Raw genomic sequence first — 72089 nt, forward strand, 5'->3', positions numbered from 1 at the left:
ATCTGCCACTCCGATACACCGCTGCCACCTACATTTATAGCTATGTACCCCTAATCTGCTGCGCCTAACACCGCCGACCCCTATATTATATTTATTAACCACTAATCTGCCCACCTCAACGTCGCCTCCACCTGCCTACACTTATTAACCCCTAATCTGCCGAGCGGACCGCACCCGCTACTAATAATAAGTTATTAACCCCTAATCCGCCCTCACTCCCGCCTCAATAACCCCTATAATAAATAGTATAACCCCTAATCTGCCCTCCCTAACATCGCCGACACCTAACTTCAATTATTAACCCCCTAATCTGCCGACCGAATCTCGCCGCTACTGTAATAAATGGATTAACCCCTAAAGCTAAGTCTAACCCTAACACTAACACCCCCCCTAAGTTAATATAATTTAAATCTAAACGAAATAAATTAACTCTTATTAAATAAATTATTCCTATTTAAAGTTAAATACTTACCTGTAAAATAAACCTCTAATATAGCTACAATATAATTATAATTATATTATAGCTATTTTAGGATTTATATTTATTTTACAGGTAAACTTTGTATTTATTTTAACCAGGTTAAATTAGCTATTAAATAGTTAAGAACTATTTATAGCTATAATAGTTAAAATAATTACAAAATTACCTGTAAAATAAATCCTAACCTAAGTTACAATTAAACTAACACTACACTATCAATAATTAATTAAATACAATACCTACAATTATCTACAATTAAACCTAACACTACCTATCAATAAATTAATTAAATAAAATACCTACAATTATCTACAATTAAACCTAAACACTACACTATCAATAAATTGATTAAATACAATCATCTACAAATAAATACAATGAAATAAACTAACTAAAGTACAACAAATAAAAAAGAACTAAGTTACAAAAAATAAAAAAATATTTACAAACATTAGAAAAACTATTACAACAATTTTAAACTAATTACACCTACTCTAAGCCCCCTAATAAAATAACAAAGCCCCCCAAAATAAAAAAAATGCCCTACCCCTATTCTAAATTTAAAAGTTCAAAGCTCTTTTACCTTACCAGCCCTGAACAGGGCCCTTTGTGGGGCATGCCCCAAAGAATTCAGCTCTTTTGCCTGTAAAAAAAAACATCATACAATACCCCCCTCAACATTACAACCCACCAAACACATACCCCTAATCTAACCCAAACCACCCCTTAAATAAACCTAACACTAAGCCCCTGAAGATCTTCTTACCTTATCTTCACCATGCCAGGTTCACCGATCTGTCCTCGGAAGTCTTGATCCAAGCCTCGGAAGTGTTGATCCAAGCCCCAAGCGGGGGCTGAAGAGTGACGTCCATCCTCGGGCTGAAGTCTGGATCCAAGTGGCGGCTGAAGAAATCCATCATCTGGCTGAAGTCGGAAGTCCATCATCGGGATGAAGTCTTCTATCAAGCAGCATCTTCCATTCTTCTTTCTTCCGGAGCGGAGCATCTTCTTCCCTAGTCGACGTGGATCCATCCTCTTCTAAGCACGCCTTGGTGGGGGGTATTGTATGTGTTTTTTTTTTTTACAGGCAAAATAGCTGAATTCTTTGGGGCTTGCCCCGCCAAAGGGCCCTGTTCAGGGCTGGTAAGGTAAAAGAGCATTGAACTTTTTTAATTTTGAATAGGGTAGGGCTTTTTTTATTTGGGGGTCTTTGTTATTTTATTAGGGTGCTTAGAGTCGGAGTAATTAGTTTAAAATTGTTGTAATTTTTTCTAATGTTTGAAAATATTTTTTTATTTTTTGTAACTTAGTTCTTTTTTATTTTTTGTACTTTAGTTAGTTTATTTAATTGTATTTATTTGTAGGAATTGTATTTAATTTATTTATTGATAGTGTAGTGTTAGGTTTAATTGTAGATAATTGTAGGTATTTTATTTAATTAATTTATTGATAATGTAGTGTTAGGTTTAATTGTAACTTAGGTTAGGATTTATTTACAGGTAATTTTGTAATTATTTTAACTAGGTAACTATTAAATAGTTATTAACTATTAATAGCTATTTGTACCTGGTTAAAATAATTACAAAGTTGCCTGTAAAATAAATATTAATCCTAAAATAGCTACAATATAATTATAATTTATATTGTAGCTATATTAGTGTTTCTTTTACAGGTAAGTATTTAGCTTTAAATAGGAATAATTTATTTAATAAGAGTTAATTTATTTCGTTAGATTTAAATTATATTTAATTTAGGGGGGTGTTAGGGTTAAAGTTAGACTTAGCTTTAGCGGTTAATAAATTTATTATAGTAGCGGTGAGCTCCTGTCGACAGATTAGGGGTTAATACTTGAAGTTAGGTGTCGGCAATGTTAGGGAGGGCAGATTAGGGGTTAATACTATTATTATAGGGTTATTGAGGTGGGAGTGAGGCGGTTTAGGGGTTAATACATTTATTATAGTAGCGCTCAGGTCCGGTCGGCAGATTAGGGGTTAATAAGTAGTAGTTAGGTGGAGGCGACGTTGGGGGCGCAGATTAGGTGTATTAAATATATATAGGGGTTCGGCGATGTTAGGGCAGCAGATTAGGGGTACATAGGGATAATGTAGGTGGCGGGGGTGTACGGAGCGGCAGATTAGGGGTTAAAAATAATATGCAGGGGTCAGCGATAGCGGGGGGCGGGGGGGCAGATTAGGGGTTAATAAGTGTAATGTTAGGGGGTGTTTAGGACTCGGGGTACATGTTAGAGTGTTAGGTGCAGACATAGGAAATGTTTCCCATAGGAAACAATGGGGCTGCGTTAGGAGCTGAACGCGGCTTTTTTGCAGGTGTTAGGTTTTTTTTCAGCCTCAAACAGCCCCATTGTTTTCTATGGGGGAATCATGCACGAGCACGTTTTTGAAGCTGGCCGCGTCCGTAAGCACCGCTGGTATCGAGAGTTGCAGTGGCGTTAAATTATGCTCTACGCTCCCTTTTTGGAGCCTAACGCACTGAAAACCCAGCCATTCTGTGAACTCTAAATACCAGCGGTATTTAAAAGGTGCGGGGGAAAAAAAGCACGCGTAGCTAACGCACCCCTTTGGCCGCCAAACTCTAAATCTAGCCGATAGTTTGTCTATAGACAAAATCGAATATATTAATCAATATAAAATAAAAGTGACACTATATTGAAACTAGGGATAACTCTAAAGGCAGTTCTAATTTGTATAGAAAAAGGAAACAGGTCCACATGTATAGGGACAGAAAGAATGTAAATACTTGAGAGAACCCGAAATTATTTTTAACTCGCCGTTGGGAAGTATCGTCATTTCACTTTAGGAAATACAATCAGTGTATATACAGTATATATATATATATATATATATATATATGTATGTATGTATGTACATCATCATGGTTCGAAGATGATCGTAATAGTTTTCAATTATAGTATAAATATATAATTACAGAATATCAATTGTGAAAAATCATATTACAACCTAGTGATGCCAAATGTTAATTATGTATCCATCTATGTTAAAGCCTTTGGGTCTTCTTGTTTGTAAAAGAAAGATCCAAAAAAGCCTCCCTATGAAGGAGTCTATTGATTCTATCGCCACCTCTTGCGCTACTGCGTACATGGTCAATCACTTGCCAGCTAAATGTTGAGACATCTTGTGCATGACAGTGTATGAAATGTCTGGCCAAGTCAGAGCATTCTCTCCCATTGTTAATGTCGTTAAGGTGTTTCCTGATTCTCACCCTGACCACTTGTGTGGAACAGCCTGTGTATTGTGTCAGACAGTTTGTACATTCGATTAAGTAAACCACAAAGGGGGTTCGACAGGTGGAACAACAGTCAAGATTATACACCTTTTGAGTATACCTGGATTGAAATTGTGAACCAATTTTCGCATAGGAACAGGCTATACATTTGGCAAAATGACATTTTAAGTGTCCCTTAACTGTTAACCAGCTGCTCGAAGTCACCTTGGATTTTTTTTAGGACACTGGGAGACACCAGGTTACCTATGGTGCAACCTCTCAGAGAAATGAAATTGCATCCATTCCCTGCATAGTCTTTAAAGCTGTCTTCTGCAGTTACTATAGGCAGATGCTTAGCAATAATCCTACAAATGTCATTAAATTGGGGACTAAATGTAGTGGCAGAAAAGGATTTTTGAGTTATAAAATCTATTGTTTGAATGAATTTTGAAGTTATCCAAAAGGGAATTCCTATCCAATCGTGAGACCTCTAAAAGTGCTGGTTTAGAGTTTTAGTCTTATAGCCCCCTTGGATGAGAGCCTGTTTCATTTTTTCACTCTCCACTAGGAAGTCAGACTCATCCGAACAATTACATTTTATTCGTATGAAATGGCCTTAGCCACTCCAAATCCTGTATGTTTAGGGTGGCAATTAGTAGCGTGTAAATAGTATTGGAGGTGATTGGCTTCCTGTAGAGAGTGCTAGTAATTTTGGTTGTATCGGTATTGCCTATTAGAGTGACAGCTAGATAGGGCATATGAGTTTTTTTAAATTGATGGGTAAACTCCAAACCATACCTATTATGATTAAGGAATTCGACAAAATTGTTGGCCTCCTCCTCAGTATCGGACCAAATGAGAATGAGGTAATTTATGTAACGTTTATACATTTGAATAAATTCTCAAATGGGTTTTCCTCTCCAAAGACGTGGGACCTTTCCCAAATGCCCATATAAATATTGGCATATGCTGGCGCAAATTTAGCGCCCATGGTGGTCCCTCGTCTTTGTAGGAAGAAATTTCTCTCAAATTGAAAGAAATTATTTTTAAGCAGAAATTCCAATACCCTGCAGATATAATTTCTCAGGGTAGGATGATAATTACTATGCTTAATGAGAAAATTATCTACAGCCTCTACTCCTAAGTTGTGAGGAATAGCTGAGTAGAGGCCCACAACATCTATTGTGAGCCAGGAGAAATCATTCTTCCATTATAAACTATCTAAATTAGAGAGTAGGTGTTTAGTATCTTGGAGGTAGGAGGGTAATTGGTAAATGAGGGGTAATAGAAGGGACTCCAAGAGGATAGATTCTCAAAAAGTGAGCCTATCCCAGAGACTATGGGTCTCCCTTTTACCTCCTCCAAGGACTTATTGTCAGCGTTGTCTGAGTTATGCGTCTATATATTTAGTTAAATGCAATGTTGGACACTCAACTGCAAATTTAGTCTATTATATAATACAAAGTCTTTGCTTCGAGGAAGAATTCACTCCTATATTCTGAATTGTTGGTTACAGGAGAGGTTGAGTAACATAGATTAGATGGTTTGCTGCAAGTGGTTGTGACTGTCTCACTTGGCATAATTCCTAGTGCTTGAAATGAGATAACAGAGAGAAGTGTTCATTTGATTTATATCCCAATTCTGCCTATTGAGAGAGCAGAGGGAACTGAGAGCAGAGCTGTTGCTGCTGATGTGTGAGCAGGCTGACATAGGAAGGGGGCATGGCCAACCGGATCACTCGTAGACTATGTTTAAGCTTCTGGTTGAATGTAACAGTAGATTAACGGAGACAAGTATTACTTCAACAGCAGAAATGCACCTACTTGTTCTGTCAGCAGTCTAGGCATAGGATGAGGCAGTGTTTTTATCGTCAGCAGTGAGAACTGGTTAGAGTGTTTGCAGCAGCAACCAGACACACAGGTATAGAAGAGTTCAGCTGTTTGAGGGAATCCGTTACAGTTCTTACTTTGTTGATTCAATCCTTTAGCAGTATGCTAGATGACAGAAGAGGTAGCTTCCCAGAAACTTAGTAGATACAGGGTATTCCACTGGCAGTAGTATTAAAGTCGAGATAAATCTGAGAGAACAGCAAATATGCATGCTGTGTGTAGCAATTCTACACGCTTAACTAAATTAATTAGCACCTGTGGCTGTGTGAAGCAGGAACTTATAGAGCGTTCTTAAAGGTACATACACATACAGGTAAACACCTGACAGGTACCCCCTTCAACGGGGCTTTACTGCAGCAACAGGTCCAGGACGATCGGGATTAGCTTGATGGAAGCAAGCGACAAGACGAACAGCATGTAGATTGGAGCTGGGTTCCCAGGAGTCGTCCTCTGGGGTATATCCCTTCCATCAGACGAGATACTGTAAACGGCCCCTGAAAAGTCTTGAATCCATAATGCGACTGATTTCATATATTTCATCGTCAGTGTCAAGAGGATCGAGTGGAGCATTGTGTCCCGTTGACCGGATAGGGTGATACGGCTTTAGGAGGGACACGTGGAATGTGGGATGAATATGGAATTCAGGGGGTAAAGCCAAAGTAACCGCGTTGGCGTTTACAACCTTGGTGATGAGGTAAGGACCTAAAAACAACTTGGAGAATTTTCTACACGGAGTTCGTAACTTCTGGTACTTTGTTGACAGCCATACCTTGTCCTCTACATGGTAGGTGGGAGGAACTCTTCTTTTGGCATCATAGAATGTCTTTTGTTTCTCTTGAGAGAGTTTGATATTGCTTTTTACGTAGGTCTGTATTTCCAGGAGTGAGGTGATCAGATCATTGACCTGTGGAGACGTTGTATTTAGTTCTGGATACATCTGGAAAGTCGGATGATAGGCATAATTTGCATAGAAGGGTGATGTTTTCGTGGATGTGTTCAAGGAGTTATTGTAAGCGTATTCTGCCATAGGAATGTTATCAACCCAATTATCCTGTTCATAGGAACAATAGCACTGGAGGTATTGTTCCAGGCACTGGTTAACCCTCTCCGTTTGGCCATTAGTTTGTGGGTGGAATGCAGTGCTGTAGCGGTGGTCGATCTTTAATACTTCACTGAGTTGTTTCCAAAAACGGGATGTGAACTGTGAACTGCGGTCTGTTATGATCACCGAGGGGAGACCATGAAGTTTTACGATATTTGTGATGAAGAGCTCAGCAGTTTCAGCAGAGGTTGGTAATTTCTTGTAAGGGACAAAGTGTGCCATTTTAGTAAGCAGGTCTACAACCACTAATATGGTGTTACAGCCTTTGGATTTTGGAAGCTCTACAATGAAGTCCATACCTAGGGTATGCCACGGTCTCTTTGGTACTGGTAGTTGGTTTAATAACCCGTATGGCCACGCTTTTTCTGATTTTGAAGTTACACAAGTTGAACAACTGGTTACATATTCTTTTATTTTTTGGTTTATTTTAGGCCACCAGTAATTTCTGCGTATTAATTTGGTAGTTTTATGAATACCTGGATGTCCTACCAAGGGAGCATTGTGGTGTTCCTGTAGTATAGCTTGTCTGAGAGAAGGGGGTATGTATAGTTTGTCACCGGCGTAGTATAACCCATTTGGGTTTAGTTCTAGCTTGTCCTTGGGGTATGTTGAATCTTCCTGTTGAGATCTCTGTAGAGTTTTTTATGATGTGTGGATAATTCTGAGGAAATGGTCAGGTGTTAGTATATTTTGTGGGAGGTTGGGTTCAGAGGGTTTAGTCAAATTCCTAGAAAGTGCATCAGCCTTCCCGTTTTTTGATTCTGGTCTGTACGTAATGTGGAAGGAGAATCTGGTAAAGAACAGGCTCCATCGTAGTTGACGGGCTGACAAGGTCTTGCTGGTCTGCAGGTATTCTAACTTCCTGTGATCTGTGTACACCAGGATTGGTATCTTAGTGCCCTCCAACAGGTGTCGCCAATGTTCGAACGAAGACTTGATAACTAGCAACTCTTTCTCACTGATGGAGTAATTCATCTCTGGCGCTGTCATTAGGCGAAAAAAGTAAGCAATGGGATGTATTGGCATGTTTGGCGACCTCCGTTGTGACAGTATGGCCCCAAGAGCGTATTCGGAAGCATCGACTTCCAGGATGTACTGGAGCTCCAGATCAGGGAAGCTGAGTATAGGTGCTCTGTTGAAAGCTTCTTTCAAGTAAGTAAAGGCTTCTTATTCAGGTGGACACCAGTGAAACGTGGTATGCGAACCTGTGAGACTGCTTAAGGGTTTGGCAATATTTGAAAATCCCTTTATGAATTTCCAATAAAAGTTTGCAAATCCAAGGAAGCGTTGTACTTCCTTAAGATTCTTTGGCCTGGGCCAGTTTTTAATGGCATCAACTTTATTAGTTTCCATTCGAATACCTGAAGATGAGATGCGGTAACCAAGGAACGAAATTTCTTTATCGTGGAACAACCATTTTTCTGTCTTTGCATATAGATGGTGAGTTCTGAGTCATCCAAGTACCAATCTTACATGTTTCTTGTGGTCCTCGATGTTCTCTGAGTAGATTAGGATGTAATCCAGGTAAACCACGACACAAACATCCAGGAGATCTCTAAAAAATTGTTGATCAGGTATTGAAAGGTGGCTGGGGCATTACAAAGCCCAAATGGCATTACTCTGTATTCATACAGACCATATTGGGTCCTAAAGGCTGTGAGCCATTCGTCCCCCTCTCTAATCCGTACCAGATTGTAGGCTCCTCTGAGATCGAGCTTCGTGAAAATTAAACTTTACTATGTCGTTCCACAAGTTCTGGTATGAGCGGTAACGGGTATCTGTTTTTAACAGTTCTCTTGTTCAGCTCCCGGTAGTCTATGATAGGCCTCAGTGAATCATCCTTATTCTTCACAAAGAAGATGCCAGCACCAGCTGGGGAAGTGGACGGCCTGATGAATTCTTTTTTCAAGTTCTCTTCTAAGTAAGTTTTTAGGTAATCCAGTTCTAGCTGTGATAATGGGTAAAGATGTCCTACTGGTAGAAGAACTAGGCAGAAGTTCAATGGGATAATCGTAGGATCGATGTGGTGGTAAAGCTTCCGCTTCCCTTTTAGAAAATACATCCTCAAAATCCTGGTATTTGTCTGGTAGAGGGAACTGGGACACCTGTAACAGTAATTGATGTTGAAAACATGTTGTTCGGCAATAGTTTGATTTGTATTCCAATTGGAGCATCTCCCAGTGAATGGTGGGTTGATGCAATTGTAGCCAAGACAGTTCTAAAACAACAGCGAATAAAGGTGATGGTAACACATCAAAGGATACATATTCAACATGTCCATCTTGAGAGGTAACTTTAATGGGTATAGTTTTGTGTGTAATCGGACCGGCATTCACTAGAGAACCATCAATCACTCTGACAGACACTGGTTTGAGTTTTAACACTAAAGGAATTTTATTTTTCTTTATTAATGCAGCATCAAGAATACTGGCATATGCCCCGGAATCAATTATTGCTTCAGTTTGTAGTGTCCGCTGGTCCCACTGTAGGGAGAGAGCGAGAGTACAGTAAGCAGGATTTATAACTTTGCTAGTGAAACAATTACTGTAGAGTAGAGACTTACTTCTCTTTTGGCGTATCAACAGGAGACAGTCCCGTACGGTGTGATTAGGTGATGCACAATACATACAGAGATTTCTCTGTTTCCTTCGGAGCCTTTCCTCAGGTTTTAGGGGTCCTTTCATCATGCCAAGTTCCATAGGTACGGAAGTGTCCTTGAGGGTGGTTGTTGAGGACTGGCCTGTATGAGGCTTGTATGGGATTTCAGTGTGTTGAAGTTCTGTTTGCCTTTCTCTCAGGCGACGGTCAATCTGGATAGACAAACTCATCAGTGCCTCTAAAGATCTTGGAATCTCTATTCTTGCCAGCTCATCTTTCAATGGATCAGAAAGTCCTATCCTGTACTGGTTGCGTAAGGCAACCTCACTCCATTCTGAATCAGTAGCGTACAATTTAAACTCTGTGGCGTATTCTTCTGCAGGCCTTCTGCCTTGTCTAAGCGATCTCATTTTGGTTTCTGCAGATAACTGCTTTTGTGTATCCTCATAGAGATGGTTCATTTGAGCAAAAAATCCAGAGAGTGATCCCAGAATATGATCATCGTTCTCAAAAAGCAGGTCTGGCCAAATCCTAGCTTCCCCACATAGGAAAGAGATGACTGTCATCACTTTTATATGTTCAGTGTGGTATGTTTTTGGTCTCATCATAAATAAAAGGTTGCAAGCGTTTTTGAACTGCTTGAACGCCGTCCTATCACCATAACATTTTTCGGGTAGTGATACCTGTGGCTCTGAGGTGTTATTTTTTATGATGGTCTTAAGGTTCTCATTTTGGATTTGCAGCTCTCTTAAACCTTGGGATAACTGGTCCACACGCTGTGATAAATTATATACCACTGTTGGAAGGTCTGCTGGGTCCATGTTATGGCTAATTAATATGTCAGCGTTGTCTGAGTTATGCGTCTATATATTTAGTTAAATGCAATGTTGGACACTCAACTGCAGATTTAGTATATTATATAATACAAAGTATTATAGGCAAAAGCAAACTAAAAATGTCAGCTATAATTACCAATAATAGAAGAATTTTATTCCCACTTATGTAAAATGGTCCAAAATAACAGAGGTTCCACTTCTGGCTGCTGTTGATAGTCTTTCCTTCATGTACCAAAGTCGACTCTTCTTGCAATTATAAAGTTCATCCACTGTAACCTGAAAGAAAACTATATCAAGGTGTTATATAGATGGTACTTACATCCAAGTAGAATTAAATATCCTAGTGCAACCACAAATACTAATAATACGACTCAATGCTATTGAGGCTGTCAGGTTGAAGGCACCTACGTCCACATGTGGTGGGAGTGTCCAAAGAGTGCGATAGTATGGGCATCTAATTCTAAGTTACTAAGTGAAATATTTAACAAACAAATTATACTCACAGTTAGCATTTCATCCACCCAGGGTGCTTCCATGGTATTTATAGTAGTAAAGAATGGGGATGCACTCGCCAGGATTTCCAAAGTTACCTTTAATGGTAAAAGGTAACTTTGGAAATCCTGGCGAGTGCATCCCCATTCTTTACTATATATACACTGTCTTACTTTGTTAGAGGAAGGGGATACGGTCCCCAAAACGTTACATTAAAGGCACGTTTGTTAAAAGACCAGTGAGCGCAAGCCATTGTTTTTCCTATGCTGTTGTCCTGCATGCACCCTGGCAAACTGTTAACAAAGTGAGAGTGCTCTCCAACTGCTTAATTGAATTATATATATATATATATATATATATATATATACATATATATACAGTATATATATATATATATATATATATACACATATAAACATAATTATATATATATATATATATACATATATATATATATATATATATATATATATATATGAATATCTATTTAGAAATACTTAGAACATATTCTGCTATGTGAAGAACAATGTGAAATATTTACAGTATACGCACATTCAAATATTTTATTAAATATGAATATTGCATAAATATGCTTTTACATGCTTTTCCTATACTTAGCTGCAAAGGGCTACTATATGTATTTATGTGTTTATATGTGTATATATGGCTGTACATACATATATACACATATAAAAAAATAAATACATAGGTACACACGCATATATATACATTAGGTACAGCTACCTAGTAGCGTGTTGAGCCTCCTTTAGCCTTCAAAACAGTCTGAATTTGTCTAGGCATGGATTTAACAAGATGCTTAAAATGTTGTGGAGGTATTGTGTACCATGCAGACATGAGTGTGTCATTCAACTCCTGGAGATTCAACAAAGAATAGCCCTTTTCAGCTCATCCCAAAGATGTTCAATAGAATTGAGATCCGGGGACTGAGCAGGCCACTGCAGCAAAGAAAAGTCATTGTTATGTTCCAGTAACCATCCCATAGTGATGCAGGTTTTGTGCACTGGTGCATTATCCTGCTGGAAGTAACCTGGAAGCAATCTGCCTGAGGATAAACTGTCAACATGAACGGAAGCACTTGGTCAGCAACGATGTTTACGTTTGCTGTGGCACTCAGACGTGAATCTAGGGGTATCAATGGACCCAATGTGTACAAGGAAAATATTCCACACACCATAACACTGCCCCAACACCTTGACCAGTTTTTTTAACAGACATGACGGGTCCATGGATTCATGCTGTCTTCGCCAAATTCGGAGCCTTCCATCAACATCATTCAGTAGAAACTTCTCAGACCAAGCAACCTTTATCCAGTCTTCGATGGTCCAGTGCTGGTGTTGTTGTGCCCATAGAAGATGTGCTCTCTTGTTCTTCTCTGATAACAATGGAACCCAAAGTGTCCGCTGGCTGTTGTAGCCCATCCGCGACAAAGTGCACCTAGTGGTGCATTGTGATATGTTTTTCTCCACACCAAGGTTGAATTCTGATGAATTGTTGCCTGTCTGTTTGCTTGCACAAGTCTAGCCATCCTCCTCTGAACTCTCTCATCAACAATAATTTTTCTTCCACAGGACTGCTGCTAACTAGATGGGTTTTTTTTCATTGCACCACTCTTGATACCCTCTTGAAACTGTGGTACCAGAAAAGTTCAGGAGTACTGCCGTTTCAGATACACTTCGTCCAGCACTTCTTGCACCTACTATCATGCTACTTTTAAAGTCCATTAGATCACTGCTCTTCCCCATTCTCGATGCAGTTTGTATGCTTAACTGATAGTAGGAAGGTAGTTCAGCTGTATTTATACCAAAATTGTGGCCAGATGACATGCAACATAGTGGGACAACCCATTTGTAGCAGGGCTGTGCCTAATAAAGTGGCCACACAGTGTACATACATATCCATCTTTAGAAATGTATTTGTATGCATCCCAATGTTAAAGCTCTTTGCCTACCTTATAACTTTTGTGTGCAATATTTTTTTAACAATTTTTTATTAGGTGGTGTTATTATTAGTTTAACTGTACTTTGTAATGTGTTTTTAATGTGTTTTGCAGAGCCCTGAGGAAATGAGAATCATTATACCATACAAGCAATCATATTTACTTTCAACTTGTAATACGAGCGGTATTACCCTATGCGCACGGGCGTCCGCAGAAATTTCTCTGGGGAGGGCAAAAATGTGAAACATGCTCAGGCTATATATATATATATATATATATATATATATATATATATATATATATATATATATATATGTATATATATATATATATATATTTATACTGTATATAAACCAGGGGTTGAAAATGATCCCAAAATACTTTTAGTCCTAGTTTACTAGTACATTCTACATTTGGAGTTAAACTTTAATACATTTTTTTTAGGTGTAATAAAATAAATGTTTTTTCTCCAGACTCCGAACTTATAAATGAAATAAGAAGGTGCATATAGTGCACATAGACATCAAGATACACACTCCCGGAGACACTAGTTTTATTTTGCAGTGAACAGCACTAAGAGGGAGGGAAATAAATAAGGTAAATGGGAAGGATTAGTGAGGTTGTAATAAAAGAGGCATTGCTAAATATTGGAAAGTTGTTTAAAATAGCATGTCCTATCTGATTGGGTAGACTGTCTCTTTAACCACTATGGAAATATTGAACTGTTTTACACCCACCGACTTACAGTTATATAGACATAGCAATGAGTTTACCACTATAGCAGTAGAGAACGGTTTTATACCACTTGACTGCTGGGAAAAAACATAAAGAAAAAAGAAAAAAAGATAAGTTTAAAAATATTTTTAAATTGTATATGCTTTCTAGCTTGACAATTGAAGCAGAACAGCAGTACCCTTTTGAATTACCCTTGTAGCAGTTTAGAAAATGCCCACATCCACACACTATGTAGTTTTCTGCTTTTAAACAGGTGTTGACAGGTACATATGCTCTTTGCAGTGAACACGACTACCAATCAGCACCTAATAATGACAAATATTTAAAAAGGCTAAAGTAGCATTTTGTTAACACATTTAATATGGAACAGGTCCTCATCAGATCTTTCTAGTAGTAACTGGGTTGAAACAGATATAAGGATTGTCCTCAGATCCAGATAAAAAATATTGCTGTTTTTTATATATCTTTTAGTCAACAGAAAAAAACCTATACAGGCAAAACCACCACGGAAAAAAAGCTGAATTTGATACTTATGTGCTTTCTAAATTTGTAACATACATAAAAATATAACTCACAGGGGCGTGTCTGGGCAGCGAACCAACATGGCCACAATATTAGGAGCTCTGAATGATGAATGAGATATCCGCCAAATATTGTTTATACACAGCACCATCAACTGCAGAACATAAACAATATGGATTCACTATAGTCTTGTGAACTCAATGATACTAAGATCGCTGTTTAAGTGAATTCAGAACCCTGATTCGGAGCATTAAGATCTCTGGTGGTGGCCTAACCTCAGGATCCTGACACCCCCCTCCCCCCAATAAGATGGGTAGAGCAGTTTCTTTGTAACTGCGTAAGTAATGATCTCACACAAATATATCACTATGGAGGAGTTTCATGCTATCCTAAGAGCCCAATTAGAGGTCTTTGAACAACAGATGGATCGCAAGTTTACTGATCTAAGAATCATATGTGTGACATTCACGAATCCCCTAGATTCACTACCGGGAGCAAATGAGGATACACAAGCAGCAACAGTCACCATATGGCCACTGCAGCATACAGATCTGAGGCCAACACCGATTAAGCATACTACGCTACACAGATCCTTCCAAACACTTAAGCCCAAGACAACTTGGAGAACAGAAATGTCTGTACTGACTACACCTGAGATATGTGGTTGAGAACTGTGCGACATCACCCTCGGCTCCCCTGGTTTGGGATGGGACTGGTCCCCCTGGAGGTGGCAAAGGTTCCATAACCATGCATGAAGTAAAGCCTGTGGAAATCACCAGACACATGAATATAGCAAAAGCACTCTCACTGCACACAACAGTGCAGCTTCAACATGGAGTTGATATGCCCAACATCCGACCTATTGCCTAACAAAACCCTGGGAGTGCAACTACCTACTAGTTTTCTGGACTTATGGAGACAGACATGGTACCGTTTAGTTTAGACGCACTTAAAGGGGCATTAATGATAACTCCTCCTTATGCTAAAGATATAGCTTCTTTCCTATTACATTCACTATATTTATTCCTCATGACTCTTCACTATTTAGAATCAATTGCTAGATAATATCTTTTATCAATCGTCTAAGAGTGATTGTCTTAATCATTTAAGAACCTCCTTTTTGTCATATCACTTCATTTGGGTACAAGAGCGACCCTGTTCAGTATAGGAGGTGTCCCAGCCCTTTCGAAAAAAAGATATCATATTTCTACCTCCAGTTATACTAGTATTGCTGATTTCTACAGATCATTAGCAGCTAAGACACAGAACATGACAAGCTATACTTGAGAATAATATTGTAATACTTACCCTAAGCAGATTCATTAAGCCCTAATTATGCTTACAAGTTATAAGCCATAGGATCTACTAACAGTTATATGATAAGACTTCTTATATATCTGGTTATTCAAGCATACCTACTATCTGAGCAAGCTTGCAAAGTTGCTGTTTAGTTTCTTAGCCCATATAATATCTTATTTGAAATGTGTACACTCTTGTAAATGGACACCTGTTGTATATTGTTTATGCCAAATATCTCAATAAAAGATTCAATTTTAATATATATATATATATATATATATATATATATATATATATATATATATATATATATATATATAAATATATAATTCACATGGTCCACTATATTTTCTCCATCATTTCTCTCTCTCTGTCACACTATTTTTCTGTGTTTCTGTGTTTTTATTTTTCTCCGCTGTTTCTCCCTTTTACCTCTGTATCTCCCTTTTTCCATTTACCATATGATGGTGAGAACTTTAGGCAGATAACATGGTTTTAGGAATAAAAGTTTACATAATCTTCAAAATTACAAAGACCATGTGGACACATTAAACATTGATCTGTGGTTTTAAGCACTGCAGTATAAATGTAAAGCCACTGGATAAAAATAAATTAACTATATAGATGCAGTGCAATATGCAGATGCAACTATATTTAAAACATTAACTAACCCAGACCAAGCAGATAGATACCTTTTTAAATAAATTCAATTTCTCATATCACCCTGCCAGAGCAATTGCTGTACATGTACTTACAGAAAAGACTCTAGCTTGCTGTTTTTAGCTGAAAGATGTGGCCAGCATGCAATGAACAAGCATTCCCTCACTTCTAAAGCTCACACAGTCTCTTGCTATGTGTGGGGGGAGGAAACTGCTGTGGAGGGAAACATTGCATACTGGGAATTGGAGTCCAAAACTTCATTTACAAAATACTGACAAGCAAAATGGTGAACTATACATTCCAGAATGCTTTATAACTCATAGAATACTGTGCTTCTTCCTCTTTAACAAAATTACTTTAAACAGATTAAAAGACATAGAAACCGACATTCTATTTTTCTTTTTTTTCTGCAGTTTTACTCCAGGTGGGGAGGAAAATTTACGGGGGGGGCAGATGCCTCCTCTTGCCCCCACCCTCTGGATGCCCATGGATAACACTAGGCAATGACTCAGAAGGTCACAGAGGGTCCCTTAGTATAGATGCAGCTGACATACTTGGACTGGACAGCAGAACAAGAAAACATCCAGTCCGGCTCCTCTCGTGGATAAAAGGTACATTTCTTTATTGGAATCATAAAAAACAGCAAATTAAAAAAACACAGCAAGTAAGCAGCCGCATGAACCAGACTGCAGACTTCTAATTAAAACCATCTGAGACTATGACCTGTGGGGCTGTATGATGTCACTGATGCATTTTGGGAGTCCCCATAATCCTAGATAGTCATGCCACACCTCCCCCAAGCTTTTATACCTAGTCTCAATGCGTGCTGCTTCAACAATTTGTTCTACTAAATCTAGAAGCACTACCCTCTTCATCTATAAGCTCTGCCATTATCAAAGCACGTGCAGAAGCAGAAGCTGCAATGGTGCATGCCTCTTTTAGCAAAAAAGAAGCAACACTGAAAATGGAGGCAGCAAAACAGGAGAAGGAAAAAAAATCAGAAGCATAAAAAATGAGAAAAAGAAACAGATTTAGAAATACAGCAAAATGAAAAAGAAGTAGCTGTCGCCATGGCAAGATTAAAGGTACTTGAGACAGCCAATACAGAAGAACTCCTAGAATATCCTATTAGTCTGGTGGCATAAGACTACTGAGAGAAGCAAACATGTGATTATGTTCTTAACCAGAGTGGAAAATACTACAACTCCTTTGAGGAGGAAGAAGGAGGCAATGCTCTTAAAGACAGAGGTTGGAATAACGTGTACCCAACCACAAATTATATACATCTCGATAGTGGTCCAATTGCTCCAGCCAGAACGGATGCAATTCAGTGGATAAGCAGTTCAGGTGTCAATGCGCAAATCACACAACCTCTTGTAATCACAGTCACTTCCATTAAGATCAGTTAAAGAAAAGGCTTCAGCTGGATTAAATGTATTAGCAAATCCATACTATCCTTCAGCATTCAATTCCTATTATCCAAGTCATCTTTAGGCTCCTCCAGTAACATGGACTGAGAGGTTAGAGATGTCTGAGTTTGCAAGGTATATGATTCAACATGATCTTACTAATACAAGTCTTACAAAATTTGATGACCTGCCAGAGAACTACAGATCTTGGAAGTCTACATTCAAGACTGCTGTTGAAGATTTAGGTATATCTGCTAGAGAAGAGCTTGATCTGATGGTAAAGTGGTTAGGTGCTGAATCTGCAGAACATGTCAAAAGGCTCAGAGTTGTCCATGTAGACAACCCAGTTGCAAGTTTAAAAATGGTTTGGGAAAGTTTGGATCAGACCTATGGTAGCCTAGAAGTAATTGAAAATGCCCTTTTTAAGAAAATACAAAAATTCCCAAAGGTCACAGTTAGGGATAATCACAAGCTGCAAGAGTTAAGTGGTCTTCTGCTGGAACTAGAAGCAGCTTAAGGAGATCCATGTCTATCAGGATTGAGTTATCTTGATACTGCACAAGGTGTGAATCCAATTGTGGTGGTTACCTCATGCTCTTCAAGATAAATGGGCAACACAAGGATCAGGGAATGCAAAGTGAGAAATTAAAGAATTTAATTCAAGAATGCCCATTGCACAAGCAGCCTCACCCACTTAAGAAATATCATAGCTTTAGAGAAACACCTTTGCAAGATTGCATAGAGCGTCTTAAGAATTATGGACTATGCTTTTGGTGCTGTGCTTTAACAGATTATCTTTCTAGAAACTGTAAAGCCAATACTAGATGTTCAGAATGCAATAGTGACAAACATGCATTTTCTCTCCACCCAGAGTCAAGTTCCCCTCCACTGAAAAGCATGGCGTGGAGAAAGCAGAATAGACAACAAGTAAAACATCTGTTGCTTCTAAATGTACTGAAGTATGCAGAGAAGGCCTTAGTGGAAGGTCCTGCTCTGAAATATGTCTTGTCAAAGTGTATCCTAAGGGAGAGCCTGTGAAATCAGTAAGAATGTATGCAATTCTGGATGATCAAAGCAATCGATCACTGGCTAGAACTGAATTTTTCAACATGTTCAACGAAAATGATAATCCTTCACCTTACATCCTTGGTAGATGTGCAGGTCAGTTTGAAACAAAAGGAAGAAGAGCTAGTGATATCATAATAGCTTCTATTACAGATGGTATATAGTTGCCTTTACCTACGCTTATTGAATGCAATCAAATACCAAATAACAGGTATGAGATTCCTACTCCAGAAATAGCACATTATCATCCTCACATGAAACACATAGGTAGTTCTATACCAGCTCTAGACAAGAATGCCCAGACAATGCTTTTACTTGGTAGAGTCATTCTAAGAATACAAATGGTACACCAGAAATTTAAAGGACCTCATAATTCCCCATACGCTCAGAGACTTGACCTTGGCTGGGTAATAGTTGGAGATACCTGTATAGGAAAGATCTACAGAACAGACATTGCTAATTCCTTCAAAACTAATGTGTTAATTAATGGATGTCCATCTTACTTTGAGTCATGTCCAAATCACTAACATGTAAAGGAGAGACTTGGAATCTATGAACATTCATACTATGTCAGTCAATATGATATGGTTACTTCCTTACCAGATGATGACAACATTGGAAGTACAGTGTTCCACACAACACATCATGACAAGTTCTCAAGTTAATGAACAAAGAATTTTACAAGGATGACTCAAACAGTTGGGTAGCCCATCTGCCATTTCGCAATCCAAGACAAAGAGTTCAAGCACTATCTAGACTTTCTTCCTTACAACGTACTCTAGAGAAAGATCCAAATGATATTGAACACTTTGTATCATTCATGCTGAAGATGTTTGAAAATAAGCATGCAGAGCCAGCTCCTTCACTAAAAGAAGGTGAAGCATGTTGGTATCTTCCTTCATTTGGCGTCTATCATCCACGCAAACCAGGTCAAATAAGACAAATGTATGAAATATGCCCAGGCGCCAACAATACGAAGGCTAAGGTTTAGGAATAAATGTGGGTGAATGTGGTTCACTAAAATGTTGGGTTTATTATAAGAACAATGTTTAAAACTTAATATTAAAAATGCAATAGTACATATGCATGGATCCACGCTAATAAAACATAAGAACAATAGTGCATAAAATGATAACAGATTTACACATAGATATGGTATGCAATACTAAAATACAGTGCTGTCTAATCCAAAATATAAATAGAGTGAGGCAACATTCAAATGTCCAATGAAAAAGGGGGGGGGGTCGAGTGTCCCAAAAAAAGGGGGGTGGGGTGAGGTATACAAATTAATCCATAGCGTCAATCAAAATACTGTATATAAATGAATTGCAACAATGATTAAAAAGTTTCAAAAAAGTGTTTCAAAAAAGTCAATCATGTGAAGAAAAATGTAGTAAATGAAAAATTAAAATTAAAAGATCCAATTGTGTCCGGTGCCTTTGGTGTACTGTATCTTCCTCCCTTGGGACTTGTATGTCCGTGGGGGCTATGCCCCAGTGAAAAAACAAACAAATCAAGGTAAAAACACCTGTTTCCTGTTTGGTATTATCCGTTGTGTTTGTTTTCGATTTTTTAGTTTGCTTTTAGCACCTTTCACTTTGAATTTCTCATTTGTATTTTTATTTTTACCTCGATTTTTTTACCTCGATTTGTTTGTCTTTTCTATTTCAACAGCTATTACACAACTTATAGTTGTTATCCTTGTTTGTTTGTTTTTTTGTTTGATTAGTGTTAAACCTTTTCCATATTTCTTGCCATGTGTTAATAATTTATTTTTTTAATGAAGATCAGGGAAAAAAAAGAAATCCCGTTTTCGGCTATAAAACACATACAGTACACAATGACAAAAAGAAGAAGCAAAATATCAGTGCAAGATAGTTTTATTCTTTTCTTTCTTTATTTTCATTTTTTGTGGATTTGTAGACACAAGCTGATTCAGACAAAAAAGTAGCTATGTAGGCCAAAATCATTGTAGTCATTTAGAGACTACCATCAGAACCTTTGCAAAGTTAGGTCAATTCTGCTTCTGTCTTGGCTTTACTGAAGTCCTCAGTGCTCAATCCTTTAAGATGATAAATCCATTAGGCCACAAAGCCCTCATGTGGTAGCAATGTAATGCTAATCATTAACCTAAAAAACACTCCTCCTTTACATAACAATTTGTAAAGTCAATTTGTAATTCAATAGTCTCCCAAAACCACTTTTCTTAAATTGGCTGGAATAATTATGAAAAGGAAATACTCTGCCAAAGACACCTGTTAGGGGCAATACATTGTTTTATAGTATTATTTATATTTATATATATTATTAGATTCACAGCAAAATCTGTATTTCAGTTCATTGGAAAAAGAAAAAACAAAGCAATTTTTTTACATTAGCTTTCTATATTTTAAACAACATAAAGGTTTTTTGCATAGCATTGAATAACTTATAAAATTACACCAAAAATAGCAAAACCTTAAGGATTAGACAAGAAGAAGCAAGAGTATTTAACAATTTACCCTTGTCTAATACAAATTCATATAGAAAATCATATAATAAGTCCACACATGTAAAAAAAAAAAGTCTTAAAAACTAATCTTCTCAAAGCAGCAAATGCTCATGATCAGGGAGTCTATCAAATATCAAACCATCTTCACGGAGACTGGAAGCTATTGTTTTGCAGATGGGGAAATTAGTGGGCATCCATTTTAGGGTTATCTGATGCCGCTTGCTCAAGCACAAAATGGATTCTAATCCAGCAGCTAACATTTTTACATTTTGAGGAATTGTAATAAGAAGTAGTAGCATGAAAGCTACCTTCAGATCTGAGTCTTTGAAATAACATAAAAAGGGAAAAAAAGGAAAGCAAAATGGTGCTAAATCCATGTATGTAAGTTTAGTATGTGCACTGCTTTAACAAACTTCCAATCAGTTATTAAATATATATATATATATATATATATATATATATATATATATATCGAGGAGAGTAGACATTGTGACTAAATAATGCTGGCTTCAAATAGTGGACAAACTATGGCCTAGATCTAGAGTTTTGTCGGTAAAGACCCGCGGTGCTAACACTGCTTTTTTTTCCAGCGCACCCTTAAGACAACGCTGGTATTTAGAGTTGTCTAAATGGCTGCGTTAGCCTCAGAAAAGGGAGCGTAGAGCATAATTTAGCTCCACTTCAACCCTCAATACCAGCATTGCCTACGGTAGCGGTAAGCTGGAAAAACATGCTCGTGCATGATAGCCTCATAGGAAACAATGGGGCTGAGCTGGCTGAAAAAAAAACTAACACCTGCAAAAAAGCAGCGTTCAGCTCCTAACGCAGCTCCATTGTTTCCTAGGGGAAACACTCTCTAAGTCTGCACCTAACACCCTAACATGTACCCTGAGTCTAAACACCCCTAACCTTACACTTATTAACCCCTAATCTGCCGCCACCGCTATCACTGACAGCTGCATTTTATTATTAACCCCTAATCTGCCGCTCCAGATACCGCCGCAACCTACATTATCGCTATGAACCCCTAATCTACTGCAACTAACATCGCTGACACCTATATTATATTTATTACCCCCTAATCTGCCCCCCCCAACGTTGCCGCCACCTACCTACACTTATTAACCCCTAATATGCCGCCCCCGCTATCACTGACACCTACATTATATTATTAACAGAAGAAAAGTAGTGCCGCAACCAAGGTTTTCAGCTGACAACGCCGGAAGCCCAAACAGGCTAGTAAATCTTTACCTTCCCCTGGAGTACCGTAGCCTAGGGCGGAGGATCAATCCGTGGAAGTACAGGAAGAAGTTAGGCAGGTACTACTCCAAGCGTGTGATGCATAAAAATACAAAATTTATTGAAGAATCTTAAAAGAATGAACAGACATGGCAGCAATAGAGCAGAAAGTCTGACATGTTTCGCACCTCACTGGTGCTTACTCATAGACTGAGTTCTGTATCTCTATCCCACATGTTTATAGGCTGGAGCGGTAATTGGATTAACCACTTCAGTCCCACAAACACAGAAAGTAAGATAAAAACATGACATCAAAAAAGTAGTAAATTTTACCAAAAAGTTAATTACTAAATTAGTAACTATGGCAATGTTTTAGATTCTACCTGATATTTAACAACATATTGAACATATTCAAATACGATTATTTCAAATCACGATATCTTCGAAAATTTCAAATGTGGACATGATAATATATTAATATAATAGCATAAAAATATAATAATATTATAATGATATAGACATAGACATTCTGGCATAGGAGAAACTTTGTGCAAGCGCACACATATTGAATACTTAATGTTGTGTGGGATGAAAGTTGAATACTTAGATATTTTACTTAACCATCTATGAAATAGATTATATCACATTCCCTATTCATACCTAAGGGAAAACATGTGTTTAATTTTAATATCCAATAGAGTTCTTTTTTTCCCCAAAATGTTATCCCTATTACCTCCTCTTAAAGGGACATTTGCTAAGTCAATAACCTGAAATGAAAGATGTGCAATATTTGTAAGATGTTTGTTATTAAAATGTTCAGCAACTGAAGAGTCTGTGCTATAATTTTTTATATCCTGGACATGTTCATTAAAACGTGTCCTAATAGTGCGAGTAGTTTTTCCTACTTATTGAAAAAAACAAAGGTTGCAGGTTATTAAGTAGATCACATATTTGGAGCCACAATTGGTATAGAACTCTATTGGATATGTTTTATCATTGTATTGACACACAAAATGATCCTCCTGTAAGACACTTGAGCATGCCAGTCACATACGTGCTCCACATCTGAAGGTGCCTTTTTTGTTTAACCAAGAAGTGGCATACTTTTGTGTCGGGGTTTGTTTTATAACTAAACTAGGTGTCAATGTTTGCGCTAGTGTCCTAGATTTTCTAGGTACAAATTTACAATGTTGTATTAATGGTTGTAGAGCATCATCCGATTGCAACAAATGGAGATGTTTTTTCAAGATTTTGACTATTTCTTCGTATTGTTGGCTATATGGTGTAGAAAAAACAATAGCATCATTAAAATTGGAGTTAGAATCAGAATCATAACTGGATACTTTTTGAGACAGGTCCTGTTCCTGGTCTAAACTTTTGTCATTCTGAACCAATTTTCTCACATCTTCCAACTGATGGTGGTTGTATCCTCTTATTTTAAGTCTATCTCTAAGCTCTATAGACTGTTTATCATATATGCTGTCCACTTTAGTATTACACCTCAGTCTTAGGAATTGTGATTTAGGTATAGACCGGACTAAGTGATTAGGATGTTGGGAATGTGCGTGCAGTATGGTATTTCCTGCTGTTTGCTTTCTGTATTGTCACTATAGTATTATCTACAATTTGTATGGTAAGGTCTAAATAATTAACTGTCTCCTGGCTATGTACCCCTGTAAATTTTAGATTTAGATCATTACCGTCAAAATATTAAAAAAATTGGAAAATATATCATCATTCATAGGTATCTTAAAGATAAATAACAAATCATCTATGAAGCGCACATAATGTGCAATATGTTGATTCCACTTATTATTTGGAGAATAAAGATATGTTTGTTCCCAAAAGGCCACAAAGATGTTGGCAAACGAGGGGGCAAATTTTGCCCCCATCGCCGTACCACATGTTTGCAAAAAATATTCATTGTTAAATAAAAAATAATTGTGGGATAAAAAAAATTGTAATACCTCACATATATAATCCATTTGAGACGAGGCATAATATGATTCTCTTTGCAGAAAATATTTAACAGCCATAATGCCTTGTTTTTGTGGAATCGATGTGTACAATGAGGTCATGTCTATTACACCCCAGGAGAAATCCATATGCCAAGTGACCTTATCCAAGGTAAGCAAAAGATGCGAGGTGTCCTGTAGGTAGCTCAACTGTGACATAGCAATAGGCTGTAAGATGGAATCAAGCCATGCGGCTAGAGGCTCAAACAAGGAGCCAATGCCTGCCACAATTGGCCTACCCAGAGGACACCCCGCATCCTTATGCACCTTAGGCACATGATGAAATATAGGGCAAATAGGATTAGTTGGAACAAGAGAAGATTTATCTTTTTCAGTAAAGATCCCCAAAGCAATTCCATTATCTACCAGCTTAACAAGTTCCTTTCTGAATAGATTAGTTGGATTATTGGTTAATTTCTTATATGTGTTGTCATTAGACAACTGTCTGTAAGCCTCATCAAAGTATGCTTCCTTATTCATAACAACAATGCTGCCCCCTTATCCGAATTGCGTATAACTATATCCTTCTTGTTTTGCAGAGATTTAAGTGCTTTACGCTCATTAAAAGTCAGAGTAGGGGGAGCAGCATCATGTGCTTTGTTCTCCAATGCCAGAATATCTTTTTGTACAGCTTTTTGAAAAACATTGATACATGGACCCCTAAAATTAGTAGGGTAAAAATCTGAGTAATGATGTTGTTTTGGAAAAGATACTATTTGATAATTTAAATTTTCATCGTTGTACATATCAACTAACATATTAAGAGTACATGCTTCTTCAAAATTCACATGTGCTTTTTGGTTAAACAAAAAAGGCACCTTCAGATGTGGAGCACATATGTGACTGGCATGCTCAAGTGTCTTACAGGAGGATCATTTTGTGTGTCAATACATTGATAAAACATATCCAATAGAGTTCTATGCCAATTGTGGCTCCAAATATGTGATCTACTTAATAACCTGCAACCTTTGTTTTTTTCAATACGTCGGAAAAACTACTCGCACTATTAGGACACGTTTTAATGAACATGTCCGGGATATAAAAAATTATAGCACAGACTCTTCAGTTGCTGAACATTTTAATAACAAACATCTTACAAATATTGCACATCTTTCATTTCAGGTTATTGACTTAGCAAATGTCCCTTTAAGAGGAGGTAATAGGGATAACATTTTGGAAAAAAAAGAACTCTATCTATAATAAATCCTAACCTAAGTTAAAAATGCACACTACACTATCAATAAATTCATTAAATAAATTAACTACAATTAGCTAAACTAAAATACAATTAAATAAACTAATCTATAATACAAAAAACCACACTAAATTACAGAGAAAAAAAAATTACAAGAAGTTTAAACTAATTACACCTAGTCTAAGCCCTCTAATAAAATAAAAAAGCCCCCCAAAATAATAAAATGCACTACCCTATTCTAAATTACAAAAGTAATTGGCTCTTTTACCAGCCCTTAAAAGGGCTTTTTGCGGGGCATTGCCCCAAAGTAATCAGCTCTTTTACCTGCAAACAAAATACAACTCCCCCAACATTAAAACCCACCACCCACACACCCCTACTCTAACACCCACCCGATCCCCCCTTAAAAAAACTAACACTAACCCCCTGAAGATCTCCCTAACTTGAGTTGTCTTCACCCAACCGGGCCGAAATCTTCATCCAAGGTGCGCAGAAGAGGTCCTTCATCCGGTAGAAGTCTTCATCCAGGTGGCGTCTTCAATCTTCATCCATCCGGAGCGGAGCGGAGCCATCTTCCAAGGAGCCGACGCGGAGCTATCCTCTTTATCCTGAGTCTTCTTAAATAAAGACGGTACCTTTAAGTGACGTCATCTAAGATGGCGTCCCTTCAATTCCGATTGGCTGATAGGATTCTATCAGCCAATCGGAATTAAGGTAGGAAAAATCTGATTGGCTGATTCAATCAGCCAATCAGATTGAAGTTCAATCCGATTGGTTGATCCAATCAGCCAATCGGATTGAGCTCGCATTCTATTGGCTGATTGGAACAGCCAATAGAATGCAAGCTCAATCCGATTGGCTGATTGGATTTTTACTACCTTAATTCCGATTGGCTGATTGAATCCTATCAGCCAATCGGAATTGAAGGGACGCCATCTTGGATGACGTCATTTAAAGGTACCGTCATTGTTTAAGAAGACTCCGGATGAAGAGGATGGCTCCGCGTTGGCTCCTTGGAAGATGGCTCCACTCCGCACTGGATGGATGAAGATTGAAGACTCCGCCTGGATGAAGACTTCTACCAGATGAAGGACCTCTTCTGCGCACCTTGGATGAAGATTTCGGCCCGGTTGGGTGAAGACGACTCAAGGTAGGGAGATCCTCAGGGGGTTAGTGTTTTTTTAAGGGGGGTTTGGGTGGGTTAGAGTAGGGGTATGTGGGTGGTGGGTTTTAATGTTGGGGGGATTGTATTTTTTTTACAGGTAAAAGAGCTGATTACTTTGGGGCAATGCCCCGCAAAAAGCCCTTTTAAGTGCTGGTAAAAGAGCTGATTACTTCTGTAATTTAGAATAGGGTAGGGCATTTTATTATTTTGGGGGGCATTTTTATTTTATTAGGGGGCTTAGATTAGGTGTAATTAGTTTAAACTTCTTGTAATTATTTTTTTATTTTCTGTGATTTACTGTTTTTTTTATACTATAGTTTAGTTTATTTAATTAAATTTAATTGTAGGTAATTGTAGTTAATTTATTTAATTAATTTAATGATAGTTTAGTGTTAGGTTTAATTGTAACTTAGGTTAGGATTTATTTCACAGGTAATTTTGTAATTATTTTAACTAGGTAGCTATTAAATAGTTATTTAACTATTTAATAGCTATTGTACCTAGTTAAAATAAATACAAAGTTGCCTGTAAAATAAATATAAATCCTAAAATAGCTCCAATGTAATTATTAGTTATATTGTAGCTATCTTATGGTTTATTTTCTAGGTAAGTAATTAGTTTTAAATAGGATTAATTTATTTAATTATAGGAATATTATTTTGTTTTATTTAAATTATATTTATGTTCGGGGGTGTTAGGGTTAGACTTAGGTTTAGGGGTTAATAACTTTATTATAGTAGCGACGACGTTGGGGGTGGCAGATTAGGGGTTAATAATTGTAGGTAGGTGGCGGCGATGTTAGGGAGAGCAGATTAGGGGTTAATCAAATTTATTATAGTGTTTGCGAGGTGGGAGTACGGCGGTTTAGAGGTTAATACATTTATTATAGTGGCGGCGATGTCCGGTCAGCAGATTAGGGGTTAATAATTGTAGTTAGGTAGCGGCGACGTCTGGGGGGGCAGATTAGGGGTTAATAAATATAATGTATGTGTCGGCGATGTTAGGGGCAGCAGATTAGGGGTTCATAGCTATAATGTAGGTGGCGGCGGTGTCTGGTCGGCAGATTAGGGGTTACATTTTTTTATTAGAGGGTTTGCGATGTGGGGGGGCTCAGTTTAGGGGTACATAGGTAGTTTATGGGTGTTAGTGTACTTTATAGCACAGTAGTTAAGAGCTTTATGTTCCGGCGTTAGCCCATAAAACTCTTAACTACTGACTTTTTTTGGCGATAGGAGTCTTGTCGGTAGAGGGTCTACCGCTCACTTCTTCCAAGACTCAAAATACCAGCGTTAGGCAAATCCCATTGAAAAGATAGGATACACAATTGACGTAAGGGGATCTGCGGTAGCCTCGAGTCACAGAATGAAAGTGAGCGGTAGACCCTTTCCTGGCTGACTCTAAATACCAGCGGGCGGTAAAAAACAGCGTTAGGACCCCTTAATGCTGCTTTTGACAGCTAACGCCAAACTCTAAATCTAGGCGTATATATTCTAACATATCTAGTAATGTTTTGTTTTTATACTAACCTGAAAGTAGCTATGCAATCCTTGGAAAGCCAGAAGCAATATTAGGAGAAAAACACATGTATGAATTAAACAAGCACTTATCTAGGAAGTTATATGCCCAGGACTCTCGGAGGTGAGAAGCTTTATTTATCTTTATTTTTTTAAAGGCATTGCTTGTACTTGTTTTATTGGACTGCAACATATTGTTGCAGTAAGATTGAATCTGTTATTAAAAGCATTTTGCAACAACAAGACTTCACCTTTGTTACTGACCCTTATATAAAGAAGTTGTGTTTTTTTTTTTCTTTGATTGTTTTTTTAACAAAGTAATTCAGGTGTCATTGAGTATCTAATATGTCCATGTGAGATAGAGGACAAGTCTGTTTTATTCCAGTAAAACAGAAGCTAGAAGATTAGTAATATATTTTAATATATTGCAGTCTTTCTGTTACTTCAGGCCATAATGAAATGACAAATTGCACATGGCCAGAGATTCACTGTTAGCTTTTAAAATCTAAATTACATTATTCATCTGCAATATCCAAGTAAAATAAGTTAAATAAACAACATTTATAATATTTAATCACAAATGTTTTTTATTGTTTTTTTATTCTTGTAGCTGATTTTCTACTGCCTAATGCAATTCCAAAAATATGTAAGTTTTACTAAAATACATATAGGGATAGATTACAAGTGGTTCACAATTTAGCACTTCCGCTCACGTGTTAACATCGCTAGACGGAGGCTTTATGCGCGCATTGAGTTTTACTCATATCACAAGTTGAAAATAATGTTTGCTTGCGAGTGAAACCTGATGCATGCTAACAAAATATCACAACCACGTTAACATATTGCCCCCATAGAAGTCAATAAAGAGAGCAAAATGAAAAAAAATCTATACTCATCCACTAACCCGACAGGAGTTATAAAAAGGTCACATTCCAATGTTCTTCACATACAGAACAATGTAATTTTTATTGTAAATATATATATATATATATATATATATATACAGTGGGGCAAAAAGTATTTAGTCAGACACCAATTGTGCAAGTTCTCCCACTTAAGAAGATGAGAGAGGCCTGTAATTTTCATCATAGGTATACCTCAACTATGAGAGACAAAATGTGGAAACAAATCCAGACAATCACATTGTCTGATTTGGAAAGAATTTAAGTGCATATTATGGTGGAAAATAAGTATTTGGTTAACTACAAATAAGCAATATTTCTGGCTCTCACAGACCTGCATCTTCTTCTTTAAGAGGCTCCTCTGTCCTCCACTCATTACCTGTATTAATGGCACCTGTTTGAACTTGTTATTAGTATAAAAGACACCTGTCCACAACCTCAAACAGTCAGACTCCAAACTCCACTATGGTGAAGACCAAAGAGCTGTTGAAGGACACCAGAAAAAAAATTGTAGACCAACACCAGGCTGGGAAGACTGAATATGCAATAGGCAAGCAGCTTGGTGTGAAGAAATCAACTGTGGGAGCAATAATTAGAAAATGGAAGACATACAAGACCACTGATAACTCCATCGATCTGGGGCTCCATGCAAGATTTCACCCAGTGGGGTCAAAATGATCACAAGAACGGTGAGCAAACATCCCAGAACCACACAGGGACCTAGTGAATGACCTGCAGAGAGCTGGGACCCACGTAACAAAGGCTACCATCAGTAGCACACTACGCCGCCAGGGACTCAGATCCTGCAGTGCCAGACGTGTCCCCCTGCTTAAGTCAGTACATGTCCGGGCCCGTCTGAAGTATGCTAGAGAGCATTTGGATAATCCAGAAGCAGATTGGGAGAATGTCATATGGTCAGATGAAACCAAAGTAGAACTGTTTGGTAGAAACACAACTCGTCGTGTTTGGAGGAGAGAGAATGCTGAGTTGCAACCAAAGAACACCATACCTACTGTGAAGCATAGGGGTGGCAACATCATGCTTTGGGGCTGTTTCTCTGCAAAGGGAACAGGACGACTGATCCGTGTTCATGAAAGAATGAATGGGGCTATGTATCGTGAGATTTTGAGTGCAAACCTCCTTCCATCAGCAAGGGCATTGAAGATGAAATGTGGCTGGGTCTTTCAGCATGACAATGATCCCAAACACAACGCCCAGGCAACGAAGGAGTGGCTTCGTAAGAAGCATTTCAAGGTTCTGGAGTGGCCTAGCCAGTCTCCAGATCTCAAAACCATAGAAAGTCCGTGTTGCCCAGTGACAGCCCCAAAACATCACTGATCTAGATGAGATCTGCATGCAGAAATGGGCCAGCATAGCAGCAACAATGTGTGACAACCTTGTGAAGCCTTACAGAAAATGTTTGAACTCTGTCATTGCCAACAAAGGATATATAACAAAGTATTGAGTTGAACTTTTGATATTGACCAAATACTTATTTTCCACCATAATTTGCAAATAAATTCTTTCCAAATCAGACAATGTGACTGTCTGGATTTGTTTCCACATTTTGTCTCCCATAGTTGAGGTATACCTATGATGAAAATTACAGGCCTCTCTCAACTTCTTAAGTGGGAGAACTTGCACAATTGGTGGCTGACTAAATACTTTTTTGCCCCACTGTAAATATATACCTGTATATCTATTCCTATAGATATATATATGGGTATAGATTTGTATTTTACATGAACATTATCATTTATATAAAGAAATATATATTTAATAATAAAAAGTGCATTATTATCTATGTAAAGAACATAAAAATGTAAAACATGCTTAACGAGCATCAGGGTTTGCAATTTGGGACTAACGCAGTCGGGTTAACACACAAGAATTGCTATTTTCAATGCACATTCTTCAAATATTAAATATTTTTAAAATATTAATAAAAATGATTTAAAATTATTATAGATAGTATAAAAATATAGATATATTCTATGAATTATTTAGATTTTTTACAGTATGTATAATAATTTTAAATAATACATTTTTTATATTTTCACATAGAAAATAATGTACTTTTTAATATTATATATATATTTCTATATATATCTGATATTGTTCATGTAAAATAGATATTTACACCTAAGAAACCTAATGCTCCCACTCAAGCTTTAACTGTGCTAGAAGTAAGATTTTGCACTTTTATTATGAGTCGATAGTAAACTGTTTTCGCCCTCGTGCTAACCTGACAAGCACAAAAAGCTGAACTTAGAAAAACTTGTGCATGTTCACATATTCTCCCATAGAAGTCAATGAAGCAAAAAAGTGGAAAAAATCCTACTCACACTCAAACACGATTGCATATTCTCATGTGCGCTAATCCAACATGAAAGTATGAATATTTCACATTTGAATGTTCTTCACATAGCACAATTCATAAATACACACACACGTATATATATATATATATATATATATATATATATATATATATATATATATATATATATATATATATATATATATATATATATATATAGGCATACAAAAAGACTCTTCTCTCCTTTTCATAGGTTTTTCAACATTTATTGGTTCCAATGTTTTGGCCCCAACCTGGGCCTTTGTCAAAGTAACATACGATGCAGACTATGACAATACTTATACCCTAGACTATAAGAATTATCAGGGAGATGTATTAAGACAATTAAACAACAGTCAAAATTACATTAAATTAAACAGAAATCCCACCCTGGATTACAAGAGGGAGTTGGATAATATTCTATTGATGGGGATGCAGAATGGCTGGATCTTTGAGGGAGAGAGAAACTTCATGTATACTGAATACACCAAGACCCCAGTTTTCTATATACTCCCAAAGATCCACAAGTCTCTTATCAACCCCCGGCTATGGGGTTACTAAACCAGCTAGTGGCCCAATACTTGAATGATACCCTACAAGGACTGGTAAAACAGACAGACCGGAAGGGGCAGAGCAATGCGAGGGTGCGTGCTCTGTTACTTGGTACGGGATCAGGTATAGCCTCTGATACACAACCGCAAGCATATTCTTGGAGCCGTTTTTGAGATTGCAGCCACCAGATTACACAGCTCAAAGGTGGATTGAACATCTTGCCCGCAGCATTCCATAAGACACTACTCAAACTGCTGCAAGAACGATCAGTCAAAGTGGGAGTCGGAAAAGGCCTCTTTCTCCCGGGTCTACCTGAACAGCCTGACTATCGTTGTTAAGCAACGGATAAGCTGGTTCTAAGGGGGGAAAAAAGGAGTCCGGAATTGACAGCTGAGTTTTTCTCCCGGGCCTATCCGAACAGTCTGATTATCTGCGATAAATAGCAGAAAAACTGGTCCCGGGGGGGGGGGGGGAGAACCAGGTACTGTGGAGTCTGCTGTAGAAGGGTGTGCACAACATAGAGCCTGAACCTGGTACTAAAGTTACAAAGGAGGATAAAAACTGATCCGGAGGTAAGCCGAGTAAAGAAAAGTGCCTATACAGACCAGGCTGACTTACTCTATAAGGACTGGACACATCCGAGTCCTGTGACTCTAAAAGGTAACTACCTGGGGGACATATAAGACTTTAAAGGTCCACTTGCCACACGGCATTGCAGAACTATAAAAGCTGAATACTTTACTCTATAGCAACAGACTTGTATTGCCACGAGTAGAAGACAAGTTAAGACAGAGTATAAGACTTATCAACCCATAAATTTGAAAGAGGCAATTGTAAAGGGGCTCACCATGGGTCTGAAGTAAGACTGAGTTAATCCCTGGACAGAGAAGACCTAGTGGGGGAAGGAATCTGCCCTGATTAAATATTTATCTAAACTGGTTGTAAATCAGAGGGCTATCTATAATCGACAAGACTTGCTCCACATGATGGCCTCCACATAGAGGGCCCAGGACTGGAACTGTTAGCTGCCCCCAATAACGGCATTCCTGATTTAACAAACCTGCCTTCCAGGAAGTTATTTGGCTGGGTACTGTTATGGGTTACCCAAAATAGGCTTTCTTATACCTGGGTTATAGATAATAAACACAGGCTAATCAGGTGACTGTTGAAATTATAATCAGATTCCTTTTTTACAAGCCTATTGATTTGTATTGCAGGTTTATACATTACTCCAACTAGAAAATTGTTCTAAGGTGGCATCTCAAAAAGCAATACATAGCTAATTATATGTTACAGCGTAGCTATACTTGCTTGATTTATACCTACCTGTTCGGAATGATAGTTAACACATATTGAAAGTTGTAAAAGAATTTTGTTTTCTGTAGTTAACAAGGAGGCCTGACTCCTTACTGTATTTGGGAAGCCTTTGCTTCTCTGTTTTTCTCATTATACATAGTTTGTTCCAGTGTCTTATAGCAGAAGTTTAAATACTATTCACAACTGTTGTATAGGGTTGCATAATTACTGTCTGATAAGATTTTATTTTAGGAAATAATACTGCATATCTGATGAAGAAAATGTTATGAAAAAGAGTTAAGGGTTATCAGTATCTATCCTCAAGTTGAGGTCTATAAAAAAATAAAAATAATCTATGAGATGACTGCCCTAAATATAAACATATTAAATTACACTTTAACACTAACCATATAAACACACTTTTTTCCTCTTCTTTTTCTCTTCACACAACACTGTTTTGAAATATATTTGTTTTTATTATTTTTTTTTCTCTCTGAGTGCTTCACGTTGTTTGTATCACAATTTAACAAGACTGTCTCTTGCTGCCCTTAACATATCAACAGATATATCACTAATTTCAAGACACATTCACCCAATATGCCAGCCAAGGCCAGAAATAAAAAATAGGCTTAGCACAGATAATGTAGTTAACACGCCCTTTACCACAAACACAGCAGAAATGCATTTACTCGACACACAAGAGATAGTGAAACAAATCTCTGACCTTATGCTACCGCAATTTAAACAAGTGAAAGCTGACATAAACAACTTAACCTCTGAAATTAAGCAGTTTACCATGCGCTTGAATGAAGCAGAACAGCGAATTTCAGATTTAGAGGATGGCAAAGCTATTCAGAATCAAACAGTCAAAGAGCAAGCTATACAAATTTCTAATTTACAATATAAATTGAATGAGATAGAAGACAGAACATGGCACAATAATGTTAGAATTATTGGTATCTCAGAAGCATATGAGCCCCAGGATCTATTAAAACTTATTGCATACACACTCCCCCAGAGTTTAGGAATCCCCTCTTCTTCACTTCCTTTACCAATAGAAAGGGCACACCGGTTAGGGGTAGTGAAATCTCAATCAAATGGTATAATGAAACCCAGACCGATCATTGCCAAGTTCCTTAATTTTCAGGACAAAGTTAATGGCATGCAACACTGCAGACAAACAATCCCATATTTATTTGAAGAAAAACTAATTTTAATGTTCCAAGATTTTTCGGCTGAGACCTCTGTAAAGAGAAAACAAAAGACACCCCTATGTACCAAATTAATTAACTTGGGCATTAAAGCAACAGTTATTTACCCAGCAAAAATTAAAATTTTAACAGAAGGCGAACACATGACATTGAATACCCCTGCAGAGGCCAGGGATTTTGCTAGATTAAAGAGTATTTCATTCTGATATATCAGGCTCTAAAAGTTAAGTAAATGTATGACATGATATTGTCATTTCCCCTTAAACCTATGGAAATTGTTATTATAGAAGTATTATGCAAGAGAAACAAGTATTTTTGTTTTCCTGATTTGATAAAACTGATATTTAAAAATGCTAAAAAGACAAGGTTCAGTGTTAATATTTTAATTTCATTCCCTTTTTTTTTCTTTCCTCCCCTATATAATAAAATGTGAAAAAGAAAGAAAAAGAGAAAAAGAAAAAAGAAGACAGGGTATTTTTAAATGATAGAGTTACTTAATCTGGCCTCTTGGAATGTAGGGGGATTCACCTCCCCACAGAAAATGAAAAAAATGTTAGCCCAATTAAAAAGACATAAAATAGACATAGCATGTTTATAGGAGACACATTTAAAAGAAACTGAATTGGTTAAATTAAAAACTGGCTGGGTTGGTGAAGTGGTGGGTACTCTTTTCTCTGGTAGGAAAAAGGGAGTAGCCTTTCTATTCAATAAGAATCTCCACTATGAAATTACTAGTGTTGAAATGGACAGAGAAGAAAGATATTTAATTATATAGATTGTAGTGGAGGGAACTGTATTAACATTATGTAATATTTATGGACCTAAGAAAAAAGATATGAATTTCTGGGAAACGTTACAAGCCAAGTTGTTGCCCTTTTTCTCTGGCAATTTAATTATCGCAGGAGATTCCAATCTGACAGATTATACTACTCTAGATAGACTTAAACCCTCTTTGAATAAAGACAATAAACAGCATGCCAAACTGTTTAAGAATTGTTATAATCTTTTACATGTTAAAGATATCTGGCGGATATAAAATCCTGATTTAAAGAAATCCCATGCCCATCAAACCATGTCTAGAATAGACTATTTTTTAATTAACGAAACATTAATGACTTTTGATATACATGCCGATATCCAGGAAATTGTTATTTCAGATCACGCAATCATTACATTAAACATTAAAATTAAGACCCCACTAGAAAGGAATTTTAATAGATTTTTCTTCCCAATATATCTTGCATCAAACACACAATTTAAAACATGGCTTAAAATAAAATGGGCAGAATTTATTCACATTAATTCAACACCAGAAATTGGTGCGGAAATTCTCTGGGAGAGTTTTAAAGCAGTTATAAGGGGGAGATCAAAGCATACTTGGTCCTGCAAAAACGCAAATATACTACTAGAGACATTGAGCTTGCTAATCATCTTCGCAACACTTACAATTCCTATATAAGTGACCCATCTAAAAAACTTTGGGAGATATACCAGAAATCTAAAAGTACAAGAGAATTCTTTCTAGCTCAAAAAGTTGCACAAGATGATCTAAAATCAAGCTTTTTCTTTTTTCGACATGGAGGCAAGTCAGGTAAACACCTATCTAATTTAACAAAATGTAAAAAAAAAAAAGAGATCTTTGATCAAAGCTATGAAAACATTGTCAGATAGAACCACGATTAATAAAAAAATAAGTAATTATATCTATAAATATTTTCAAGAATTATATGCAGAATCAGAAATAAATGTCAAAACAAAAAATAAACTGTGGGAAAAAATACAGGTCCCTACTTTGGAAAAAGAAAGACTTGATGAGTTGAATGCTCCAATAACAAAAAATTAGGTGGAAAAAGCTATTAAGAAAGCCGCTACTAATAAAGCTGCTGAACCAGACCAGATTCCTAGTGAATTATATAAAATATTAGCAGATGATATAGTTTATCTGCTGGTAGACTTGTTTTATCAATACTTCCTAAATAAATTAACATGCTCTCAATATTTTGCAGCATCTTTAATAACACTGATTCTAAAAAAAGAACAAAAAATCCAGAAGATATTGCCTCTTATAGGCCGATTTCCCTACTAAACAGTGACTACAAAATGTTAATGTATATTATAGCAACAAGATTAAAATATTTTATGGGACCACTACAGCTCATACTTAATACTGCGCAAGAACAAACAGGCAAAAAACAAAAGAAGAACAAACTTAATTCTGATACAGCTATAATCTCAATAGATGCTGAGAAGGCCTTCGACTCCATAACTTGGGACCACTTGTTTTCAGCACTAAGAAAGTTTGGAGTCGAAGGATCCTTCTTACATTTTGTTTCTCAAATCTATAACACATCCTCAGCTTCCATTATTATAAACAGTACCCCCTCAGAATATTTTTCCCTACATAGGGGATCTAGGCAAGGTTGCCCACTCTCTCTTACCTTTTTAATTTAGCTTTAGAGCCACTTGCCATCCTGTTAAGAAAAGAACTAGAAGGGATTAAGTTGGGCAAAAGAAAAATAACAACATTACTGATACTAAGAAAAATATACCAATTCTAACACAGATTCTAGAGGAGTTTGGCATGTTTTCAGGAGACAAAATAAATACACAGGAAACCAAAATTTACTGGTTAAATAAAAATAAAAACTCTTTACAGATTATTCCTTTCAAAGAGGCAAAAGACGCATTTACTTATCTAGGAATTAAACTTTCCAAAAATATTGAAAATTGTATGATTTTAATTACCCAACAGTTTTTCTTAAAATTAAGCATGACATGGAAAAATGGGCGAAATTTAAATTATCATTAACGGGCAAAGTAAATTTAATAAAAATGTTACTATTCCCGAAACTAGTATATCTTATGCAAAATCTACCAATCATTATATAAAAAAAAAGATTTAATGGCATATAAACAAATGGTGACTCAATTCTTATGGGGGATAAAAAGAAAAGCCATTTCTTACAAAAAATTGTGTTTCTCTAGAATGAATGGGGGATTTGCAATGCCAGACATTGAATTATATAATCTAGTATGTATCGACAAGATTGCTATGGATTGGACAGCGAGAGCAGATTATTACACAATAGCAGAGTTAGATGAAGCAGTAAGTCATCCTTATCTCCTTTAGCACTACTCCATATTCCTCCTGAAAAATTAAACAACTGAAAATGATACATAATGTGATAATAGCATGGAATAAATTAGCTAAAATTTTAGAGGCTAATACCTCATATTCACAATATTTACCCCTCATTGGTAACCCTAACTTTATTCCAGCTTTAAACTCTAACATCTTTAATAACTGGTCAGCAAAAGGGTTAAAAATGTATACCAATTGATAAAGACACAAGGATGTGTAAAGTTTTCACTATACTAAAACAGGAATTTGGGGTAATAAATAGTGAATTTTACGCCTACTTACAAGCATGCCATTATATACAGGAACTATTAGATAATATTCTGATAGAAGGAATATGGAGTACTGTGTAGAACGGCTTTAAAACTGTTTAATTTAGGGAAGTATTCAATCTCACTGTTATAAAAGATAATCATATCCTTTAAGGGAGAAAAAAACTTACAAATCCTATCTAATAATTGGCAAATCACCCCAGAAAGAATACAGGAAAGCTTTAAGTTTATAGATGCAGCCACAATATCTACTTCTTGGAGAGAAACACACACAAAATTTATAAATAAAATATATATTACACCTGCTGTTAAGGCTAGATGGACAACAATGGGAATATCTTGCCCTAAATGTAGAAAGCTAAAAGCAGATTTGCACCATAATTTCTGGGATTGTACCAAAATTAAAAAAATCTAGTAAAAAATAAATAACTGGTCAACAGAGTTAATTCAACTAATATTCAGCTAACAAACAGTCTTATTTTTTTCTTTGACATAAAAGAATACTCTTTTAAGAATTCACGTCAACTAAATGTTACAATTATAACAGGTAGACTCCTGGGGCGCGATCCGATATACGGCGTAGTTTGCGGCGCAAGCGAGGGAACCCGCGTCGCCCGCAGTTTCAGCTCGCAACTCGAGCTATCCAATATACAGCGCCGTCAGTTGCTAACATGCCGTAAGTCGGATAAACCAGTGATGTCCAGAAATCTGCGTAAGTACAAATTTCTGGCGTCGCCAGTGACTTACGCCACATTAGAAACTGCCGGCGCCTACAAAACCTGACTAAAGTATGAAATCACCCGCACTGTCTAACACGCCTCCTAAACATAGCCCGACACGTCTAACCCTCTATCCGCTATCCCCCCTCACTATCCTAACAATAAAAAATGTATTAACCCCTAAACCGCCGCTCCCGGACCCTGCCGCCACCTAATAAAGTTATTAACCCCTAACCCGCCGCTCCCGGACCCCGCCGCCAGCTATATTAAATCTATAACCCCCTAAAGTGAGCCCCTAACACCGCCGCCATCTACCTTACCTACCCCATAAAGGGAGCCCCTAACACCGCTGCCATCTACCTTACCTACCCCCTAAAGTGAGCCCCTAACACCGCCGCCATCTACCTTACCTACCCCCTAAAGTGAGCCCCTACCCCGCCGCCATCTACCTTACCTACCCCCTAATGTGAGCCCCTTACACCGCCGCAATCTACCTTACCTACCCCCTAAAGTGAGCCCCTACCCCGCCGCCATCTATTTTAAAATTATTAACCCCTAATTTAATCCCCCTACCCCGCCGCCATCTATATCAAATTATTTAACCCCTAAAATACTAAACTATCCCTACCACTAAACCTAAGTCTAACCCTACAAATAGCCCTGAAAAGGGCTTTTTGCATGGCATACCCCAAAGTAAACTGCTCTTTTGCCAGCCCTTAAAAGGGCTTTTTGCAGGGCATGCCCCAAAGAAAACTGCTCTTTTACCAGCCCTTAAAAGGGCTTTTGGTGGGGCTTTGTCACAAAGTAATCAGCACTTTTGCCTACAATCTAAATCCCCCTACACCGCTGCCACCTGTAATAAATGTATTAACCCTTAATCTAATCCCCCTACACCGCCGCCACCTATATTAAACACATTAACCCCTAATCTAATCCCCCTCCCCCGCCCGCCAGCTATATTAACTATATTAACCCTAATTATATTAGGGTTAATATAGTTAATATAATTATTATATTATATATATATATTAACTATATTAACCCTAATTATATTAGGGTTAATATAGTTAATATCGTTATTATATTATATAAATATTAAGTATAATAACCCTATCTAACTCTAACATCCCTAACTAAACTCTTATTAAAATAAATCTAATATTAATATTATTAATTAAAATATTCATATTTAAATCTAAATACTTACCTATAAAATAAACCCTAAGATAGCTACAATGTAATTAATAATTATATTGTAGCTATTTTAGGGTTTATATTTATTTTACAGGTAACTTGGTATTTCTTTTAACTAGGTACAATAGCTATTAAATAGTTAATTACTAATTAATAGCTACCTAGTTAAAATAATTACCAATTTACCTGTAAAACAAATCCTAACCTGAAGACTGGTTTACCTAGGCACAGGTAACCCACTTTATCACCAAACACCAGGGATATAGAAATATGACCAGACCCCTGACCTCTTTCGAATCCCTTTGCATCCAAGAACCCCCCTTACGACACACACTTTCGATTATATATAAGATCCTGACTCACACCCCTCCAGGCCATATCCCCCCTTACCTTGAAAGTTGGGAGAAGGACCTGGGAGTCATCATATTACCCCACACGAGTAGACTAATGTTCCAGGGCACAAAAAAATCTTCTATCTCATCCTCAATTCAAGAAGTTAATTTTAAACTCTTGCATAGATGGTACCTAACCCCGAGGAAGCTACACCGTCTTTTCCCCACCCACAGCAACAAATGTTGGCGCTGCGGCCATGTTAATAGTGATACCGCCCACATGTGGTGGTGGTGCAACAGCATTCAGAACTTTTGGAGAAAAGCTATCTCCGAAATGGAGACTATATTGACAACTCAATTCCCGATTGACCCCCTCATATGGTTATTACACAAGCCCCCCACAACACTTAAATATAAACCTTACTTACACCTTCTTAATATTATGACCAATGGGGTCAAAGTATTGATAGCTAAGAACTGGAAGAGTAGGGAGGTCCCTTCTATGAGCATGTGGTTCACAAAAGTTACGGAAATACTAGAACTGGAGGAATAATACTAGCCCCCCCAAAAATCAGTCAGGTTATCTTCCATATATTACTTCTGCATAATATGCTAGCAGGGGATCTAAAAACGTTTCACACCCATCACACTTTTGTTCTGTGCGCGGGCGGAGCGGGGGCGTTCAACCTCTGTTCATGTAAATTGTTTTGTATTTAAATTCTTAATTTCTAAAAAAGGATAATCAGGGCAAAATACCCCTTGGTAGTTACCTTCCAGCTCCTTGCGATCCTACAACAGGACTCTATCACAGACTCTTTAACCAAAATCTGATATCGCAGAACACTCTGAATGGACACTCTGGGAGGACCTGCCACTTTGTGCCGGTAGGCACCTTGCATTTCGACTTTATCCTTAAAAATAACAGCTGTTGTTGTATTTGGCGATCTGGAGCTGCGTCTCCAACCTTTTGTAACCTCACTTTCTTTCTTACAATAAAGCTGTTTCAAAAAAATAAAATAAAAAAAATAAATAAATAAATAAATCCTAACCTAAGTTACAAATACACCTACACTATCAATAAATTAAATAAACTACAAATATCTAAACTAAAATACAATTATATAAACTAAACTAAATTACAAAAAAAACAAACACTAAATTACAAAAAATAAAAAAAATTACAAGATTTTTAAGCTAATTACACCTATTCTAAGCCCCCTAATAAAATAATAAAGCCCCCCAAAATAAAAAAAATTCCCTACCCTAATCTAAATTAAAAAAGTTCAAAGCTCTTTTACCTTACCAGCCCTTAAAAGGGCCTTTTGCGGGGCATGCCCCAAAGAAAACTGCTCTTTTGCCTGAAATAAACACAATACTACCCCCCAACATTACAACCCACCACCCACATACCCCTAATCTAACCCAAACCCCCCTTAAATAAACCTAACACTACCCCCCTGAAGATCTCCCTACCTTGTCTTCACCCAACCGGGCCGAACTCCTCATCCGATCAGCCAATCGGATTGAACTTGAATCTGATTGGCTGATTGTAATTATTAATTACATTGTAGCTATCTTAGGGTTTATTTTATAGGTAAGTATTTAGATTTAAATAGGAATATTTTAATTAATAATATTAATATTAGATTTATTTTAATAAGAGTTTAGTTAGGGATGTTAGAGTTAGATAGGGTTATTATACTTAATATATATATAATATAATAACTATATTAACTATATTAACCGTAATATAATTAGGGTTAATATAGTTAATATATATAATATAATAATTATATTAACTATATTAACCCTAATATAATTAGGGTTAATATAGTTAATATAGCTGGCGACAGTGTAGGGGGATTAGATTAGGGGTTAATGTGTTTAATATAGGTGGCGGCGGTGTAGGGGGATTAGATTAGGGGTTAATACATTTATTATAGGTTGCAGCGGTGTAGGGGGATTTAGATTGTAGGCAAAAGACCTGTTTACTTTGAGACAAAGCCCCGCCAAAAGCCCTTTTAAGGTCTGGCAAAAGAGCAGTTTACTTTGGGGTAATGCCACGCAAAAAGCCCTTTTCAGGGCTATTTGTAGGGTTAGATTTAGGTTTAGTGGTAGGGATAATTTAGTATTTTAGGGGTTAAATAATTTAATATAGCTGGCGGCGGGGTAGGGGGATTAGATTAGGAGTTAATTAATTTAATATAGGTGGCATTAAATTAGGGGTTAATAATTTTAAAATATATGGCGGTGGGTTAGGAGCTCACTTTAGGGGGTAGGTAAGGTAGATGGCGGCGGTGTAAGGGGCTCACTTTAGTGGGTAGGTAAGGTAGATGGCGGCGGTGTAAGGGGCTCACTTTAGGGGGTTGTTTAATATAGTTGGTGACGGTGTAGGGGGATCACATTAGGGGGTAGTTAATGTAGGTGGCGGCGGGGTCCAGGAGCGGCGGTTTAGGGGTTAAATATTTTATTAGGGATTGCGGCAGGGGATCGCGGTTGACAGGTAGATAGACATTGCGCATGCGTTAGGTGTTAGGTTTATTTTGCTGGCAGTTTAGGGAGTTACGGGGCTCCAATAGTCAGCGTAAGGCTTACTACGGCAGCTTTTTGTGGCGAGGTGAAAATGGAGTAAGATTTCTCCATTTACGCCACGTAAGTCCTTACGCTGTATATTGGATACCAAACTGCGCGGGTTTGGTATACCTGCCAATGGCCCAAAAAACTACGGGCGACGGCAGAAATATACGGGCGTAACTTCTAGGTTACGCCGTATATAGGATACCAAACCAGCGCAAAATTCAGCGTCGCCGGCATTTGCGGGCGACGCTGCATATCGGATCGGGCCCTTAATTTTAAAATACTGAAAATCTGATAAATCCCCTAGCCTGAGAGAATTAAAACAAAAAATCCAAAATCAAGTTATTCTGGAACAGAAGGACATTTCAGTTAGCTCTGAAACGCTAATAAATAGGTTTTTCCAAAAATGGAAAAATATATGTTTTTATCACTGGCAGATATTATGCACAGTAGAATGTTAATATATAAAAGGAGTATTATGTTATTTTGATCTAAAGGATAAAAAGGGTTTGGATTACTATATTGAATATAAAATGTATCTATCTTTTATTTTTTTTATTTTTTTGGTATTATGTTTTTTCTCCTATTGTCAAAGGCCTTGCATGGCAGATTTGTAAATCGGTATATGATTTGTGATATGTACATTACTGTTGGTATATACATATATAAATTTAATAAAGGACTGGTAAAACAGATACCCTCAAATATAAAAGAATCTGATCACTTCCTAGAGACATTGAAAGAAATAGAATCTTGTGGGGATAATATGCTGTTTGTCACAATGGATGTCTAGAACCTTTACACCTGCATCCCTCATGAGGAGGGGATTGAGGCAGTTAGGAAGTTGCTACAAAATAACACTGGTTCTATAGGGCCCCCTGTAGAATACCTAATCTTACTATTACATTTCATATTGCATAAAAATTATTTCAAATTTCAAAAGGATGTCTTTTTACAATGCATGGATACAGCCATGGGCTCTCGGGTAGCACCGAGCTATGCTAATATTTTTATGCATTCATATGAACAGAGACATATTGTGAATAATGATTTATTCTTACAATATGGCAGGAACTACAGGAGGTTCATAGACAATGTGTTTTTCCTCTGGTATGGTAGTGATAGTACCCTTATCAGCTTTTTGGATTAGATTAATACAATTCTAAGTGGGACAAAGAGAAAATAGAGTTTATAGATATAGAACTATTCAAGACAATGACAGGATAGAGACAATGGTGTAAAGGAAGACCACGGATAGGAACACCCTAGTTAGATATAAAAGCTTTCACCCAAGACATCTACTCAAATCTGTGCCAAAGGCTCAAATGCTGAGAGCCGTGAGACTTACCTCCAAGTTAGAGGAATTAGAAAAAGCTGTGGATGAAATGGGAAAAAGATTCTCAAAGAGGGGATATCCAACAGATATCTTACAAGATAGCAAAATACAGGCAACAACAGTAAGAGAACAAAAAGTAGAGAAAAAGAGAAAGAACAATGATAGACTATTTTTAGTCACTGACTGCACAGTAGATAGTTGGAAACTACAAAAAGCTATACAAGATAATTTGAAAGTTCACCAAAGAACTCCCAATATTCTCCTACAGAAGGGGACATTCCTTGAAGGATATGCTAGTTCAGGCAGACCCCACGGATAAATATTAAAACTTATTAAACATTTCTGATGAAGAAACCAGGTGTATATAGGTGTCATGGATGCACAACATGTGACAATTTAATCCTAGGCAGTATGTTCACACATAGCCACACTGGTAGGAAATATGACATAAGACAGCTCTTAAATTGCGAGTCTAAATACATGGTCTATATGATCAAGTGCCAGTGTGGGGACATGTATTTTGGAAAGACGGAATCTATGCTGAAGGAATGAATGGCAATACACAGGTCCAGCATCAGACAGGCATTGGAAAATGGGAGTCAGATCAGTCTGTAGCTAAACACTTTCTGGAAAAGGGCCATTCAGTATCTAGTCTCAGATGCTGTCCTATAGATCAAATACAACCTCTAAAAAGAGGGGGAGATAGAAAGACCATCCTATTACAAAGAAAGGCTAGATGGATCTCTGAGCTAGATACAGTCCACCCCAGGGACTTGAATACATACATGTCTTTATCCTGTTTTTTGTAGAGCAGGTAACCTAAAACTCTCAAATTTTATCTCATGATATGATTGAATATAAATAGTGGATTCTTGTACCACTTATGAAGGGGATATAGTAATTAGTTTGTAAATTATTTATTAATAAAAAGTCATCTGTAAATATGTTTATTACCCTGTAAACCTAATAATTTTTTCTAGTGTTGCTTATATGACTGAAGTATATTATTGCACTAATATTTTATTTTTAAGGTAGAGAATTGGAAAATTCCTGTGTGCAGCTTAGTGAGCAGCATTACCGATTCTACCTTAAGAGAATCAGAGAACCACAGGGTCATATAGCATCACATGAGTGAGTGAATGGGGGATTGGTTTAACAGGATATAATATTCAGTTAGTTTGCATTGTTTGTTACCTTGACAAAGTCCCAGGTTGGGGCCAAAATGTTGGAACCAATAAATGTTGAAAACCTTATGAAAAGGAGAGAAGAGACTTTTTGTATGCCTATACTCATCTATGACTCAGGTTCTAAGATCACAAAAAGAGGCAAGTGTGATGGCCCAGGACAAAAAGAGGCAAGTATGAAGTCCCTATGATTACGGCTCCTTGACGAAACATGTAAGCCATTGGTGCCACGCTCTCCCTACCTAGCTTTTCGCTTTTGTTGCACTGTTGAACATTCTGGATTTTAACTTATGTGAATAAACTTTGGATTTTTTACTTCACTTCTGTGTGTCCTGGGACGTCATACTTGCCTCTTTTTGTGATATTAACCACCAGTGTATGGGTCCCAACATATCCTACAGGAAACTGACAAGCGCTGGATCAAGACTCTCACACATACCCCCTACGTCGTCACTGACATCATCCACTGAAGCCCGGAGCTTGATACCGCAGACCAGAACATGGATAGAGGCGTCACTGTGAGAACAGCAGAGAACGCTTCTGTCGAGGAATCTCTCGATTTGAATGAGTTACAGATTCTACAGTCACCTGTATTTCTTCGCCTCTGACGGTAATCTTGAACCATAACCGGAAGGTTGCAGTGTGGAAGTAATTCTTGGGGTGAGTGTCATTTATTCTTAAGTCCCAGTTACAGGACCGGGAAGTATTTCTCCCTTTGAACTGTATTACTATATTGTAGGGGTAATAACACTAATTCTGTACCTTCAGCCTCTAAGAAGTCATGTTAGAGTGCTAACCTTACATGGAAATATATATATATATATGTATATATATATATGCATACAGGTAGCCCTCAGTTTACACCGGGGTTAGGTTCCAGGAGGAATGGTTGTAAATTGAAACCCAGTTTATAATGTAACTATATGGGAAGTGAGGGAGTTAGGTTCCAGACCCCTCTCAAAATTGTCATAAGTAACACCTAATACATTATTTTTAAAGGTTTGAAATGAAGACTTTAAATGCTAAACAGCATTATAAACCTAATAATATAGATTGTATCATCATCAAACTAAGTTTAATGAACAAAAACATTTGCTAAAAATCAACTAATAAAATAATTACACAACAGATTGCATCATCATCAAACTAAGTTTAATGAACAAAAACATTTTTTTACTTGCATTTTTATGCAAACAGTTCTCTGCGTTGTTAGCATGTTAGATAATATTGGGTCTGCACCTATTCTATGCATTTCAATCTTCAGTGATTAATAAGCAGTTAGGCACCCTCACCTCAAGCTGCTGGACAGGAAGATAATAGGGAAGTGGCTCCTAGATCTTGCGCGATAGGTCTTGTCTTATCTGTGCACACAGATCAATTTCAGGCCGTTAAGTTACATAACTTTGCTGCAAAACAAGCGGACAGCTCCACCTACTGTCTATTTTAATTAGTGCACTGCTTTTCAATACATTTCAATATCAGTCCCATGACTGAAAAAAAGGTTGTTATTCTGAAAGAGCGCAAATTGAACCGGCATAAACCAAGGGCCACCTGTATATATATATATATATATATATATATATATATATACAGGGAGTGCAGAATTATTAGGCAAGTTGTATTTTTGAGGATTAATTTTATTATTGAACAACAACCATGTTCTCAATGAACCCAAAAAACTCATTAATATCAAAGCTGAATAGTTTTGGAAGTAGTTTTTAGTTTGTTTTTAGTTATAGCTATTTTAGGGGGATATCTGTGTGTGCAGGTGACTATTACTGTGCATAATTATTAGGCAACTTAACAAAAAACAAATATATACCCATTTCAATTATTTATTTTTACCAGTGAAACCAATATAACATCTCAACATTAACAAATATACATTTCTGACATTCAAAAACAAAAAAAAAAAAATAAGTGACCAATATAGCCACCATTCTTTGCAAGGACACTCAAAAGCCTGCCATCCATGGATTCTGTCAGTGTTTTGATCTGTTCACCATCAACATTGCGTGCAGCAGCAACCACAGCCTCCCAGACACTGTTCAGAGAGGTGTACTGTTTTCCCTCCTTGTAAATCTCACATTTGATGATGGACCACAGGTTCTTAATGGGGTTCAGATCAGGTGAACAAGGAGGCCATGTCATTAGATTTTCTTCTTTTATACCCTTTCTTGCCAGCCACGCTGTGGAGTACTTGGACGCGTGTGATGGAGCATTGTCCTGCATGAAAATCATGTTTTTCTTGAAGGATGCAGACTTCTTCCTGTACCACTGCTTGAAGAAGGTGTCTTCCAGAAACTGGCAGTAGGACTGGGAGTTGAGCTTGACTCCATCCTCAACCCGAAAAGGCCCCACAAGCTCATCTTTGATGATACCAGCCCAAACCAGTACTCCACCTCCACCTTGCTGGCGTCTGAGTCGGACTGGAGCTCTCTGCCCTTTACCAATCCAGCCACGGGCCCATCCATCTGGCCCATCAAGACTCACTCTCATTTCATCAGTCCATAAAACCTTAGAAAAATCAGTCTTGAGATATTTCTTGGCCCAGTCTTGACGTTTCAGCTTGTGTGTCTTGTTCAGTGGTGGTCGTCTTTCAGCCTTTCTTACCTTGGCCATGTCTCTGAGTATTGCACACCTTGTGCTTTTGGGCACTCCAGTGATGTTGCAGCTCTGAAATATGGCCAAACTGGTGGCAAGTGGCATCTTGGCAGCTGCACGCTTGACTTTTCTCAGTTCATGGGCAGTTATTTTGCGCCTTGGTTTTTCCACATGCTTCTTGCGACCCTGTTGACTATTTTGAATGAAACGCTTCATTGTTCGATGATCACGCTTCAGAAGCTTTGCAATTTTAAGAGTTCTGCATCCCTCTGCAAGATATCTCACTATTTCTGACTTTTCTGAGCCTGTCAAGACCTTCTTTTGACCCATTTTGCCAAAGGAAAGGAAGTTGCCTAATAATTATGCACACCTGATATAGGGTGTTGATGTCATTAGACCACACCCCTTCTCATTACAGAGATGCACATCACCTAATATGCTTAATTGGTAGTAGGCTTTCGAGCCTATACAGCTTGGAGTAAGATAAAATAAATAACATAAAATAAATAAATAACATAAAATAAATAACATATATAATGTTTATTTGGTACAATATATATTTATACATATATATATATATATATGATTATATATAGGTATTGATATATACAGCTATATATAGGAATATCTATTTATAAATGCTTAGAACATACAGTATCTCACAATAGTGAGTACACCCCTCACATTTTGGCAAATATTTTATTATATCTTTTCATGTGACAACACTGAAGAAATGACACTTTGTTACAATGTAAAGAAGTGAGTGTGCAGCCTGTATAACAGTGTAAATTTTCTGTCCCCTCAAAATAACTCAACACACAGCAATTAATGTCTAAACCGTTGGCAACAAATGTGAGCACATCCCTAAGTGGAAATGTCCAAATTGGGCCCAATTAGCCATTTTTCCTCCCCGGCGTCATGTGACTTGTTAGTGTTACAAGGTCTCAGGTGTGAATGGGGAGCAGGTGTGTTAAATTTGGTTTTATCGCTCTTACACTCTCTCATACTGGTCACTGGAAGTTCAACATGGCACCTCATGGCAAAGAACTCTCTGAGGATCTGAAAAAAAGAATTGTTGTTCTACATAAAGATGGCCTAGGCTATACGAAGATTGCCAAGACCCTGAAACTGAGCTGCAGCATGGTGGGCATGATCATACAGCGATTTCACAGGACAGGTTCCACTCAGAACAGGCCTCACCATGGTTGACCAAAGAAGTTGAGTGCACGTGCTCAGCAGAGGTTGTCTTTGGGAAATAGACACATGAGTGCTGACAGCATTGCTGCAGAGGTTAAAGGGGTGGGGGTCACCCTGTCAGCACACTGCATCAAATTGGTCTGTATGACTGTCATCCCAGAAGGAAGCCTCTTCTAAAGATGATGCAAAAGAATGCCTGCAAACAGTTTGCTGAAGACAAGCAGACTAAGGACATGGATTACTGGAACCATGTCCTGTGGTCCAATGAGACCAAGATAAACGTATTTTGTTCAGATGGTGTCAAGCGTGTGTGGCGTCAACCAGGTGAGGAGTACAAAGACAAGTGGGTCTTGCCTACAGTCAAGCATGGTGGTGGAAGTATCATGGTCTGGGCCTGCATGAGTGCTGCCGGCACTGGGGAGCTGCAGTTCATTGAGGGAACCATGAATGCCAACATGTACTATGACATACTAAAGCGGAGCATGATCCCCTCCCTTCAGAGACTGGGCGCAGGGCAGTATTCCAACATGATAATGACCCCAAACACACCACTGCCTTGCTAAAGAAGCTGAGGGTAAAGGTGATGGACTGGCCAAGCATGTCTCCAGACCTAAACCCTATTAAGCATCTGTGGGGCATCCTCAAATGGAATATGGGGGAGTGCAAGGTTTCTAACATCCACCAGCTCTGTGATGTCATCATAGAGCAGTGGAAGAGGACTCCAGTGGCAACCTGTAAAGCTCTGGTGAACTCCATGCCCAAGAGGGTTAAGGCAGTGCTGGAAAATAATGGCCGCCACACAAAATATTGACACTTTGGCCCAATTTGGACATTTTCACTTAGGAGTGTACTCACTTTTGTTGCCAATGGTTTAGACATTAATGGCTGTGTGTTGAATTATTTTGAGGGGAAAGCAAATTTACACTGTTATACAGGCTGTACACTCACTACTTTACATTGTAGCAAGGTTTCATTTCTTCAGTGTTGTCACATGAAAAGATATAATAAAATATTTACAAAAATGTGAGGGATGTACTCACTTTTGTGAAATACTGTATGTACAGAATATTGGAATATAAAATATTTACAGTAAATACACACTATAGCACTTTATTAAATATGTATATTGCATAAATATGCTTTTACATATTTTCATCTACTTAACTGCAAATGGCTCCAATGCACTAATACATATGTACACACATATAAACACATATATACATAGATATCTATCTTTAGAGATGTATATGTATGTATCTCTATGTTAAAGCCCTTTGCCTGCATTTTTTTATTTTAACATCTGAGACCACATGTCTTCGAGTCCTTATAACTTTTGTGTGCCATACTTGTGTTTAAAAAACTTGTGTTTAAAAAAATAGAAAATTAGGAAAGAACAAGCAGGGAAAATGTGGTACATACTACAACTGTCTCCAATTGAAAAAAATACATATAGGCTGGTCTCATTGACTCTCACCACTATTACTCTTGGGATCTAATACCCAAGCTGTGGCATCAATGAGTAAATGGGTGGGACAAAAATTAAAGCAGGCACTTATTTACCATACCATGAAGTTTGAAGGGCTATCAGGCCTAAAGCTACTTTAAAAGAGGCAAACATATCAAAAGATAGAACTTAGTGAAGGTGTGTAAAGAAGACCAGGTTGCTGTTTTACAATCTGTTCAAGAGAAGCTTCACTTGTAAATGCCTAAGAAATGGAACCTGATTTAGTAGAATAGACTGTAATAATTTTGGGGAAAACTTTGCTGCCTACAAGTAAACCTTACAAATCCACTTTTTAAACCAGAAAGCTAAAATAGAAGCTGAAGCTAAATTATTTAAATGAGGAGTAGTACAAAGAAAAAATAAACTAAATGATTGTCTTAAATACCCTTTAAATTTGTAAGTCAAAATAATTCATAAAAAAAAATTTGGATTGGAAAAAATAAAGGAACTACCAGTTCATGGATGATTGTTTCCGAAGAAACCACTTTAGGCAAAAAACAAACAAAACAAACCTGAGATCTTAACACCACCATATCCTGATGAAAAATTAGAGTATTAGAAGAAAGGGTAGACAAATCAGAAATGCTCCTTGCAGATGAGATTGTTAAAAGAAAACAAAGACAGAATAAGGATATCTAAGCCATGCATAGTCTCAAAAGGAGGAGTTTGCAAAACTCCAAAAATCAAAATAAGTTTTCAAGGAGGATTGATTGCCTGACTTGTCCTGACTAGAGAAACTAAAGTCTGAATGTCTGAAGGTTTAATAATTTTGCTATGAAATAAAACCAAAAGGTGGTATTGCAAAGAACTGACAACAGAAATCTTTATATAAACCTGGTTATAAGAAGTAGAGAATTTATGTTATTCTGAACGAATGCCAGGAAAAGTATGCTTATAACACCAGGGAACAAATGTGTAGGTAAGTACTGGCGCAGATAAAAGGTTGCAAGAGGGGAGTAGGAAAAATGATTTTTATATTTATAAGTCCCACACTAGGGTATTGTAGAAATAAAACACAATTTATTAATTATTTAAAATTTCTCTATACAACTATCTCAAATATTATTTAATGTCAAAGCACAGAATAGATGAAACATCTGTCTTTACTACACCTACATTCACTCTATCAAAGTAGAAAAAAAACAAACATATTCCTTATCACACCAGGGAATAAAAATCTTCCAAATTTTGTGATAAGTTTAATTTGTTACAGACTTTCAGGTTAAATTAAAATCTCTAATACCTTGTCAGAAAACTCCCTTTATTTAAGGATTAAACTTTCAATCTACAAGTTGATAAACTGAGTTGCTTGAGTTCTTGATAAACAAAAAATAGAAACTTGAGAAGGAAAGGTGAGATGCAGAGGAAGAGACTAAGGAGGAAGACAGCGCATCTGAACAAGGTCTGCATACCAAGTACTGCGTGAACAAGCTGGACCAATCAGAATTACTGATGAACTTTCCTGCTTGATACAAACTATGACTCTGGAAAGTAGAGCAGTTAGAGTTGAAGTTGAAAAGACCCTAAGGGATCTCTAAATCTGGAAAAGTAAATAGGAAGTGTGTGGTTTAATTAAAGGTCATAAGGTCTATTTCTGATTCATACTAAGGTCAAAAACCACTTGATGAAAAACCATTCCCCAGATGAAGGGATTGTCAACTAAGATAATCCACCTGCCAGATGTTCACTCCTGGGATGAGAATTGCAGAAACTGAACAGAGATTGTTATTTGGCCAAGCCAAAATCTATATGATCTCCTACTGTGCTAGGGAACTGTGAGTTCCCCCTTGATGGTTTATATACTACACAGCTGTGACATCTGACTGAAAAAGTCTATCCTTGAGGAGAGGCTAACAGAAGAGTCAAGAAGATCATCTAAAGTTCTTGAAAGATTATGGTAACCCCGCATCCAGAGGAGACCAAATGCTCTGCTTTCCTCTGGACTCCTAGACCTCTCAGCAACATGACAGACTGTCTTTAGGAGTTATTGTCCAAATGCAAAGAATAAAGACCACCCCCAAAATAAAAATATTGGTAATTTATCCATCAGGAAAAAGATTATCTTACAGAGGTACCCCAAAGAGTTAATTGTCATTCCTGCACCATTGCTAATGTTGCTAGAATGTTTAAGAGAATGCATATGAAACTGTGCAGAGGGAAAATCAGGTGATGCTGTAATAATCAGATCCCAAACTTTCAAACCTCTATCTACTGATGGAATAGTCAGAGACTGTGGGATTGAACAAGTTGTATGCAATTTGGATCTGTGGTGGTTCATAAGAGAAAAGTGAATGTCTTCCAGAAAGGACACTCTTTTTTGAGGATAAGAAAATTTATGGAATATTTATTATCCAACCATGTCTGCGTAGAAACATAAAACACAACTTTTTTTTCCTGTATAATGCATATTGATTTATGCATTGTATAGACTTTCAATGTTTATTTTGTGTTAAAAAAACATGTTTAAAATCTATACAATACTTAAATTAATATGCATTATACAGGAAAATGCATATCATTTGAACATTGTATATACATGTATCAACATAGCACCTATAGTTATTAAAAAAATAATAAAAAGTCCACAAGTCAAATAACAAGCCAGGAGTCAAAACCAGAGCTGGTAGTCAGACAAGCTGATTCAGGAGCCAAAGCGAATAGTCAGACGAGCCGGGATCAGGAACAAGGAAAACAGCAGAGTCAGGAACAAGCCATGGATCAGGAACCAGGAAGGACGTCATACAGCCAGGTAATACACAGGAACTCTCACAAACAGGTCTGAGACAACGCAAAGGCAAAGCATAATGAACAGAGGCCCTTTAAATAATAAGTGATGACATCACAATTCTGAGACTGTATCCTGTCTCACACAGATGATGCACACCAGTCTGGCCATAAAAGGAAGTGCAGGAAATGAGCAGCATCCCCCACAATGCACCATAGTCAGCAAGAGAGGTAAGTAAAATAGCTGCCAGCAGCACATGGCAAACAAAACAGGGAAAAAAACCCTGAAAACTAGCTACCTAGCTAAAATAAATACAAATTTACCTGTAAAATAAAACCTAACCTGAGTTACACTAACACCTAACCTTACACTACAATTAAATAAATTACATTAATTAAATACAATTAACTAAATTACACAAAATAAAAAATAAATGATCAAATATTTAAACTAATTACACCTAATCTAATAGCCTTATAAAAAATAAAAAAGCCCCCCCCCCAAAATAAAAAAAACCCTAGCCTAAACTAAACTGCCAATGGTCCTTAAAAGGGCCTTTTGCTGGGCATTGCCCCAAATAAATCAGCTCTTTTACCTGTAAAAAAAATTCAAACAACCCCCCAACAGTAAAACCCACAACCGACACAACCAACCCCCCAAATAAAAACCTAAGCTCCCCATTGCCCTGAAAAGGGCAGTTGGATGGGCATTGACATTAAAAAGGCATTTAGCTCTATTTCAGCCCAAACCCTAAGCTAAAAATAAAACCCACCCAATGAACCCTTAAAAAAACCTAACACTAACCCCCGAAGATCCACTTACAGTTTTTGAAGACCAGACATCCATCCTCAACGAAGCAGCAGAAGTCCTCAGTGAAGCCAGCAGAAGTCTTCATCCAAGCGGGCAGAAGTCTTCATCCAGACGGCATCTTCTATCTTCATCCATCCGGCGCAGAGCAGCTCCATCTTTAAGACATTCGGCGTGGAGCATCCTCTTCAATCAACGGCTCTTCCAGAATGAAGGTTCCTTTAAGGGACGCCATCCAAGATGGTGTCCCTTTAATTCTGATTGGCTGATAGAATTATATCAGCCAATCTGAATTAAAGGGTAAAAAATCCTATTGGCTGATGCAATCAGCCAATAGGATTGAGCTTCACTCCTATTGGCTGATCCAATCAGCCAATAGGATTGATCTCGCATTCTATTGGCTGTTCCAATCAGATAATAGAATGCACGCTCAATCATATTGGCTGATTGGATCAGCCAATAGGATGAAAGCTCAATCCTTTTGGCTGATTGCAACAGCCAATAGGATTTTTTCCCCTTTAATTCCTATTGGCTGATAGAATTCTATCAGCCAATCAGAATATAAGGGACGCCATCTTGAATGGCGTCACATAAAGGAATACTTAATTTTCCAGCGGGAATCGTAAGAAGAGGATCCTCCGCACCAGATGTCTTGAAGATGGACCCGCTCCGCGCCGGATGGATGAAGATAGAAGATGCCGTCTGGATGAAGACTTCTGCCGGCTTCGATGAGGACTTCTGCCCGCTTGGATTAAGACTTCTGCCGACTGGATGAGGATTGATGTCCGGTCTTCGAAAACTGTAAGTGGATCATCGGGGGTTAATGTTAGGTTTTTTTAAGGGTTTATTGGGTGGGTTTTTTTTTAGCTTAGGATTTGGGAAATATGAAAGAGCTAAATGCCCTTTTAAGGGCAATGCCCATACAAATGCCCTTTTCAGTACAATGGTTAGCATAGGTTTATTTAGATAGAATTTTATTTGGGGGCTTTGGTTGTGTGGATGGTGGGTTTTACTGTTGGGGGGTTGTTTGTATTTTTTTTTACAGGTAAAAGAGCTGATTTCTTTGGGGCAATTCCCCGCAAAAGGCCCTTTTAAGTGCTATTGGAAGTTTAGTGTAGGCTTGTTTTTTTTATTTTGGGGGGCTTTTTATTTTGATAGGGCTATTAGATTAGGAGTGATTTGTTTTTAATTTTGATAATTTCGTTTTTTATTTTGTGTAATTTAGTGTTTATTTTTTTTTTTTGTAATTTAGATAATTGTATTTGATTAATTTAATTTATTTTAATTGATTGTAATGTTAGGTTTTAGTGTAAGGCAGGCTAGGTTTTATTTTACAGGTAAGATTGTATTTATTTTAGCTAGGTAGCTAGTAAATAGTTAATAACTATTTACTAACTAGCCTACCTAGTTAAAATAAATACAAACTTACCTGTGCAATAAAAATAAAACCTAAGCTAACTACAATGTAACTATTAGTTATATTGTAGCTAGCTTAGGTTTTTTTTTATAGGTAAGTATTTAGTTTTAAATAAGAATTATTTAGGTAATAATTGTAAGTTTTATTTAGATTTATTTTAATTATATTTAAGTTAGGGGGTAGGCTTAGGGTTACGTTAGGGTTAGGTTTAGTGGTTAATATATTTATGTAGTGATGTGGGAGGCCAGAGGTTTAGGGGTTAATAGTTTAATTTAGTATATTTCGTTGTGGGGGGCTTGCGGTTTAGTGGTTAATAGGTTTATTATAGCGGCGGGGTGTGGGCGGACGGCAGATTTGGGGTTAATAATATTTAAATAGTGTTTGCGATGCGGGAGGACGGCGGTTTAGGGGTTAATAGGTTTATTATAGTGGCAACGATGGGGATTAATACATTTTTTAAGTGGCGGCGCTGTCTGGAGCGACAGATTAGGCGTTAATACATTTAATATAGTGTTTGCGATGCGGGAGGGCCTCGGTTTAGGGGTTAATAGGTAGTTAATGGGTGTTAGTGTACTTTGTGACACTTTAGTTATGAATTTTATGGTACAGCTTTGTTACCTTAAACTCATAACTACTGACATTAGATGGCGGTATGGATCTTGTGATTTTAGGCTGTACCGCTCACTTTTTGGCCTCACCGTAAAACTAGTAATAGCAGCGCTATGGAAGTCCCATTGAAAAAGGACTTTTTTAAAAGTGCGGTATTGACGTTGTGTGACGGCCAAAAAGGTGTGCGGTACACCTTTTCTGACAAGACTTGTAATAGCAGCGTTAGGGAAAAAGCAGTGTTATGGGCCGTAACAATGCTTTTTCACTCATAACGCAAATCTCGTAATCTAGCTGATTGTTACCTTCTTACATTCATGTCACAATGGAAGTGTTACAAGTACTACGAAATCTCAAAGTAACAGACACAACCTGGCTAGTAACTATGGATGTTGAATCACTCTATACCAGCATTTGTAATAATGGTTTAAAAGCAATCAGTTATTTTTTATCCACCAATACCAATAACAACCAACAACATAATGCCTTTATTCTGCAAATGCTAAAATTTGTATTAACAAACAACGTATTTACCTTTAAAGATCGATATTATCTCCAAGTCCAAGGAACAGCCATAGGGACAGCATGTGTGCCCACATATGCAAATATGTTCCTTGGATTTTGGGAATCCTTTAATGTATTTACTGGGGAAATGGATTGATATACACAGCAAATACCATTATGGGTTAGATATATCAATGATGTGCTCTTCCTATGGGAAGGCACAAAAACAGAATTGGAAAAATTCATACAAATACTCAATATTAATGATAAAAACATCAAACTGATTTATCAAGCAGATTTAAGTACAGTGAATTTCTTAGATCTTACCATCAGAAAAAATGAAGATAGCAGCATTGACACACAAATGTATCGAAAAGAAACATCTACAAATACCTTATTGCACCATACCAGTGCCCACCCTCCAAGTACACTCAAAGCAATACCCCAAGGGGAATTCATAAGAATGCAAAGAAATTGCTCCAATGTACAATCATATTTACAAGAAAGCACTGAAATGACTGAGAGATTAATCCAAAGAGGATATAGTAAACAATCAGGGAAATCAGCCAGAATGGCAGCTTTAAAACTGTCAGCCATATAGAATCAGTCCAGGATTAGACCCAACTGCTAGAGTGATATTATAAATACACGCTAGCACACTGAGAAGAAACCAGGACGTGACCCACTCAGGAAGGAAACAAAAATAGTTATTATGTAGGAAAAGAAAAACTGAGTACTCACAGATGATGCAGGGTGACGGAACAGTCTCTAGATGAGATCAGGAAGTAAAAGGTACAGAAACTAAAAGCAGATTGAGGGTGTACTGTTAGAGTTGTCAGGCAAAGCAGAGGTCAGTATCACTTTAAGGCAGGCAGAGGATGATCCGTTAGAGTGGTCAGGCAAAGCAGAGGTCAGTATCACTTTAAGGCAGGCAGAGGATGATCCATTAGAGTGGTCAGGCAAATCAGAGGTCAGTATCACTTTAAGGCAGGCATAGGGTGATCCGTTAGAGTGTTCAAGTAAAGCAGTGGTCAATGTCCCTTTAAGCAGGTTAAAGGATTAGGCAGAAGAGTGGTCAGGCAAATCAATGGCCAATGTCCCTTTAAGGAGGTTTAAGGATTAGGCAGTAGAGTGGTCAGGCAAAGCAATGGTCAAATGTCCTTTAAAGCAGGTTAAGGGATTCGGCAGCAGAGTAGTCAGGCAGGCAATGGTCAAAATATCCTTTTTAGGCAGGTAGAAGAGTAAACACTCATGGACCCAGAGGTAACAGGTAGCAGGAAATGCTTTGCAACAAACTGGCTCTGGGGAGAAGTGCCGCCTGAAGATTTAAAGCTCAGTGACGTGTGGGGGCGTACACAGGAAGACTGCGTCACGGTGCTAGGCAATGTGGCATGTTAGTATAGAGAGAAATCCAGGAGCCGCGGCGACATGGCAATGATCGGATCATGACAAAAACAAGATAGAAACAACTTATTAAAACCTAAAGCTAAAAATCAAGAAGAAAAATGTCCAAGATTAATTACCACATACAATCCCTAAATGCAACCGATAATTGGGATTATGAATACAAATTGGCACATACTACAAAACGATACTAAACTTGCACCTATGATAGGGCATAAAAAAAACCACAGGGTACAAGAGACCCAGAAATCTAAAAGATCAATTGGTTCAAAGCCCCTACATTCATATCCCAAAGAAAACACCAAAAGACCCAGGAATGTATCCATGTGGTTCATGTTCAGCGTGTACATATGTAACTAAAATCAAACAAATCACTGGCAAAACAGGGAAAATTCATAAATTAGAACAACACTATACATGTTGGTCGACAGGAGTGATCTATGTTCTTTTTTGTTCATGCAAGAAAGTTTACGTAGGCATGACAACCCACAAAGCCAGGGTAAGAATTTTGGAACATGCCAATAATTAAAAAAAATATCCCCAAAGGATGTATCCAAAGGTAAAACTATCACATCAGTGGCACGACAGTTTCTAATAATTCACAAAAGTGAAATCACTGACTTGAAGTATGCTGTGATACAGAAAATCTCTCTGGGCATAAGAGAAGGAAATCTGGAAGAAGCACTTTTAAAGTCAGAATGTAGAAGTGATATATCTATTAGACTCCATACAACCAAAAGGACTTAATGAAAATAACAATTACTTTGTATACCTATAATGATAGTACATCACAACCAAATATATTTAATTCTGCACATTGACTGCAGCTCATTACTATTTACTTAATAATGTTTTATTAAGGATTTCATCCCATTCCTAGGTACTTTTCACTTATTCTCTAATTAATTATTTGTGTTAATTACTTAACACTTTACTATCCAAGTATGCATACTTTGGCCTAGATTTGGAGTTCGGCGGTAAAAGGGCTGTTAACGCTCCGCGGGCTTTTTTCTGGCCGCACCATAAATTTAACTCTGGTATCGAGAGTTTAATCAAATGCTGCGTTAGGCTCCAAAAAAGGAGCGTAGAGCATTTTTACCGCAAATGCAACTCTCGATACCAGAGTTGCTTACGGACGCGGCCGGCCTCAAAAACGTGCTCGTGCACGATTCTCCCATAGGAAACAATGGGGCTGTTTGAGCTGAAAAAAAACCTAACACCTGCAAAAAAGCTGCGTTCAGCTCCTAACGCAGCCCCATTGTTTCCTATGGGGAAATACTTCCTACGTCTGCACCTAACACCCTAACATGTACCCCGAGTCTAAACACCCCTAACCTTACACTTATTAACCCCTAATCTGCCGCCCCCGCTATCGCTGACCCCTGCATATTTTTTTTAACCCCTAATCTGCCGCTCCGTAAACCACCGCAACCTACGTTATCCCTATGTACCCCTAATCTGCTGCCCTAACACCGCCGACCCCTATATTATATTTATTAACCCCTAATCTGCCCCCCTCAACGTCGCCGACACCTGCCTACACTTATTAACCCCTAATCTGCCGAGCGGACCTGAGCGCTACTATAATAAAGTTATTAACCCCTAACCCGCCTCACTAACCCTATCATAAATAGTATTAACCCCTAATCTGCCCTCCCTAACATCGCCGACACCTAACTTCAATTATTAACCCCTAATCTGCCGACTGGAGCTCACCGCTATTCTAATAAATGGATTAACCCCTAAAGCTAAGTCTAACCCTAACACTAACACCCCCCTAAGTTAAATATAATTTTTATCTAACGAAATAAATTAACTCTTATTAAATAAATGATTCCTATTTAAAGCTAAATACTTACCTGTAAAATAAACCCTAATATAGCTACAATATAAATTATAATTATATTATAGCTATTTTAGGATTAATATTTATTTTACAGGCAACTTTGTAATTATTTTAACCAGGTACAATAGCTATTAAATAGTTAAGAACTATTTAATAGTTACCTAGTTAAAATAATAACAAATTTACCTGTAAAATAAATCCTAACCTAAGATATAATTAAACCTAACACTACCCTATCAATAAAATAATTAAATAAACTACCTACAATTACCTACAATTAACCTAACACTACACTATCAATAAATTAATTAAACACAATTCCTACAAATAAATACAATTAAATAAACTAGCTAAAGTACAAAAAATAAAAAAGAACTAAGTTACAGAAAATAAAAAAATATTTACAAACATAAGAAAAATCTTACAACAATTTTAAACTAATTACACCTACTCTAAGCCCCCTAATAAAATAACAAAGCCCCCCAAAATAAAAAATTCCCTACCCTATTCTAAATTAAAAAAGTTACAAGCTCTTTTACCTTACCAGCCCTGAACAGGGCCCTTTGCGGGGCATGCCCCAAGAAGTTCAGCTCTTTTGCCTGTAAAAAAAAACATACAATACCCCCCCCCCAACATTACAACCCACCACCCACATACCCCTAATCTAACCCAAACCCCCCTTAAATAAACCTAACACTAATCCCCTGAAGATCTTCCTACCTTGTCTTCACCATCCAGGTATCACCGATCCGTCCTGCTCCAAGATCTTCATCCAACCCAAGCGGGGGTTGGCGATCCATAATCCGGTGCTGAAGAGGTCCAGAAGAGGCTCCAAAGTCTTCCTCCTATCCGGCAAGAAGAGGACATCCGGACCGGCAAACATCTTCTCCAAGCGGCATCTTCGATCTTCTTCCATCCGGAGCGAAGCGGCAGGATCCTGAAGACCTCCAGCGCGGAACATCCATCCGGACCGACGACTGAACGACGAATGACTGTTCCTTTAAGGGACGTCATCCAAGATGGCGTCCCTCGAATTCCGATTGGCTGATAGGATTCTATCAGCCAATCGGAATTAAGGTAGGAATTTTCTGATTGGCTGATGGAATCAGCCAATCAGAATCAAGTTCAATCCGATTGGCTGATCCAATCAGCCAATCAGATTGAGCTCGCATTCTATTGGCTGTTCCGATCAGCCAATAGAATGCGAGCTCAATCTGATTGGCTGATTGGATCGGCCAATCGGATTGAACTAGATTCTGATTGGCTGATTCCATCAGCCAATCAGAAAATTCCTACCTTAATTCCGATTGGCTGATAGAATCCTATCAGCCAATCGGAATTCGAGGGACGCCATCTTGGATGACGTCCCTTAAAGGAACAGTCATTCGTCGTTCAGTCGTCGGTCCGGATGGATGTTCCGCGCTGGAGGTCTTCAGGATCCTGCCGCTTCGCTCCGGATGGAAGAAGATCGAAGATGCCGCTTGGAGAAGATGTTTGCCGGTCCGGATGTCCTCTTCTTGCCGGATAGGAGGAAGACTTTGGAGCCTCTTCTGGACCTCTTCAGCACCGGATTATGGATCGCCAACCCCCGCTTGGGTTGGATGAAGATCTTGGAGCCAGGACGGATCGGTGATACCTGGATGGTGAAGACAAGGTAGGAAGATCTTCAGGGGATTAGTGTTAGGTTTATTTAAGGGGGGTTTGGGTTAGATTAGGGGTATGTGGGTGGTGGGTTGTAATGTTGGGGGGGGGGTATTGTATGTTTTTTTTTACAGGCAAAAGAGCTGAACTTCTTGGGGCATGCCCCGCAAAGGGCCCTGTTCAGGGCTGGTAAGGTAAAAGAGCTTGTAACTTTTTTAATTTAGAATAGGGTAGGGAATTTTTTATTTTGGGGGGCTTTGTTATTTTATTAGGGGGCTTAGAGTAGGTGTAATTAGTTTAAAATTGTTGTAAGATTTTTCTTATGTTTGTAAATATTTTTTTATTTTCTGTAACTTAGTTCTTTTTTATTTTTTGTACTTTAGCTAGTTTATTTAATTGTATTTATTTGTAGGAATTGTGTTTAATTAATTTATTGATAGTGTAGTGTTAGGTTAATTGTAGGTAATTGTAGGTAGTTTATTTAATTATTTTATTGATAGGGTAGTGTTAGGTTTAATTATATCTTAGGTTAGGATTTATTTTACAGGTAAATTTGTTATTATTTTAACTAGGTAAATATTAAATAGTTCTTAACTATTTAATAGCTATTGTACCTGGTTAAAATAATTACAAAGTTGCCTGTAAAATAAATATTAATCCTAAAATAGCTATAATATAATTATAATTTATATTGTAGCTATATTAGCATTTATTTTACAGGTAAGTATTTAGCTTTAAATAGGAATCATTTATTTAATAAGAGTTAATTTATTTCGTTAGATGTAAATTATATTTAACTTAGGGGGGTGTTAGTGTTAGGGTTAGACTTAGCTTTAGGGGTTAATCCATTTATTAGAATAGCGGTGAGCTCCGATCGGAAGATTAGGGGTTAATAATTGAAGGTAGGTGTCGGCGATGTTAGGGAGGGCAGATTAGGGGTTAATACTATTTATGATAGGGTTAGTGAGGCGGATTAGGGGTTAATAACTTTATTATAGTAGCGCTCAGGTCTGCTCGGCAGATTAGGGGTTAATAAGTGTAGGCAGGTGTCGGCGACGTTGAGGGGGGCAGATTAGGGGTTAATACATATAATATAGGGGTCGGCGGTGTTAGGGGTAGCAGATTAGGGGTACATAGGGATAACGTAGGTGGCGGCGCTTTGCGGTCGGAAGATTAGGGGTTAATTATTTTAAGTAGCTGGCGGCGATGTTGTGGGGGGCAGGTTAGGGGTTAATAAATATAATACAGGGGTCGGCGGGGTTAGGGGCAGCAGATTAGGGGTACATAAATATAACGTAGGTGGCGGTCGGCAGATTAGGGGTTAAAAATTTTAATCGAGTGTCGGCGATGTGGGGGGGCCTCGGTTTAGGGGTACATAGGTAGTTTATGGGTGTTAGTGTACTTTAGGGTACAGTAGTTAAGAGCTTTATGAACCGGCGTTAGCCAGAAAGCTCTTAACTCCTGCTATTTTCAGGCGGCTGGAATTTTGTCGTTAGAGCTCTAACGCTCACTTCAGAAACGACTCTAAATACCAGCGTTAGAAAGATCCCATTGAAAAGATAGGCTACGCAAATGGCGTAGGGGGATCTGCGGTATGGAAAAGTCGCGGCTGAAAAGTGAGCGTTAGACCCTTTAATCACTGACTCCAAATACCAGCGGGCGGCCAAAACCAGCGTTAGGAGCCTCTAACGCTGGTTTTGACGGCTACTGCCGAACTCCAAATCTAGGCCTTTGTAAGCAACAATGCACAATATTTAATAATGCCATTCATTTGTGACACTCCATCACTAAGTTTTTCATATACTTCACATTCACTTTATTTTATTACGATAATTTTTATTTATGTGACCTACCTCTTTAACTATATGTGCACACAACCACTCTTCTCTTCAACACACTTTTAAGTAACAAATTCATAGAAACTGACTTTCACATAATATTTGGAAAAATCTATTCCTGCACCCTTAAAATTCACACACACTAATGTGAACCAAATTAAACTACGTTCCTCATCAAAACAGCACTGGTTTCTATTGCCCTAGAAATGTATAAACAACCCCCTTAACTGTAGAGAAATACTAACTTTAATAGACACCATACCCCTATGACACTCTAAAAATATGTCAGAAGTGGTATACAGTGTTCTACGTAATCTTGCTTCTGTCTTTAAAACATCTATAATTTTTGTCATGCTACTGATGTAGTCAATACTTTTGTTATAAATACCAACCTGTAATAAATAGATTGAAAACCCTGCATATGGTCCTATTACCAAACAATATCTCTGTGGTATAATACAAGTACACACTACAAGTGAAAGTATTTACAAAAAGAAAATTTAGAACTTATTCTGAGGCAGCAACATAAAGAACTCCCTGATAAAATAACATATATTACCGTAACCAAAATGCATAAGTTCGCAACATGTAAATGAGTATAGCATAAGGCTTTGAATAAAAAATGTATCCCCATTGGATACCTAAACATGATTGACATGCAATCATACCAATCAGAATCAAGATAATTCCTCATGATCATCCAATCCCACACACAAGGTGGGATTTATGAACCAGTAAATAGATTTACCAAACAGCTGGCGTATAACCCCTCTGAGGAAGCGTGAGCGAAACACGTGTCAGGGGTCTGGCTTCAGAGAGTTCATACTCTCATTTTTTAAACGCTTACTCCCTATGATAATTGTTGATTGCCAAAGCTTGTAAATGTGTGTTATATTCTGAGGTCAGACATTATGCTATGATAGTAAAACAAGTCAGTTAAACGTTAATCTAGCCCCCGCTATAGAAGGGGCTTAAGCAGACAAAATCTATTACACTGAACAGCTTTGCTAAAGTTAACTGTGCAAGCAAGGACTTTATAATTACAGAAAGAGTATTAGCTAGATAGCTTTAACCTCACAATCTGACATCCCACATACTAACAGGTCCTCTTGTTACAGCATTATTTCTGATTTTTTTTAATAGCTGGCTAAAACATATTCGCCTAGATTTAGAGTTCTGCGTTAGCCGTCAAAACCAGCATTAGGGGCTCCTAACGCTGTTTTTGGGCTACCGCTGGTATTTAGAGTCAGTCAGGAAAGGGTCTAACGCTCACTTTGCAGCCGCGACTTTTCCATACCGCAGATCCCCCTACGCCATTTGCATATCCTATCTTTTCAATGGGATCTTTCTAATGCCGGTATTTAGAGTCTTGGCTGAAGTGAGCGTTAGAAATCTAATGACAAGACTCAAGCTGCAGAGAAAAGCCAGGAGTTAAGAGTTTCTGGGCTAACGCAGGTTCATAAAGCTCTTATCTCCTGTGCTCTAAAGTACACTAACTCCCATAAACTACCTATGTACCCCTAAACCGAAGTCCCCCCACATCGCCGCCACTCTATTAAATTTTTTTAACCCCTAATCTGCTGACCGCACACCGCCGCCACCTACATTATCCCTATGTACCCCTAATCTGCTGCCCCTAACACCGCCGACACCTACATTATATTTATTAACCCCTAATCTGCCCCCTCAATGTCGCCGCTACCTACCTACAATTATTAACCCCTAATCTGCCGACTGCACACCGCCGCAACCTACGTTATCCCTATGAACCCCTAATCTGCTGCCCCTAACCCCCGCCGACCCCTATATTATATTTATTAACCCCTAATCTGCCCCCCCCCCAACGTCGCTGCTACCTACCTACAATTATTAACCCCTAATCTGCCGACCGAACCTCACCGCTACTCTAATAAATGTATCAACCCCTAAAGCTAAGTCTAACCCTAACCCTAACACCCCCTAAGTTAAATATAATTTTTATCTAACTAAATAAAATAAATCTTATTAAATAAATTATTCCTATTTAAAGCTAAATACTTACCTGTAAAATAAACCCTAATATAGCTACAATATAAATAATCATTATATTGTAGCTATTTTAGGATTAATATTTATTTTACAGGCAACTTTGTATTTATTTTAACCAGGTACAATAGCTATTAAATAGTTAATAACTATTTAATAGCTACCTAGTTAAAATAATTACAAAAGTACCTGTAAAATAAATCCTAACCTAAGTTACAATTAAACCTAGCACTACACTATCAATAAATTAATTAAATAAACTACCTACAATTATCTACAATTAAACCTAACACTACACTATCAATAAATAAATTAAATACAAATACCTACAAATAAATACAAGTAAATACACTAACTAAAGTACAAAAAATAAAAAAAGATCTAAGTTACAAAAAATAAAAAAAGAACTAAGTTACAGAAAATAATAAAATTGTTTACAAACATTATAAAAATATTACAACAATTTTAAGCTAATTACACCTACTCTAAGCCCCCTAATAAAATAACAAAGCCCCCAAAATAAAAAAATGCCCTACCCTATTCTAAAATAAAAATTAGATAATTGTAGGTAGTTTATTTAATTAATTTATTGATAGTGTAGTGTTAGGTTTAATTGTAACTTAGGTTAGGGTTTATTTTACAGGTACTTTTGTAATTATTTTAACTAGGTAGCTATTAAATAGTTATTAACTATTTAATAGCTATTGTACCTGGTTAAAATAAATACAAAGTTGCCTGTAAAATAAATATTAATCCTAAAATAGCTACAATATAATGATTATTTATATTGTAGCTATATTAGGGTTTATTTTACAGGTAAGTATTTAGCTTTAAATAGGAATAATTTATTTTGTTAGATAAAAATTATATTTAACTTAGGGGGGTGTTAGGGTTAGGGTTAGACTTAGCTTTAGGGGTTAATACATTTATTAGAGTAGCGGTGAGGTCCGGTCGGCAGATTAGGGGTTAATACTTGAAGTTAGGTGTCGGTGATGTTAGGGAGGGCAGATTAGGGGTTAATACTATTTATTATAGGGTTTTTGAGGCGGGAGTGAGGCGGATTAGGGGTTAATAACTTTATTATAGTAGCGGTGAGGTCCGGTCGGCAGATTAGGGGTTAATAAGTGTAGGTAGGTGGCGGCGACGTTGGGGGTGGAAGATTAGTGGTTAATAAATATAATATAGGGGTTGGCGGGGTTAGGGGCAGCAGATTAGGGGTACATAGGGATAACGTAGGGTGCGGCGGTGTACGGAGCGGCAGATTAGGGGTTAATAATAAAATGCAGGGGTCGGCGATAGCGGGGTTGGCAGATTAGGGGTCAATAAGTGTATGGCTAGGGGTGTTTAGACTCGGGGTTCATTTTAGGGTGTTAGGTGCAGACTTAGAGAGTGTTTCCCCATAGGAAACAATGGGGCTGCTTTAGGAGCTGAACGCTGCTTTTTTGCAGGTGTTAGGTTTTTTTCAGCTCAAACTGCCCCATTGTTTCCTATGGGGGAATCGTTCACAAGCACATTTTTGAAGCTGGCCGCGTCCGTAAGCACCGCTGGTATTTAGAGTTGCAGTGGCGGTAAATTATGCTCTACGCTCCCTTTTTGGAGCTTAACGCAGCCCTTCTGTGAACTTTAAATTCCAGTGGTATTTAAAAGGTGCGGGGGAAAAAAGTATGCATAGCTAACGCACCCCTTTGGCCACAGAACTCTAAATCTAGGCAATAGTTTGTATCTAACTGCTTGATATTATACAAACAAAGTAAAATGTTTCACATCTAGATACATGATTTTCAGAGGTATTATTCACACACCTATGCTATATATTGATATATAGAGAGTTTAAGCAGACAGAATCTATTACACTGAGCAGCTGTGCTAAAGTTAACTGTGTAAGCAAGGACTTTATAATTACAGATAGAGTATTAGCTAGATAGCTTTAATCTCATAATATGACATCCTACATATTAACAGGTCCACTTGTTACAGCATTATTTCTGAATTTAATAATAGCCAGCTACAAAATATATTTGGCTAGATTAAGAGTTTTGCGTTAGAGGCTATGCGGTGCTAACGAGCAGTTTATGCTCACCACTCACTTACAGACAGCGCTGGTATTACGAGTTTTCAGAAACCCGTCGTTAAAAGACAAGAAGTGAGCGTTGAGCAAAATTTTGCTCCAAATCTCACTCCAATTCCAGCGCTGCTTAAGTCAGCGGTGAGCTGGTGTAACGTGCTCATGCACGATTTCCCCATAGGAATCAACGGGGAGAGCCATCTGAAAAAAAGTCTAACACCTGCAAAAAAGCAGCGTAAAACTCCTTAACGCAGCCCCATTGATTCCTATGGGGAAATACATTTTATGTCTACACGTAACACCCTAACATGAACCCAGAGTCTAAACACCCCTAATCTTACACTTATTAACCCCTAATCTGCCGCCCCCGACATTGCCGACACCTACATTATAATTATTAACCCCTAATCTGCGGCTCCGGACACCGCTGCCACCTACATTATACTTATGAACCCCTAATCTGCTGCCCCCAACATCGCTGAACCCTACATTATATTTATTAACCTCTACTCTGCCGCCCCTAATGTCGATGCCACTTACCTACACTTATTAACCCCTAATCTGCCGCACCAACGTCACCGCCACTATAATAAACATATTAACCCCTAAACCGCCGCACTCCCACCTCACAAACATTAGTTAAATATTATTAACCCCTAATCTGCCAGCTCTAACATCGCCGCCACCTACCTACATTTATTAACCCTTAATCTGCCGCCCCCAACGTCGCCGACACTATATTAAAGTTATTAACCCCTAAACCTAAGTCTAACCCTAAACCTAACACCCCTAACTTAAATATAATTAAAATAAATCAAAATAAATATTCCTATCATTAACTAAAGTATTCTTATTTAAAACTAAATACCTATAAAATAAAACCTAAGCTAGCTACAATATAACTAATAGTTACATAGTAGCTATCTTAAGATTTATTTTTATTTTACCGGCAAGTTTGTATTTATTTTAACTAGGTAGAATAGTTACTAAATAGTTATTAACTATTTGTATCTAACTGTTTGTATCTGACTGCTTGATATTATACAAATCAAGTACAATGTTTCACATCTAGCTACATGATTCTCAGAGTTATTATTCACACACCTATGCTATATATGTATCTAGAGAGTTTAAGTGTTTTTAAATGTGTATCATTGAATAGTTAAACCAATAAAGATAAAGTATAAATGGTTAAAAATTGTCCCTGTATTATTCAGTGAGAATGTTTCCTATATAATTGTAGGGGTAAAGCACTCTTTTTTGTTACATACTTTATAACTCATTTTTCTATCAGTCTCTTTAGTGCTATATTGCCCCCTAATAGATGCTTGTTGATTACAAAAATATTTGGCACCTATAGGTACTTACCATTAGTACTACTTTACCTACTATCTTGTTATTAAAGAGATAATCATTGAATTGGTTAGTAATAGACTCCTATAATCTAATCTTCAGAAATATAACTGATGTATCTAAGTCTGATATTTAAGAATGTCCTTATCTGGTCTGGTACTTTGAGAATCAGAAAACCAGGAAATCCAATTGTAGTATAAGTATCAGGCAACTGTATTTGTGCTTACATTGAGGATGCACATATTACAAAACCCAACATTAAACTATCCATTTCTCAAGTAGCAGATTTCTGAGGGGGGAAAAGGGCCACAAATTTGTCTAAAGATCCTTCTTAATAAAGAATCTGGAGCACCTCAATTCTTCACCTTCCTACTGTGGAGGCAAAGATAAGACTCTTATACCAGAGAGATGACAGGGATGAAAAACTCTTGCAATGTTGAGTGTCTATGCCTCCTCCTAGTGGCCAGGAGTGGAATTCTCAGGAGCAATGGCTTGTGGACTCTCACCACCTTATGAAAGAAAGGTATATTTCATGAGTGATTTACTGCTGAGAAATTAGCATTTGGAGGTTACTAAATAATAATAGTTTGAGTTTCTACAACTGGTCTTCATGACTATCCTCCTATGATCATCCTACCTCTGTATTTTATAGGCAAAAACAGTATTGCCTATTAACACTAACAAACATATTATCCTCTACAATCAATCCTAATTGCAGCTATCCCTCACTTGAATTAACCCTAACCACAGTCAAGTCCAACACAGTACAGCTAAATTGCTTAACAATGATTCAAGTCTACTAAGATATAATGGCTAACCCATTTGTTTACCTTCCTCATTTCAATACTCCCTTTACATATACATACATCCAATTTGATCTCCTCCACTTTTGTGCATCATACACTTTCTTGAATACATAGGAATTTTCATGCCACGTTGTTGTGTACAATTACTTACAGATACATTTAATAGAGAGGGCTTGAACACATTTTATTAAAACATATTGGGCTAGATGACGAGTAGAGTGGTAGTTTGTGCTGACGTTTGAGCTAATTTTTTTTGTGTTCGGTGACTCGTGCTTGTAATATGAGTTAAAAGTAAAAAGTTTGAGCTTTTGTGTTTGCAAAGTCACCGTAACCAATAGACTTTGGAAGTCATGAAAGCAAAATCACATTCCCCAGTAGACTTCAACGGTGCTGAAAATGTTGGAAAAAACACCCACAAGTCACGCAAACACAATCATGGTTATTTAAAAATGCAACATAAATTGATAATATTGCATATTTCATAATCCAATGTTCTGCACATAGTAGAATATGTTCTATTTATTTTTAAAGAGATATTTAAAGGGACAGTAAAGTAAAAAAGAATTCATGATTTAAATAGGGCATGTAATTTTAAACAACTTTCCAATTTACTTGTATTACTAATTTTGCTTTGTTCTCTTGGTATTCTTAGTTGAAAGCTAAATCTAGGAGGTTCATGTGCTAATTTCTTAGACCTTGAAGACTGCCTCTAATCTGAAAGCATTTTGACAGTTTTTCCCCACCACAGGGTGCTAGTTCATGTGTTTCATATTGATAACATTGAGCTCAGGCACGTGAAGCTCCTAGGAGTCAGCACTGATTGGCTAAAAATGCAAGTCTGTCAAAAGAACTGAATAAAGGGGCAGTTTGCAGAGGCATAGATACAAGGTAATCACAGAGGTTAAAAGTATATTATTATAACTGCGTTGGTTATGCAAAATTGGGGAATGGGTAATAAAGGGATTATCTACCTTTTTAAACAACAAAAATTCTGATGTTTACTGTCCCTTTAAATATATGTTTGATGGACTTTTGCACAAATATGTAACTATATATATACACATGATTATATATAGGTATAGATATATACAAATATAAATATATACAGTATATATATATATGTGTATATATATATATATATATATATATATATATATATATATATATATATATATATATATATATATGGAAAATTATAGAAGTAGACAAGCGCCCAAAGGCACTCCTAGTGTAATACGTTTTTTGCTAAAATATATATGTGTAACAAAAGGGGTTAATCCGTACTCACATTGTTGTACCTCATTCACTCTGAGGTCTCTTTGCAGCACTGTGTTAGTTTAAAGATGATTCTTTAGATCTGGATTCCTCCTGTCTCCCTTGTATTGGCCCAGGTATCTCACACAGTCCTTGGAAATGATATTCTCTAAATACTGTAGAATAGTACTCAAGGGCTATAAGGGGTTAAAGCTTTATGCTACTAGTAAAGAGTGCATTTTACTAGTAGCATAACGCTTTAACCCCTTATAGCCCTTGAGAATATTTTTTTCTCTACTTTCTTGTGTCATACCAATACAAACAAAAGAAATAAACATGAGAATGCCTAAATATTTGTAATTGCAACAATTTTCTGTGTGAAGTTGTGCATTATCTGATATAAATTCAGGGGTGACAATATTTTTGGCCATGACTATATATATATATATATATATATATATATATATATATATATATATATATATATATACACACACATATTTAGACATGTATATGTATGTATCTCTATATTAAAGCCCTTTGCAGTCCTTTTTTTTCCTACCAGCTGAGCCCTCATATTTTTGAGCCCTTATAACTTTTTAATGCCATTTTTTTTTATTATTATTAAATAGTGTTATTTTGACTTTTCAATTTATTGTATATGTTTTGTGACTTTTTTGACTTGCTTAACAGTTAACCAGAGATTTAAAGTTGCAGTAATCATTCTAGCATAAATCACGATGCAATACAGGTGGAATTTAAATTACACGCATCCAGCCCCTAAAAACCCAATATCGCTCACACACAAATGATAGAACTCCACTCATAATCTATCCCATTGTTTTTGCTTTTAAGTCCATTTTACTTTTTTTGTGTGTCTGACTTCTTTATCTCTCTTTCAAAAAGGGAAAGAAAATATCCACGTTGACAATAAATTATTAATTATGTATAGTAAAATAGCTTTCTTTGATTTATTAGTGTGTTAATACACACAAACACACACATACTGAGAGAGATATTAATAGTGTTTAACCTGAACCTCCCTTCCCCTTACTAATATCTACCTAGTGACTAGTTCTGTGGATAACTATTGATTATATTGAAATCACTCAAGAAACACAGAAAAATAATGTTCTCTTTTGTTATAGGAGCCAAGTTAGGGGCCAAATAAGAGTCCCTCTTCCTCACAGTCAATGAAGGACATCATTGTGAACTTGCACAATAAGATTTAGAAAATGTCATCCATGCTGAACCCTTAATAACTTTATAATTCACCCATGTTAAGCAAGATGATGTATAAATGCCATAAGTCTATAATTCATACATCCTTCTCACATACAAAAGACTTAAAGAGACAGACAACTCCAACATTTTCCTTCATAATTTGAATAGAACATACAATTTTAAACAACTTTTCAATTTACTTCTAAAGTTTGCTTTATTATATTGTTATCCTTTGCTGAAGTAACAGCATTGCACTACTAGCACATAGCTGAACACATCTAGTTAGCCA

The sequence above is a fragment of the Bombina bombina genome, chromosome 2, assembly GCF_027579735.1.
Source record: "Bombina bombina isolate aBomBom1 chromosome 2, aBomBom1.pri, whole genome shotgun sequence".
Taxonomy (NCBI): Eukaryota; Metazoa; Chordata; class Amphibia; order Anura; family Bombinatoridae; genus Bombina; species Bombina bombina.